Source organism: Eretmochelys imbricata, chromosome 15 (assembly GCF_965152235.1).
Source record: "Eretmochelys imbricata isolate rEreImb1 chromosome 15, rEreImb1.hap1, whole genome shotgun sequence".
Classification (NCBI taxonomy): domain Eukaryota; kingdom Metazoa; phylum Chordata; order Testudines; family Cheloniidae; genus Eretmochelys; species Eretmochelys imbricata.
In genome coordinates this window covers 21,765,931-21,838,019 of record NC_135586.1, presented here as the reverse complement: position 1 = coordinate 21,838,019, position 72,089 = coordinate 21,765,931, and the positions used below count along the sequence as shown (strand labels likewise).

At 41.4% G+C, this 72,089-nt stretch overlaps 1 protein-coding gene across 1 annotated transcript; it reads left to right on the top strand.

The window, feature by feature from the left end:
- The first annotated feature begins 22,720 nt into the window (after positions 1–22,720).
- PIWIL1 (piwi like RNA-mediated gene silencing 1) lies at positions 22,721–70,037 on the top strand. The gene is made up of 21 exons (XM_077834969.1): positions 22,721–22,801; positions 23,824–23,919; positions 25,751–25,773; positions 32,321–32,451; positions 32,784–32,998; positions 36,859–36,980; positions 37,724–37,804; positions 38,828–39,025; positions 40,106–40,217; positions 45,471–45,591; positions 46,859–46,976; positions 47,234–47,348; positions 53,969–54,156; positions 55,691–55,763; positions 56,197–56,397; positions 57,001–57,104; positions 59,466–59,536; positions 60,313–60,466; positions 61,483–61,608; positions 67,771–67,918; positions 69,921–70,037. Exons 1-21 carry the CDS (start codon positions 22,721–22,723, stop codon positions 70,035–70,037), a joined length of 2,595 nt encoding a protein of 864 aa, XP_077691095.1.
- The last annotated feature ends 2,052 nt before the right edge of the window (positions 70,038–72,089 follow it).

The window sequence follows — 72,089 nt, the reverse complement described above, 5'->3', positions numbered from 1 at the left end:
CTCTGGATCCCAAAGACAGCATGAGTCCAAACTGGCTCCCTGTATAAATTAGAGCAGAGTCAAGACTACTCTAACTTTTATGTTAGCTTGTAACAGTCTGTACTGGGGAAATCCTTAGCTATCCTATTAGGACAGTTTTATAGCCCCTTTGCATGGCTAGACCAATGCAATGAGTAATCAGGACCAGAATCTGGTACTACTGTTCTACAGACTGTGCCAAATTTTTAACTCAGTGGAGTTACTGCAGATTTGCACTGGTGTAACTGAGATCAGAATCTTTGCCACTGTGCTTGATATCACCACTTTCCCATTCTGGTCTTTTGGAAATTAAGCTATAAAGCAAGGACATTTATAATATAGTCAATCAAACTATGACTTGAGGATATTTTTCTCCTCTCCGAAGGCATAATAAACACTACTAAACCACTGGTTTAATATATTAACCAAAACAGAATTCTCCGAAGCAGCTCTCTGTAAATTTTCAAAAGAAAGGATGCAAAATGGTTATAAGTGTGTTGAATAGAAGTAGTTTTATACTTTTAGCCTCACTTAAAGTGAAATGTGTGGGATTCATTTAAATTCAGCTGTAAAAATTTGTTTGAGAAAAGAATTAAAAGCACCACTTGGTCTCTAGAGACTGTTCAAAATAAAGGTAATAAATTAGCTGTTTATTGTTTTGCTTCAATTTACAACTGTGCTATAAATAGCTGACAAGAAATGATGACAAATAAGCTATTGTAACCCTTTGGGAGTTTATTAGGTCATTTGTGAGAGTGTTGAATAGAGTCATTTGTTGCCCTCAGGTGTCTGAGAGCCTCTTTACCCTTGGGAAAGGAATTTAACAAAGGAGTGTATTTCAAAGAAGGCACTCTGTGTTTTCCACCCTTTTTCTGAAGTGTTTTCAAACACACTCCAAGATAAAAATTCTTAGAAGTGAGAAAAGGAGGTATATATCAGACAACCCCTGAAGCAGCTGACAATCCCAGGGAGCCGAAAGATAGGTTCAAATTCTAGATGCTTGAATCCCAAATACATTTTCACCATAGGAGGCCCTGATTTATTTTTGCCCCACCCACTGGGTCCAAACTTTGAAATGCACAATACAAAAGCTTTGGACTAATGCCCTACTTGCATTTTTTATTCTGCTGAAATGTGACATGTCTTAGTTTTGTCTGCTTCCAAAAAAACAACGGGCATGTCCTTTGTTGCAGAAGAATATTGCATCTGCCTTCATTCATATATCTTCTCATTTTAATTAACGGTTAGCATTTGTTTAGGCTATAATCAACTGGGTTGTTAGGAGATATCAGGACAGCTATTGTATGGAATTTGTTAAACATAGATTTTTATTTTTGTTTAAAGCCAACTACTGCTGAAATTATATAGGCAGAGCTAAGAAACAACAATAGGCTACATCACTCCTCCGGCAAAAAAAAGCATGAGAAGGGAACCAATGGGCAGGGTGGGGGGCACAGGAAAATGCTGAAGTGAGTCTTGCATTGTTCTGTCTTCCTTCTTTACTTGCCTGACTAAGAGAAGCAAGTTTTAACTAGGTCTATCTAAAATACATAGACTGATAGATTCCAAGGCGAGAAGGGACCTCTGTGATTGTATAATACAGGCCATAGAACTTACCCAAAATAATTCCTAGAGCATACCTTTTAGGGAAAAAACATCCAATTTGATTTTAAAATTGTCAGTGATACAGAATCCACCACAACTCTTGGTAAACGGTTCCACTAATTGCTTACCCTCATTGTTAAAAGTGTATGTCTTCTATTCAGTTTGAATTTGTCTAGCTTACACAAAGAGAAATCATTTTTAGCATCATCTACCTTACATCTACTTCACAGAGGTGGTATGAAGCTTAAGTCATTAGTTCTAATTAATTAAGGTGCTTTGAGATCCCAGATGGAAGGAGCTGTGGAAGTTCAAAGTGTGGTGGTGATGACGGTGAAATAACAATGGAGCCAAATTGGTTAGAAAAAATTGGAAGCATGGTAGCCATAAATGTAACAGCAGTTGGTGGAGGCCTGCTGGTAAAACAAATATTTTACTCTTTGTTGGCTATTGCCAACAGGTCCTGGAGAACTTTATTTACCCTAAGAAAGATCCTTACCTGCCTTTCATTGTTTCTGTTTTACATGTTGTTTAAAACATCTTTGATCTGTTCATCTATTGGTGAGCTTTCTCAAATACAAACAATAAAGACCATAGATTAAGAGTGACAAGAAAATTACAATGTTGTGGGAAGGTGCCACAACAACTGGAGTTGTGACCAGTCTTGTTTGCCATCTTCACTGTGGACAAGGGGGCAAACAGCATGTTAATGAGGTTCACAGATTGCAGCTGGGAAGTTCTAGTGGATACAGAGAGAGATTAGAAACATGGGCAGAAAATAACAAGAGGAAAATAACCTTGAAAAAATGTAAACTAACACACTTGAGCAAATATAATGCAAGACATAGATATTCAATGGGAGGGAGGAACCTGGAAACTAGTAACACCAGAAGGTTAACAGTTGAGATCAAAATATTCAGCACAATATGGCAGGAAAAGGGGTCCATGGAATTTTGGATTGTTTGTACCTTCACATCATGGAACAGTTTGCAGATAGTTCCTTCTTCTACTTACTTGGTGCGTCTGCCCCTGAAATACTGCACTCATTTCTGGGCATCTAATAATCAGAAAGATATAGGCAAGATAGACAGATTTAATTAAAGAGCAATACAAATAATTGTAAAAAGAAAAGGAGTACTTGTGGCACCTTAGAGACTAACAAATTTATTTGAGCATAAGCTTTCGTGAGCTAAAGCTCACTTCATCGGATGCATTCAGTGGAAAATACAGTGGGGAGAACATGAAACAATGGGTGTTACCATACACACTGTAACAAGAGTGATCAGGTAAGGTAAGCTATTACCAGCAGGAGAGCGGGCGGAGGTGGGGATGGGGCTGTTGTAGTGATAATCAAGGTGGGCCATTTCCAGCAGTTGACAAGAACATCTGAGGAACAGTGGGGTGGGGGGTGGGGAATAAACATGGGAAAATAGTTTTACTTTGTGTAATGACCCATCCACTCCCAGTCTCTATTCAAGCCTAAGTTAACTGTATCCAGTTTGCAAATTAATTCCAATTAAGCAGTTTCTTGTTGGAGTCTGTTTTTGAAGTTTTTTTGTTGAAGAATTGCTACTTTTAGGTCTGTAATCAAGTGACCAAAAAGATTGAATTATAACATTCAAAAACCAGTCGGTGAACACTTCTGTCTCTTGAACACGTTCTTGTCAACTGCTGGAAATGGCCCACCTTGATTATCACTACAAAAGGTCCCCCCCACCTCGCCCCCCCGCTCTCCTGCTGGTAATAGCTCACCTTACCTGATCACTCTTGTTACAGTGTGTATGGTAACACCCATTGTTTCATGTTCTCTGTGTATATAAATCCCAAATGAATGCTGATCCTTTATGCCATATCACATCATCTGGCATCGTGTATGTGCCACATATCATATAGACAAGCTATGCTAGAAATGTTTTAGAGTGTTTGTATTAGGACCCTTAGCCTGTAAAGCCAGATGCCTCAGTTACCATGAGTCCAACTGTGCAGGGCTCAGAGTGAACCATTAAAAACTCAGAATAACCTAAAATACATTTTCCATACCTAAAAAATGTCACTTCTTTAAAAGCCTTTCAACTTGAGACCTTCCAGGACTGGTTACAAGTGCTGGTTATCTCATTGGGAGTCTCAAGAATTTCCCCTTTCCAGTGACATAAAGCTGCTGTTCTTAGTCCAGGACTGCATGTTGCCCAACACAGGCTTAGGACAGGTGTAATTTCTGTAAGGAGATTCCACATGAAAAGGAAGAGAGCAATCTTGTAGTTGATTCATTTAAAAAATAGCAACCACGTGAAGTTACTCAGATGTTTGTGCTGTTGGAAAAAGTTTTGGGGTTCGAGGAGAAAGAATTAGTAGTCAGAGGCATGTGAGATGGCCAAAGGTGCATGATAAATTCATTCATCATGTGGCTCTGCACCGTACATCTGATGTATGTGTGAGCGTTCCTCGCCTGGTGCTTCCTGAATGAGGACTGGACACAACTGCAATCTCTGTGCTCTCCTAGATGTAGGGCCTGCTTCCTGCCAAGTGTCCCCAGAAGGGAAGGAGCCTTGTTTCTACTTCCTACTTTCCATTGGCCAGCTGTGCAGGAGAACATAGACTGCACCTACTTCAGTGCCGTCCAGTGCTGCTCTAGCCCTAGTAGACCTCTGTGATCCAATGGGCAGGTTAGAGTTAACTGGGTGTTTGAGACTGAAAAAAAAACAATATAGAATATCAGGGTTGGAAGGGGCTTCAGGAGGTCATCTAGTCCAACCCCCTGCTCAAAGTGGGACCAATCCCCAATTTTTGCCCTAGATCCCTAAATGGCCCCCTCAAGGATTGAGCTCACAACCCTGGGTTTAGCAGGCCAATGCTCAAACCACTGAGCTATCCTTCCCCATAAAGTAAAGTCTTTTAAAAAAAAACCCACCTCTTTCCATATTCTGGATGGGCTTTTGTTTTCCTAGAACAAAATCTGAATTAGTGGGCATTTCTGGCATACATTTCTGGGAGCCAATTATCGCCTGTGTCTGCATATATAACACATAGAAAATAGCATAACACGGTCTGTGTTCTCATCAGGTGCTGGCATGCAGGGATTTGTTCACTTTCCCCACCCGTCGTAGCTTGCTACAGATATTCCCAAACAATCCCAGAACACTCTCACATACTTACCAATATGTTCACTGCATAATTGTTCTATCACTCGACAGTGATGCTTGAGGAAGTTTCTAGCTACAAAAGATATTAAAAGGGATATTGGGCTACACATCCAAGGCTATATAATCAGGAGGAGGTATTAAGCCTACTCCCCCATTGACTCTAGTGCACAATTGGCCAAACATCTGTTGTAGGTGATTTAGATTTTTATTTATAGAGGGCCAATAGGAGCCTCATAGTTTTACAGACAATCAGTTGCATACTAGAAAATACAGAAACAGGCCATTTCCTGAAACTGGCTACCAGATTGAATGGACTGTTTATGTGTGTCAATTCCTACTGTCCTGTGCGCCTATAGGGAATGTCTATACTGCACTGGGGAGCGAGTCCCACAGCCAGGGGCGTGAGAGTGGGATTGGTTTGAGAGCCCAAGCAACAACATCAAAGCCACATCTACACTGCTATTTTTAGCATGCTAGAAGGAGCCTGTATACCCAAGCTGGGAGGCTCGCTCCCAGATGCAGTGTGTGTGCTGGTGGTGGTTAATCTGTCTTGGGCTGGTCATGATGTCTTCAGTGAAATGAGTTTGGTGGTCAGAACCCACTTCTCATCAGAGTTCAGATCACAGCTCCCCATACTTGCCAGCTAATTGGCACCCTTGCTGATAATCCAGACAGAGAGACCAAAGACTGAGGAGACATAGAAGTTGAGCTAACAATGGGCCGTCTAGATAAGGTGGACATATTAAGTCAGATCCTGAACTGAAATGGGCTCAGGATTTGGCTCACTGGTGTGGCAGTATTGTAAATTTGCACTTTAGTTCCTCAGACTGTGCTCATTCAGTTTAGAACGCTGTTAATCCGGCCTCTTTTAGAAATACTAAATTCACACAATGAACAACTAACATGGCTGCTACTCTGAAACCTGTCAATAAAATCTTTGTTAGAGATAAGAAAGGATCTTCCAGAAGTTAATTACATGGGGAGCCTAAACATTATGGTACTTATATCCTTCCAATTTCAGCTATGGGCAAGCTAGACACAAATTTACTCTGGTTCTACACAAACTGTTTTTGCATTTACAATGTAAATTATTTACATCAAACATGCAGAATCATGAACCAAAAGTTATGGAAATTGTTATTCATGTTAAAGGAAAGAAACCCACATCATTTTTAGCATCTTGCCTTAATATCCATAATTGATGTGGGATTGGTGGAACAAATGCACTAAAATGCAAACTAAGGGCCTGATCCTGCAAACATTTATGAACTTGAGTAATTTTATTCTCCTGAGCAGTCTCAATTAATTCAGTGAGGAAAAGGGTAAAGACTAAATCTAGGGGCTAGATATTGAACTCAGTGAGACAACTTAGATGAGTAGTTACTTATGTGCATGAGTGTTTGCAGGATCATGCCTTAACGTATAATCATATTTCAGAATGCATCCGATGAAGTGAGCTGTAGCTCACGAAAGCTTATGCTCAAATAAATTGTTTAGTCTCTAAGGTGCCACAAGTACTCCTTTTCTTTTTGCGAATACAGACTAACACGGCCGTTACTCTGAAACCAATCATATTTCAGAATTACTTAAAAGAATCCTGAAAATCATGAATCATAGTTTTCAGACAATGTAAGTCTTTCAGAGTAGCAACTCGTAACTTCAAAGTGCGTCAACAACCAAATCAGTGAAGTGGCACTTTTGTAAAACTCATCGAGAAAATCAGTGCTGCCTGAGCCAATGCACGAAATGGTAAGATAACAGTAATTTCCTATCCTCATAGCTCTTGGTCCCAGTCCTATAATAATTTTGCTAATGACACCCTTGCACCAGTGTGACTGAGGGCAAGATCTAGTGTTTGACATTTTATAATAAAACATTACAGAGATTTTTCTTACACTCACGTAACTCATGCACTGGCTGAATGTGTGGTGCTCAAGTTTTTAATTCATTTTAAATGTATGGGAAATTTCTTGCCATGTTGACAAATGTTCTTTCTTTGTGTATAATACATAGCACTAGAAATTGAGCCCTATTAATTATACTACACAGGTTTATGCATCGCATTATCATGATCGATTAATTCTAAACTAGAGATGTTAAAATAAGATTTATTATATGCAAAAGGTATAAAACTAAGATTGAGTCTTGGGTGTAAAAATAATTTAAATCATCATCAACAGTTCAAAAAAAGGCTAACAGGATGCTAGATTATATTAGCAGAAGGATGGAATACCAAATAAAAGAGGCAATGCATTTAATCTGTGAGGCACTTGTGTAGACTACATCTGGAATAATATGTGCAGTCTTAGTCAATACACCATAGAAAGAATCCAATCATGATAAAGAGGGTCCAGTGAAGACCAAAAAACCCCAATACCGGGTCTCCATAATCAGAAGTAGAAGGAAAAGAATCAAGGAAGCCTGGTTTAGCGTCATTGGAAATGCTTTAAGGTGATCTAACAAAGTTTTTCAAAACTCTGGATTTATAAACAAATGGATAAACACTGGCCTGGATCCTAAAATGTGACTTAGTCAATACTATAGGATCCTTGTGGTTGGACCTTGACATCTGCATGGAATCCTATTGAGTTCATAAGGGTCCACCCATGCAGATGCCTTTGAAAGATTGGGTCCATAGAATGTACGTTCTTTGAGGCAGGGACTGTATCTAATATGTTTGGACAGCACCTAGCACAGTGTGGACAAGACTGTGGACATCAGATAACGAATAAGAATAATGATAGTTTGAGGTTCGTTAGTTTAAGATTAATGTTAGTTTAGTTCCTTTGACATATTGCTATAAATTCTTACCTGGTTACCTAATTAATTTTTATGACGCATACTGTCGTTTTATCCTTTGACTGCTTCCTTCTCTCCTATATCTCTTCTACCCTATCAAAAAATCATTAAGGGTATGTAAATGATTCCCTAATTCCTAATGCTTCTCAAACATGGTAGGTGTCTTATTTGGTAAGACAGAATTCACAATCACTAAGTACTGCAAATTGTTGCCTTTACTGATAGCCTGTTCCAAACTCTTTGTAACTGGGAGGTGAAAAGAGCCAGGTGTTCTTGGTAATGGGGACTGGCTAGAGAACATAGAAGCAAGCCAGATCTGTGAAAGTCTGATTTGTTCCTGGAGGATAGAATTAATAGTCATAATTGCATGTGGAACTCATAAGACAAGACAGCCTAAACTCCAAAACACTCAGAACAAGGCAGGGATTCGTGTCCAGTGATTACAGCGGAAGACTGGAAATGACGACTCTTTTCTTGACTCTGCCATGAATTTGCTGTGTGACTTTGGCTGGTAAGCCTTTTTTGTACTTACCTCTGAAAAAAGTGTGACAAGCCTTTAAGTGATGTTTGTAAAACATATTGAATTTCTTGTATGAAAGATGCTAAAGAAATATATAGTTTATAACATAAGTAGTTTGGAACTAACACGGACATATTCTGTAACTTTACAGACAATATTATTTTTGTCTATAATTGTTATTGCTGTATTTTCTCCTTTGTTATATGCAAAATATCATCAGGAAACACAAATCACCAAATGTGGCAATAAATCTGAATACTGATTTTTTTTAAAAAAACCTTTATAATATGTTTACTGGATCACTTACATGGAAAAGGCAACAGAACTGTGGCTAAGTACTACATTTTGTGGAAAGAGTGGTGCAAGATTTCAAGGGTACCCACCTTGAGGAGGGCCATCAAATGCTGATTTTACATTCTTTCCGATAACAGCTTGAAAAAGGCTACTGTTATGCAATCTACTTCATTTAGAAGAAATGAATTACTCAGGGAGTTGTGTACAGGAACCATGGCAGGTCCACTGTATGTGTAGAAACACGTGGGCCAGGCACGGTTATGCTCTTCCATTACTCCTTTCACAGAGGCCAAACCAGACCCTCCTTGTATTTTTAGAAAGCCAGAATTGCAGTGTTCTTCTATTTAATCTATCAGTTTATGACATCTAGGTATTTATTCTACATTTATCACCACACTTCTCATATCTGAGCATATTACATTCTACAACACTTGGTTTGTGTGCTTGGTTTTTCCGTTGGCAGCATATACATAGATAAACCAAAACTTGACCCAATGAGTTGCAAAAAATCTTGGACTGGCTCTAACTACAAATATTATTAATTCACTTGCTAGGGTAGTCCCAAGAATCCTGATTTTGGGCCTAACAACTTCAATGGAAGTTCTGTGCACAAAGCAGTGGCAAGACTGGGCCCTATATAAATATCTGTGACATCAATGCACAAATCCATTACTTTGGTCACAAACAAATGCTGCTCTGCGAGTCCACTCATTCTCATGCATGGCATTGATGGAGGTTTCAAAGAAAACATTTCAAAACTGCTTTTGGAACTTAAGAAAACATACTTCAGCAATTACCATTTTCTTTGCCATGTAACCAAATTCACTGTACATTACAGCTTTAAAGCTAAAATCTAAGGTTCAGATCAACTCTTTAATCCTGATTGTGGCTTTAGGTACTTCCCGATATTTATGAGAAATGCTCCAGGCCTGCAGCTGGGCTTTGAACAAAACAACAACAACAAAAGAACTTACTTGACTGTGAACAAAGTTTTATAGTATTTTTTAAAAAGTGAAGCTATGGCATTTTTTAAATCCTGTACTAAATGGTATAACCCAATCTCTCTGCACAATGCAGGAATATTCAGGTCAATCAGAAGACAATTAGATGTAACCAGGCTGCCAAACGAGCAGCAATCAACATATGTCACATTATCTAAACTCTAAAGTACTAATTAGATTCTCTCTGCTGAAATATGTCCAGTTTCTTTTTGGACTAATCTGTTGTTTTCTGTGCCATATACTGTATGATGCCAGAATAAAAAAGCTGTCGAAATATAATTAGGGCTTCTGGTTTTTTGAGTTGATTAATTTTATTTTTCATGGTTTATTTTTAGCAATTTTCGAGTTTCATGTAGATGTCCAAAATCAGGGTTTTTCAGGGCTTTCTCTTTGCACAAAGTGTCATGAATAATACATATTATATACATTACTCATTAGAGCAGTATATACGGTAATGAATAATCTCCTTGCAATGTTCCTTGGTGCACTTTCATGTAGTGAAAAGAAAAGGAGTACTTGTGGTACCTTAGAGACTAACCTATTTATTTATTTATTTATTTAGGCTCTAAGGTGCCACAAGTACTCCTTTTCTTTTTGCGAATACAGACTAACACGGCTGTTACTCTGAAACCTGTTCTCATGTAGTGCTGTTTCAAACAGCACTATGTTAAAGCGGACTAGGCCCAGGGGAATCTTTTGAGTGCACCAGCAGCATCTACATGGACAATTAATGCACAACATGCTAGTGTGCTTTAGAAATCACACTCCCATAGTCTGCATTATTGTTCCATGTAGACAAGCCCTTAGATACACATAACCATTTCCTGTGTTTTTCTGGTGTTTACTGGATAAACACCAATTTCTTTTTTTCATATGGGTGGCATTTTATCTGTGATTATCAGCGGATCAGGGCCTGAATGAAAAAAGAGACAAGAGGAGAAAGTAGATTAGATAATCATAGGTGGAATCCAGTTCTGAAAAATACATCCCAAAAGGGGGATGCATTTATTTGTATATGTTACGCAGTATATTGTAAGTTATACTACTTAGTTATAAAAACTCTATTACATGCATGTTACATTCTGAGTCATGATTTCAAAAATAATGTACCCTTTCTCCCCACCAAAGGTGTTAATTAAATACAAACATTTCTGGGTAAACCCATGCCAAAGTTCATCTTTCCATAAGTACATTTATAATAAATTGGATATGAGTTTGACATTTAAGACGGTACAATTAAGAAGCAAGGCTGTTAATTCATGACTTATCTCAAACAATGAAAGTCACTCGTAAAGCCTGGTCTTTCTCTCTTGCCTTTTTGTTTTAAAAAGCTATAAAAGGAGGTGCAAAAATGCTGTAAGCCAGATTTTCAAGCATGCAGCATTTACAATAGGAGCCAGAATTTCTAAAGTGTTCTGCACCCAGCGGCTCCCTTTGTGACACTTATAGGCTATATATATTTCTGCATCATTATAGGTACAACACTCCTGACAAGTGAGATTCCTTCTTAGATACATTGGGGTGTCCTTCCTTCTGGTACTAGAGTGCACAGAACCATTGAAGTTTGGACTTCAGAACACTTGCATGGATGCCTTTTAAAGAGTTTGAAGGCAAAACATGCAGATTGTTTCAATGGTAGTTTCCAGTACGCTTGAACATCATCATAAAGATAGTGAAATGTGTGTTCACTGTATGCATTCATATCACACAATTCTGTATCCCAAAGTGCTGCTAACAACACAATTTAACAGCTGTCTGCTCGTGCAGTTCCTGACTCCTGACACCCCAGGCATCGTTTTCCTGTTTATACTTGTATATCAAATGGGCCTTTGGAAAATTCCCTGATTTTCTTTTGTTCTGTTTTCTTTGTTCTGTTTCCATGCAGTCTTTTCCCCTTTGGAGATGACATGTATGGGAAATGGCCTATTGTAGCAACAGGAGACAGAAGGCAAAAACAATTGCATCATGGGAAAAACAAACATCAAAGCAAAGTTCAAGCCAAGTAGCTATGAAACAACTATTTCATATATGATATTTTGGTGTGTTTAAGTACCGGAGTTGGATTTTTTGGCAACATACCAAAATTAGAATAGGAACTTCCCCAAAGCTGCCATTTTCAAAATGTCATTTTCCTCTTCATTTCCACTCAAAACCAGCCAGAAATAAACATTTGCAGCACCTGTTGCAGTTTGTACATTGCCATTCACATGTTTCCTGTGACTGTTTTGTAGAAATTCATTATGTATACCTTTAGAGTTACAACTATAGCGGGGCTTGAATCAGTAAATCAGCCATCTGTGCAAATCAGAAAGATGGTCAAAACCAAATTGCCATGTATCTTTCATTAGACGCTAATTATCTTAAGTCTTCCAAGTCAAACCACTCATGAGTAAGAACTAAGGGGCTGATTTGCTGATGTTTATTTATTTATTCAAAAAGGATTGCTATAGGAGAGCAATGAATTGATTCAGCAACTTTTAACAATTTGCAACTAAAATTAATTAGGATCTGCCGTGAAATGTGAGAAATTTGGATTTTTTTTTAAAAGTTACAATTAGTATGGCAAATGCCTATGTTTATTTGTGCATTAAAAAAAAAAGTATTTCCCCTCACACACTTTTGTTTTCTCCCCCAGTTCATGTCACTTAAGTGGGTGTGAACAGATCTTTATATTCTTTCTGTTTAACCTTTTAAACAGTGCTGATCTAAGACAATCTCCGTGTCATGTTTCTGCAGCTTTAACCCTCTGACTGTCTGGAGAGTTCTGCAGTAATAAAATTTCACACTGGGGTAAAGAGCATATGGCATGCAGTACTCACTGCTCTTAAAAGCAGTGAACGTGCCTTGCATAAGCATATGTGTTGAGTTAAATATTTATCCAGAATTATATTTGATTAATAAAAACTACATGCTGACAGTACTGTAACTTTCTCTGTGTAGTGATACTCCCTCTTAGCCATGGCATTTTCAGTGCCTTCTTTTTTAATTTATAAGAGAGAATTTTGTTTCCTAAGTGGGCTGCTATCCTGTCCTCAATTATAAATAATCCAAAGTGAATTTGGAGACAAGTCACAATCTAAACCAAGCAAATGGAGAAATTAATGAATATTATTTATGTCTTTGTTACAGCACATACCCATTACAGCTTGGGATAAGAGAGAGCAAAGGCCAGTAGAGAAGGGGGCCAAACCCTGTACCCATTGAAGTCAACTGCAAAATTTTAAATGGGAGCAGAACCAGGGTCTTGTTGTGTTACAGTTTGTGGGCTGATTTATTTAAGGCTTGATCCGATTGGGCAGTTGAGAAGGGGGATTGTATAGTCCTCCAATTTCTATGCACAAGGAATGGAGAAAAGTTGGGCACAGTTATGTCTCTCCTGCAGGAGTGCTCAGTTCCTAGTCATGAGATTTGTTAGTTCTGCTAGGTGCAATGTGTCTACATCAGAGTGCGTACTTGTAAATGAGGGGTTGTGGACTGGTAACTGAATGGGGTTTGGTATATAGAAAAAGTAGTTAACATGAGTATATTTCTGATCTACTAGAGAATGTAGAGTATCTATGGTGCAAGGACTGCTTCCTATGTTTTTAGTTTGAATTGTGTTAACATTTCATTAGATTGTGGCCTGCTTTTCTTTCCAACAACTTCTGTATTTGTCCTCTGTTGTTGGTAGCTACCGGTGAGGTGCTCTGCTCTGGTTCGATGATGATAACAGTCGGCTGCATGCGTGTTCCCTCTGTGTGTTGCCCCAGCTCTGCGCAGATGGCTGACACAGTAGACTCCGAGAGAATCCCCAAAGACCACAAACTCTAGTAAGGTACGAAGGCACCTGGCCAGGTTTATTGTCAAACGAAGCACAGTAATAGTTTCCTATAGACTCTACAGGACATACTACGAATTTGTGCCCCTTGGCAATGGACACAGCTCAGTCAGTGTTGGGACACTCCACTGCTCCCTAGGCTGGACAAAGATATGCACTCCCAGACCTATTTTTATACAGTTGCAGGACAGATTACTCATCCCTACTGAAGTATTGAGGTACAGCTCCTTGACTCATCAGTGTGCTGTCTCCCCCTTTGATCATGTTGATTCAAACAAACAGATCTGTCCATCATGCTGTCCTTTTGACCCTGTCTTTGGGATGTACCTGGCTGTTCCTTGTTATCTCTGTGAAGTGTCCTCGTATTGGGTTGTCCACGTGCCATCTTGGCACACGTTCCTCTTATTACTACTTGTATCATTAGCGCGTGCTTTCTAGGAGCCCTTTTCTTGTCAAGTTCTGCAATTAGGGCCTGCCTCTGGCTCACAGCCCAGCTTTGCTTAGCAATGCCTGGAAGTACTTTGGTTCAGGCTTTAGGCCTCAGACCAGGCCTCTGATACAAGGGTTTATGTCTCAGGGCCTCTTACTACATCCTCATTTGAGCATTCCTGTGGCAAGAAACAGGAATATACAGTATTGTTAAGAGTGACCGACACACACTGTATTAAAATAAGAGCTAGTTCCAACCCAGGCAACCAGCTTAGCTTTTGTACAAAATGTTGCTATATTCATTTGGAACTCAGGATCAATGAGGTGTTATAAGTCAAAAACAATTTTCATGCAAACAGTTGTGGTTTTGGGTAAGGTGCCTGGAAAGCAACAATATAAGAAGATGATGGTGAATGAGAAAATCACAATAAAAATGCATGACTGTTTTTGAGGTAATATTATACAGCAACTGGACAATGGGAAGAGCACTTTCCAAGAGCATTGGGAATTGGATGTACAAATCCTGTTAACAATAATTCAAATTGTATATCAAATACACACTGCTCTGAAAATACACCTCCTACCCCCCATTTCTGTAATGCCACCATCTTGTTTATCTATATGCCAATTCTGCTCCCTCTTTACAGAACTAGTAATTCTAATAAGTGTCTGGATGATGTAAAATGAGCATGAATTAGTGTGTGTGTGTGCACATGTCCACCCTGACCAAATAAAGACATACTGGATTTCATATATTTGGTACAGGAAATCTGTTTTTGTCTCTGATAATTACATACCCACATTCATTCCTCAGACCTACTATGTGTCAAGTGGTAGCAACCAATTCTGGAGCAAAGAAGTTCAATCTGAATGTTAAAAACTGTACAGTTTGGTAAAATGAAATAATAGAATCGTATGACCCGAAGGGACCTCGAGAGGTCATCTAGTCCTGTCCCCTGCACTCATGGAAGGACTAAGTATTATCTAGACCAGTGGTTCTCAAACTAGGGACACCGCTTGTTCAGGGAAAGCCTCTGGCGGGCCGGGCCGGTTTGTTTACCTGACAGGTCTGCAGGTTCGGCCGATCGCAGCTCCAACTGCGGACGCAGCAGGTAAACAAACCGGCCTGGCCCGCCAGGGGCTTTCCCTGAACAAGCGGCGGCCCTAGTTTGAGAACCACTGATCTAGACCATCCCTGACAGGTGTTCGTCTAACCTGTTCTTGAAAATCTCCAGTGATGGAGATTCCACAGTCTCCCTAGGCAATTTATTCCAGTGCTTAACTACCCTGGCAGTTAGGAAGTTTTTCCTAATGTCCAACCTAAACCACCCTTGCTGCAATTCAAGCTCATTGCTTCTTGTCCTTCCCTCAGCGGTTAAGGAGAACAATTTTTCTCCTTCCTCCTTGTAATGATATGCTCAGTTATGTTTAGATTCACTTTATTATAGTTCTCCAGAGATTTGTTTTTGTGATGCTGATTTATGTCCATAAGAACAGCCATACTGGGTTGGACCAAAGGTCCATCTAGCCCAGTATCCTGTTTTCCGACAGTGGCCAATGCCAGGTGCCCCAGAGGAAATGAACAGAACAGGTAATCATCAAGTGAACCATTCCCTGTTTCCGATTTCCAGCTTCTGGCAGCTTCCAAGGCATATTAAGTGCCAAATCAAGTCCTTTGGTCCTCTCATAGTTTGGATCTCTGACTCCTGTTGCCAAAGGGGGTGCAGTGGGGTGGAAACCAACCACTTCGTTGGCACTGTCCTCTACTTATGGAGAGTTCTGTGCAGGGCTGGGATTATATAAGTACAGAAGAGTCAGGGAGTGGGAAGGGGAGGGGACATTCATCATCTGTCCTAGGTTTAAAGATGAGGATGCCATTCAATGTTCCTTCTAATTTTTTACATCCATGTGCAGAATGAATTTTGTTATGTGCACCAATATGTAGGTGAAAAGAAAAGGAGTACTTGTGGCACCTTAGAGACTAACCAATTTATTTGAGCATGAGCTTTCGTGAGCTACAGCTCACTTCATCGGATGCATACAGTGGAAACTGCAGCAGACATTATATACACACAGAGATCATGAAACAATACCTCCTCCCACCCCACTGTCCTGCTGGTAATAGCTTATCTAAAGTGATCATCAAGTTGGGCCATTTCCAGCACAAATCCAGGTTTTCTCACCCTCCACCCCCCCACACACAAACTCACTCTCCTGCTGGTAATAGCCCATCCAAAGTGACAACTCTCTTCACAATAAGAAAAAGGAGTACCAGGACAGTGGGGTGGGAGGAGGTATTGTTTCATATTCTCTGTGTATATATAAAGTCTGCTGCAGTTTCCACGGTATGCATCTGATGAAGTGAGCTGTAGCTCACGAAAGCTCATGCTCAAATAAATTGGTTAGTCTCTAAGGTGCCACAAGTACTCCTTTTTCTTTTTGCGAATACAGACTAACACGGCTGTTACTCTGATCTCTTCACAATGTGCATGATAATCAAGGTGGGCCATTTCCTGCACAAATCCAGGTTCTCTCACCCCCTCACCCCCCTCCAAAAACCACACACACAAACTCACTCTCCTGCTAGTAATAGCTCATCCAAAGTGACCACTCTCCCTACAATGTGCATGATAATCAAGGTGGGCCATTTCCAGCACAAATCCAGGTTTTCTCACCCCCCCACCCCCATACACACACAACCTCACTCTCCTGCTGGTAATAGCTCATCCAAAGTGACCACTCCCCCTACAATGTGCATGGTAATCAAGGTGGGCCATGTCCAGCACAAATCCAGGCTTTCTCGCCCCCCCCCCCCCCTTTTTTTTTCCCGGGGACACACACACACACACAAACTCACTCTCCTGCTGGCAATAGCTCATCCAAACTGACCACTCTCCAAGTTTAAATCCAAGTGTAACCAGAACGTCTGTGGGGGGGGGGGGGGTTAGGAAAAAACAAGGGGAAATAGGCTACCTTGCATAATGACTTAGTCACTCCCAGTCTCTATTTAAGCCTAAATTAATAGTATCTAATTTGCAAATGAATTCCAATTCAGCAGTTTCTCGCTGGAGTCTGCATTTGAAGTTTTTTTGTTTTAAGATAGCGACCTTCATGTCTGTGATTGCGTGACCAGAGAGATTGAAGTGTTCTCCGACTGGTTTATGAATGTTATAATTCTTGACATCTGATTTGTGTCCATTTATTCTTTTACGTAGAGACTGTCCAGTTTGACCAATGTACATGGCAGAGGGGCATTGCTGGCACATGATGGCATAAATCACATTGGTGGATGTGCAGGTGAACGAACCTCTGATAGTGTGGCTCATGTTATTGGGCCCTGTGATGGTGTCTCCTGAATAGATATGTGGGCACAGTTGGCAACGGGCTTTGTTGCAAGGATAAGTTCCTGGGTTAGTGGTACTGTTGTGTGGTATGTGGTTGTTGGTGAGTATTTGCTTCAGATTGCGGGGCTGTCTGTAGGCAAGGACTGGCCTGTCTCCCAAGATTTGTGAGAGTGTTGGGTCATCCTTTAGGATAGGTTGTAGATCCTTAATAATGCGTTGGAGGGGTTAGTTGGGGGCTGAAGGTGACGGCTAGTGGCGTTCTCTTATTTTCTTTGTTAGGCCTGTCCTGTAGTAGGTGACTTCTGGGAACTCTTCTGGCTCTATCAATCTGTTTCTTCACTTCTGCAGGTGGGTATTGTAGTTGTAAGAAAGCTTGACAGAGATCTTGTAGGTGTTTGTCTCTGTCTGAGGGGTTGGAGCAAATGCGGTTGTATCGCAGAGCTTGGCTGTAGATGATGGATCGTGTGGTGTGGTCAGGGTGAAAGCTGGAGGCATGTAGGTAGGAATAGCGGTCAGTAGGTTTCCGGTATAGGGTGGTGTTTATGTGACCATTGTTTATTAGCACTGTAGTGTCCAGGAAGTGGATCTCTTGTGTGGACTGGACTAGGCTGAGGTTGATGGTGGGATGGAAGTTGTTGAAATCATGGTGGAATTCCTCAAGGTGCTTCTTTTCCATGGGTCCAGATGATGAAGATGTCATCAATATAGCGCAAGTAGAGTAGGGGCTTTAGGGGACGAGAGCTGAGGAAGCGTTGTTCTAAATCAGCCATAAAAATGTTGGCATACTGTGGGGCCATGTGGGTACCCATAGCAGTGCTGCTGATCTGAAGGTATACATTGTCCCCAAATGTAAAATAGTTATGGGTAAGGACAAAGTCACAAAGTTCAGCCACCAGGTTAGCCGTGACATTATCGGGGATAGTGTTCTTGACGGCTTGTAGTCCATCTTTGTGTGGAATGTTTGTGTAGAGGGCTTCTACATCCATAGTGGCCAGGATGGTGTTATCAGGAAGATCACCGATGGATTGAAGTTTCCTCAGAAAGTCAGTGGTGTCTCGAAGGTAGCTGGGAGTGCCGGTAGCGTAGGGCCTGAGGAGGGAGTCTACATAGCCAGATGATCCTGCTGTCAGGGTGCCAATGCCTGAGATGATGGGGCGCCCAGGATTTCCAGGTTTATGGATCTTGGGTAGTAGACAGAATATCCCAGGTCGGGGTTCCAGGGGTGTATCAGTGCGGATTTCATCTTGTGCTTTTTCAGGAAGTTTCTTGAGCAAATGCTGTAGTTGCTTTTGGTAACTCACAGTGGGATCATAGGGTAATGGCTTGTGGAAAGTGGTGTTGGAGAGCTGCCGAGCAGCCTCTTGTTCATATTCCGACCTATTCATGATGACAACAGCACCTCCTTTGTCAGCCTTTTTGATTATGATGTCAGAGTTGTTTCTGAGGCTGTGGATGGCATTGCGTTCCGCATGGCTGAGGTTATGGGGCAAGTGATGCTGCTTTTCCACAATTTCAGCCCGTGCACGTCGGGGGAAGCACTCTATGTAGAAGTCCAGTCTGCTGTTTCGACCTTCAGGAGGAGTCCACCTAGAATCCTTCTTTTTGTAGTGTTGGTAGGGAGGCCTCTGTGGATTAGTATGTTGTTCAGAGGTATTTTGGAAATATTCCTTGAGTCGGAGACGTCGAAAATAGGATTCTAGGTCACCACAGAACTGTATCATGTTCGTGGGGGTGGAGGGGCAGAAGGAGAGGCCCCGAGATAGGACAGCTGCTTCTGCTGGGCTGAGAGTATAGTTGGATAGGTTAACAATATTGCTAGGTGGGTTGAGGGAACCATTGCTGTGGCCCCTTGTAGCATGTAGTAGTTTAGAAAGTTTAGTGTCCTTTTTCTTTTGTAGAGAAGCAAAGTGTGCGTTGTAAATGGCTTGTCTAGTTTTAGTAAAATCCAGCCACGAGGAGTACATACAATATGTAGGTGATGTGTGGCGGGGGTGGGACCAAGGGGTTTGGAATGTGGGAGGGGGCTCACGGCTGGGGCAGAGGGTTGGGGTGCAGGGGGGTGAGGGCTCTGGCTGGGGGTGTGGGCTCTGGGGTGGGGTCGAGGATGAGGGAGGGGTTTGGGGTGCAGGCTGCCCCAGGTCTGAGACAGGGAGAGAGGACTCCCCCAGCCCTCTCTTGCCGCAGCAGCCCAGGGACAGGGGAGAGGCACCTTTACCCAGCTGTAGCTGCTCCAGGGCTGAGGCTGAGGCACCTCTCCCCGGCCGTGGCACCTCTAAGGCTGGGGCCAGGGTAGAGGCGCCTCTCCCCAGCAGCGGCAGCTCTGAGGCTGCGGCCCAGAGAGAGGTGCCTCTTCCAGGCCGCAGCAGCTACGGGGTGGGGCTGGGGGAGAGGCGCCTCCACCTGACTGTGGCAGCTCCGAGGCCGGGGAGGGAACTTAAATGCCATGCCTGTATCTCCTTTTACCTGAGCTCTGCAAGATGGCTAAAGATTGGGTCCAGGCACAATCAGCCAGAATCTGTGCTGCACCTTTCATCTGTGTTTCTAAGGACTTGTCTCACTGGTGAAATTTACTGGCATAATTATATCAGTTTAACTCTTCTTTTGGACAATCTGATTCTGGAAAAAGAATGTCCACACAGGGAGTTATACCGGTATAATTATGCCTATAAATTTCCTGATGTACACATCCCCTAAGCCACGTTTGTGCCTCCCAAATTCTTAGCATGCTCTAATTTGTCAGCCTTGCCCAGCTCCTATGGGCTGCAGGGCCACCCAGAACACTGATAGCCAGAGCTCTCTGGCCACTCTCCCTGCCATACCCTGCATGTCCCTTAATTGAGAGTTGTAAGGGGTTCAGAGGAGCTCAGGAGGGATTCCCCAGGAAGCTATTCTAGCTTCTTGACTAGAAGCTGCTTCACTCCGGAATCTACCTTACTCAGTGTAGAATATAATCCTAGTTTCAGGAGCATTTTTGTAGATCTTAATGTTAATTATCAGATCTGAGGAGCAGTTCTTTCACTGAAGTGGCCCCACAAGTGTTTATTTCTTGTTTCATTGCTCCACCTTCTGGCAGAATTATACAATGTTTATTTTCCAAAATACAGATGGCAGGGACACCCTTTTAACCCACAAACTCTCCTCTCTCTCACACACATATACGTACATCCCTAAACCATTACTCTAATATTTTACTTGTCTCTTCTGTCATAGTATTTTATTGTCCCTGTAAGTGGTTTTAGTAGCATAGAAACCAAACCGTTTATGAAGCCATGCCATCTGTAAAATGAAACTTTAGGGAGGAAAATAACCCAAATTATTTGTCATTTTCTTTTGAAAGATGTGCCCTCAGAGTTTTACCCTCTGATTTCAGCAAATGTTTTGCTGCATTGCTCACTGAGATTAAAACTGTATTTAAAAAGTCCAAAGAACTGCCCAGTCACATGCTTTCATGTTATGTTCATTTACACGTTTAATAGACAGGGATGCAAAACCATGTTCTGAAGTGTCCCTAACCTCTGTTTGCCAGAAGCTGGGAATGGGCGACAGGGAATGATCACTTGATTACTTATACTGTTCATTCCCTCTGAAGCACCTGGCATTGGCCACTGTCAAAAGACAGGATACTGGGCTAGATTAACCATTGGTCTGAGCCCATAAGCCGTTCTTAAGCCATCACCAATACTCAGGTGTCACTTTCCATACACGAGGCAAGGCAATAGAGAACAGGGCTAGTATATGTATTAAGCTTTGATTTTAATTTAGGAAAATGGTGAAAGAGAGGCTGGAACTCCACTGGAGTTTTCATTTATGCCTTTGGTAAATCTGGCCCACATACTCTGCAAAATGATTGCCAGGCAGAAGAAATATCTGCCAGGATGGCATTATTATTTGATATAATAGAGTTAACTGTTAATTAGTAACACTAGCCATTTGATTAAGCATTAACGGTGCTAATTAATAATTTAGTGGATGGCCATTAATTAACAATACAAAGTAATTAATTTGATCAAATACTAGTAACAACAACAACTCTGCATTGGGAGCTGCACCCAACACGTGGGTTCCCGCTTGCGGAACCCAAGTCCAGCGCACTGGCCGGCCCAATGGGAAGCCAGCAGGCCAGAGCCCTTCGGCACTTCTCGGAACTCTCCGCTTCCTCGCCAGCCCCCTTCGGAAATCTTCGGCAGCCTCGACTCTACCACTTCGTTGGGAAACTCTTCGGGCGCACCCACTAGCCCCATTCGGAAATCTTCGGAAACGCGGGGGTCCCGGTCGGCTCTCCGGAGGCGGGCACTCGCGGTGTCGCAGTCCAATCAGAGGCGAGCCCGCCTGCCGCGTTCTTGCTTGCAGCCACGCGCCGCTCTCACTGCACGAAGCCGGGTCGCTTCACCTTCTCCACGTGATGTGCACATTCGCTCGGAAAATGAATCCCCAGTCTCTGTACCGCCAAGAGAGGAGATGAGCCCGACGGGTACCGGGAAACCCCTCGCCTAATGCGTAGAAGCGGCGGAGGCGGATTCAGCTGTCCTTAAGGAAGCGGCAGGAGGAGGCGGCGGAGTGAGCCTCACGTTGCTCGCCCCAGTGAGGAGGCCGTGATAACCGTTGGGAAGGCCGGTGCCTGCTTTGTAGTGTGGCCGCGAGAAGGAGCGGGCAGGTACTAACAGCCATTCTCCCGCTGATACCGAGCCAGGAGCAGCCCGGCATTGGGGGTTACCCGCCGCCTGCAATCAGATGCCAATGGGTCCCCTGCCTCGGTTGGGGCTGACGTACCTAGTCCCGGGGAAATGGAGGCGGGTGGTTGCCTGAGCTGGGTGAAGGGGAGCGGCCTAGACCTGCGCAGAGGGGTAAGGGGCAGGTTGTAGGGAAGGGGTCTGGCAGTGCTAGCAAGCGTGTGGGGGGGGCACGTTGTGGGGGGGAGAGCAAACAGGGAGGAGCCGGGGTAGGGAAGAGCGGGTCACTTACACTGTGGGTGAGGGGAGGGAGAACCGCCAGGGCTGAGTAGGGGCGGTACTGTGGGTGGGGAGGGGGCTGCTACGGCTGGGGAAGGAGAGGCTGGGGGGAGGGGACTTAGCAGTAGGTCACTCTTGGGAGAAGTTGGACGTGTTTGAGAAACCAGTCAAAATTCTGTGCAATGTCCACTATATTCCTTACTCAACCTTGCCAATTTCAGTTTTGCTCAGAAGTGCTTTGTTTGTTTAACTTTTTGGCAAAGTTTTAAAATGTTCTCTAACAGTTTTTTTATTATGTATGGGAGTAGTTTGCAGAAGCTGTCATCAGGGTTGCCTAAACCATAACTTTTTGTGGCCCCCCCCCCCCAAAAAAAAAAATCATTGCTACAGGGGACTGGATGACTGTCACTATTTGAAGCCCTGGGTGCCTAATGTTCAGACACTTAATTAGACTTAGTTGTAGTGATTTCAGTTGCCTCATGTTGCTAAAGTTACATGTGTTTAAATGTTTGTAGGATTGTATCAGAGCACAGCTGTACAGCCCACTACTGAGAATTCTGGCAGCTACTGTCACCTTAACTAAAGTAGTGATCCCCTTGCTGGCAGTAGCAGAAATCTTAACCAAAAAAATTAGTGTAAACTGGGCTCTAGAGCACTATGGCTGGGCTAATATAGCTAGATTAATCTTTCTCTTATACTGAACAAGAGACCACAAAACAAAAAAACCTCTGCTAAAAATTATGCTGTCAGTTTTTTTCACTAGGATTGTGTCATGTAATTTGTAGCTGGTTTCTCTTAGAAAAGAAAATGACTGGAAGAGCTAGAGCTAGAGCGAGAGGAAGAGCTCGTGGCCTGCAAATTGCTGTACCTCCTGTAGGAGCAGCTTTTGTGAGTGTTCATTTTTCAGATCCAGCACATCTACATTTTGAAAGATTAAAATTCAGAGTTGTCTGCTTTCCATGTAGTTGTATATGCATCAAGGGCTTCATTTCAAATCAAACCTTTTTGCCTCACATGACTGATAAACAAATGCACTGCCACAATAAAGCTGGTATATTCCTCTAAAGCTTTGTGGGTGTAGGTGTCAATGACTTGCTAATGGCCATTGTGCCTTCATAGATAGGAATTACTTTCCATAAGAACAGGTTTCAGAGTAACAGCTGTGTTAGTCTGTATTCGCAAAAAGAAAAGGAGTACTTGTGGCACCTTAGAGACTAACCAATTTATTTGAGCATGAGCATCTGATGAAGTGAGCTGTAGCTCTCTAAGGTGCCACAAGTACTCCTTTTCTTTTTCCATAAGAACACACAGGCTCCCTCAGATGCCTGAGATTGAGTGCTGTATTCAGCAATATATGGAACACAAAAGATGTTGCTTCCTGAGTTGCACTAAAATATATATGCGTTCTAAAATGTGTTAGGTATAACAGGCTTCCTCTCTGCAAAGTCAGCTGCCTTTTTTTCTGTAGTTTTTGTGGTATTTTCTGTAGTATCTTGCGGGACGAGGAGTTGTATTTCATGTTCCTCAGATTGCAATAATTACAGGAGCTTTTTTTAAATATAGAGGATGTGGTGGAGAGCAGCTTTAAGCCAGCTTCAATTAACCAGTGATAGATACAGCACTGCTACATGCAGAATAATCACACTGTTTTAAGGCGGGGAGGGTGCATTTCGGTACTGCTGGCTTCCAAACTGAATGAGTAACTTTACTGAATAACTTTGGCAACTTATTTAATACAGAGTGACATATTAGCCTAACCTATAGGCAATTCATTTTCCCCCTATATTAAATAACTGTCATAGGAACTTGGCTATGCAGTACACCCTCCGGTGACTTCATTTGATAGTACAGGTTTTTTTGGTGATATCAGTGAGTGCTGTTCCTAAGTGTAGTGGACTTTGCAGGGTCAGCAGCCACCTAGCTATGTGCAACCTAGACCTTTGCAACCTCAACCCCAACATCCGCCATCAGAGGGAGAATTTATTGGCCGTGGACGACAAAGAGGAGCTCCTAACGTTCCACAAGGTAAGATGGGGGACGGGGAAGTGAAGCTTATTGTCTATGGAACAAGTATTTAGAAGACTTAATGATTTAACTAAGATAATTAAGTATATATTGAAGATGGCATTTCTGGTTTTTTTTCCCTTCGAAAACTAGTTAAATCTGAAATACTGACTTTTTTTCTGATGTGGTCTCATAATGGCACGTTATTCCTCAAACTGCCTGAACTTTGATGGAGCTAAATAAATAAAGCAAAGCTTACCATTGGGCAGGGTGGATAAAAATCAATAATTTTAAAAAAAATATATTTTTTTTAAATTTAAATAGGTTTTTTTGATAGGTTGTTTTCCCAAAAAAGCATTTTATCTAAAGATAGTTTTTTAATTAAGATACATTATAGCTCAAAGATATTTCATCATGGAATAGGGATTATAAATTCTAATTCTATAGTATGAGACAATATATTCATGTAATACTTAAGAAAAGTTTTGTAAATGAGTTCCAGTAGTTCATGGATTAGGGACCGAATCTTATGGGGTTCCAAAGTCTTCTTTATAGATTATTTAGGTTAATCTTTCTATCTATCCAATGGGACTCAGTGCTCAGTCTAGAACAGGGGTCGGCAACCTTTCAGAAGTGGTGTGCCGAGTCTTCGTTTATTCACTTTAAGGTTTCGCATGCCAGTAATACATTTTAATGTTTTTTAGAAGGTCTCTTTCTATAAGTCTATATATTATATAACTAAACTGTTGTCGTATGTAAAGTAAACAAGGTTTTCAAAATGTTTAAGAGTTTTCATTTAAAATTAAATTAAACTGCTGATCTTACGCCACCGGCAGGCTGAGCGGGGCCTGCGGCCGGGACCCTGGCTGGCAAGGGGCTGGCAGCCAGAACCCCAGACTAGCAGTGGGCTGAGCGGGGCTGGCGGCTGGGACCCCAGACTGGCAGTGGGCTGAGCGGCTCAGCCCACTGCCGCTCTGGGGTTCAGTCTGCCGGCCTCTGCCAGCCAGGGTTCCGGCTGCCGGCCCCGTTCAGCCCGCTGCCGGTCTGGGATCCTGGCCCTGCACACATAGAGTGGGTACCTACCTTCTCCCTGGTTCTAGCCTATTTTCTTCCTCTCCCTCTGCACTGAGCTGAGGGTGGGAGTGCACTGAGCACAGGGTTGGGGGTGAAGGAGCAGGCTGGGGGTTGGGGTGTACAGTCTGGCCAGGAGCTAGAATAAGGGAGGGGGCTAAGGGTTGGGGTTTGGGTGTGGAGTGCTTACCTGGGCAGCTTCCATTTGGTGTGTGGGGTGCAGGTGGGAATGTGGGGGGGGGTGCAGGAGCTCCCATTTGGTGCTCAGGGTGGGGGTGCGAATGTAGGGGGTGCAAGAGTCAGGACATGAGGTGTGAGGGGGCTGGGTATGTGTGGGGGGTGCAGGAGTCAGGGCAGAGGGCTGGGGGTATGTGTGGGGGGTACTGGAGTCAGGGCTGTGGTCGTGGGGGGTGGTGCAGGGCAGGGGTGTGGGGGGGGTGCAGAGCTCAGGGCTGGCGGCTGGGGGTGTGGGTTGGGGTCGTGGGGGTGCTCCCAGCTCCCTGCCCAGAGCGGCTCACGACAGGGGGCTGGAGGGGATATGTCCTGATTCCACCCCCCTTTCCCCAAGGCCCCGTTGCCACCTCATCTCCGCCTCCTCCTCCTCCCTGGAGCAGTGAGTGCGCTGCTGCTCTGCTTCTCCCCCTCCCACTCAAGGGCCATCAGCTTATCGGTGGCAGGGAGGGAGAGGAGGAGGGGCAGGAATGCAGCACGCTGGGGGAAGAGGCAGGGGAGGGGGGAAGCTTGCCTGTCCTGCAGCAGCAGCTGGCAGGGGGCACAGAGAAGAGCGGACCAGGGCGGGCAGGATTTTTAACGGCATGCTGCTGCCTATTGGGGTCCCGGCCTGGGTTCAGCAATGGGTTGAGCAGGGCCGGTGGCTGGGACTTGGCAGGGAGCAGCGTGCAATTAAAAATTGGCTTGCATGCCGTCTTTGGCACGCATGCCATAGGTTGCTGACCCCTTGTCTAGAACATACCATCAGAAATGCTTAGTTTTGCAATTCTCAAACTGGGGGTTTGTGTCTCCAGAGGTAACATGCTTGTTAACAGCAAAAATGTTTTAAAATAAATATATAGAGGTGAGAAATAATAGATCTCAACTCTATTGTCCCTCTGCAAATTTGTGGACACAGAGTCAATCCCTTATCTCTCTCTAAAAGAGAAAAGTTTCAAAAAGTTCAGTGAATAGAAGATTGTTGGGGGCGGACTAGATCTGGACAAGGAGAAGAAGTCTGGAGATACATGTGAGAAGTGAAGGACACGTAATATTTTAACAAAACAAGTGTATGTTTGCTGTTGAAGATAAAAATGCAAAATATGTAATGTTGTTTGTTTTTAGTTAAATAAAACAATTTAAATGTCTGTCTAGTGATGTTCTCCTAATACAGCATGGCAAGAAAAACCTCCAAATATTAATGGTTAACCTGTTGAATTGGAGATATTTCTGAAGTCATTGGGAGGTGAACTGTCTGTTTCAATTACCTTTGGTAAATGAAATAACCAACCAACCAATCATTCGTTTTCTGATATAGCTGTAAAACTAATCTGAAAAGTTTTCAAAATAAATCACTGTTTAAAAATGTATAGTGTGTACTTTCTAAAAATGAAACTTACATCTATCTCTGAGTTGTGAAGAATATGTATTAAGGTTGTAACAACCAACAAGAATGCACTTTTATGTAGAAAACCATGATTAAATAGTCTTCCTGACTAGTGATTTAAACCATGATTTTAAATCAAATCCATCCTGCCATTGGGTCCTGCTTATTCTACAGCCAGGCTCTAGTTGTCCTTGCTGTAATAGAATTAATAGTCCTGAGTGTATCCCTTCACTTTTTTGGCAAATGGTGCAGATTGAAAGCTCTGAATAAGAAGCTGTTTTTCAGAGCACATGGTTTTCATTGGTTTTGCCAGTTGAGGATTAATGTTAAACAAGCAGACTGGAATTTCTTGAGATTAGGAAATGGAATATATTTACGTAACTTGTTTTACCTGTTCCATTTTTTCTATCCTGAATTATTAGTAAATACTAGGGCTGTCAAACAATTAAAAAAGTTAATCATGATTAATCACAAGATTTAAAAAAAGTCACAATTAATCGCAGTTTTAATCTGTCTGGAGCAGCTTGGTCGGGGTGGCTCCATGGGGGGGGAAGGAGCAGCAGTGGAGCAGGACAGCAGGGGAAGGGGCACCCCTGCCCTAGAGGCATGCAGGGGCCCCCCATGAGCGTAACACCCTGGGTGGTGGCCCCCTTACCCATTCCTAAGGCTGGACCAGCCCAGGGGGGAGGGGATGGTTCGAGGGGGGGCCTGGCCTCCTCTCTCCCCCGGCAGGTTTTTAACCAGCTCTCCCAAATTGCCCACAGACTGTGGCATATGGTCATGATCAATTAGTGCAGTGGGGGAGGGGGAACTGATGGAGTCATTCAGGGGGTGGGGTCCTGAGGCAGTGGCTCCAAAACACCCTTTCCCTGTTTTGCATCCTTGTGGCTGCTGGTGATTACCCTTATGCCTCCCCATCTGTAAAACAAATCAACAGGGGATGGGGTGTGAGACCAGCTCAGATGAACTGGGAGGCATTTCAGTAATCTGCCCTTCTGGTCTGGATATTATGGAGTCTCATATCCCCACTGCCTCCTGCTCGCTGCTGTAGTTGGTGCTTCCCTCCCCACCCAGCTGCTGCCGAGTTCTGTCTCCAGAGGTGTGCAATTAAAGCTTGTTAAAAATAAAGTGATAATTTGTTTTGAGTTAATCGCATGCGTTAACTTCCATTAATTGACTGTCTTAGTAAATACTTACATTAGGATAGTAGCAAAGGGCCCTAATGGGGTCCCATTGTGGTGGGTGCTGTACAAAGAAAAGACCATCTCTGCCCTGATGGTCTCTAAGAGTGGCCTGTGCTGTTCTTGGCTCCTGAGATGCATGTGTTTACAGTGCTGCAAGTTCATAATCATCTGGAAAGTGAGTATTGGCGCCATACACAGACCCCCTTGTGGATTTGAACAGTTCTTTCAAGAGATCTAAAAAGCTTAAGTAACTTGGATCTAGTGAAGTCTGTGTTGAGAGAGGCCGTAGACAATGTCTCTTTGTTCTTTGCAATGAAGTCTTTGGATTGTATCCAAATTGTTTCATTTTCCTCTTTTTCTCCATCAGTAATTCATGTTTTGGAGGTTTTAAGATATCTCCTGGTACTGGAGAAATTGATTCCCCTTCAGTGCAGAACTTCTCCCTCAAGCCTGTCTAGTACCTTAATTCTTCTGTAGGTCCACTGTTGGACTGAGATTCACTTATTCAGCAGATTGGCCTAACAAATCTGTATGGCAAAACTTTCAGTAACAGTGGGAAACTCAGGATGATCTCATCACGGTCGCTTCCTGTGTTGGCCAATTCAGCTTACCATAGGTTATTTATAATTTTTGGTTCTTTTCTTATTATGTATTGGTCTCTCATTTCCATGCTAATTCTCCTCCCCGTCAGTCGTTAGTTCAAACCAGTTTCTTCTAGCTGCGTGGCTACTTTTATTTTCCTCATCAACATGATTGTTCTGCATCTTTGTTATAGCCGCGCAAACAGTAAACATGATTACTCTACAATTTCTTACACATGCACAGTTCTATTAAAGAACATGCTGTTAAACCTTGTCAGAATAGATTCTTAAAATTCACAGCTGACTTCTTATTCGGCCTAAATATGCCCATGCTCCCAACATCCTTCTTATTCTTATGAATCCTTGGGAGTCTGGCATTAGTGGGCAGTATGGTTAGAGGAAGTGTCAGATATGTAAGGAGACTTTTTTCAAATTCTCATCACCAACAGGCCACCTTATCTTCAATGGGAGCGTTTTCTTTACTTGGATACATTTGAAAGATGATTTGATGAATGCTTTTGAGGAAGGGTTATGAAAAAGAGCATGCCGGTGGAAGCAGAAACTGCCCCCTTTTCCTCATCTGATAGACAAGTGGAAATCACTTCAATCTCTGTCCCTCATAACTTCTTGGAAGCAAGACTGCTTGGGGTGTATTTTTAAATATGTGAATAATGAGCTCTTTATGATCTAATCCCTCTGCCTATTTTACAGAATATTAGGGTTGGAAGAGACCTCAGGATGTCATCTAGTCCAATCCCCTGCTCAGAGCAGGACCAACACCAACTAAGTCATCCCAGCCAAGGCTTTGTCAAGCTGGGCCTTAAAACCTCTAAGGATGGAGATTCAACCACCTCCCTAGGTAACCCATTCCAGTGCTTCACCATCCTCCTAGTGAAATAGTTTTTCCTAATATCCAACCTAGACCTCCCCCACTGCGTTTTGAGACCATTGCTTCTTGTTCTGTCATCTGCCACCACTGAGAACAGCCTATCTCCATCCTCTTTGGAACTCCCCTTCAAGTAGTTGGAGGCTGCTATCAAATTCCCACTCACTCTTCTCGTCTGCAGACTAAATAATCCCAGTTCCCTCAGCCTCTCCTCGTAAGTCATGTGCCCCAGCCCCCTAATCATTTTCGTTGCCCTCCGCTGGACTCTCTCCAATTTGTCCACATCCCTTTTGTAGTGGGGGGACCAAAACTGGATACAGTACTCCAGGTGTGGCCTCACCAGTGCCGAATAGAGGGGAATGATCACTTCCCTTGATCTGCTGGCAATGCACCTACTAACGCAGCTCAATATGCTGTCGACCTTCTTGGCAGTGAGGGCACGCTGCTGACTCTCATCCAGCTTCTTGTCCATTTTAATCCCCAGGTCCTTTTATGCAGAACTGCTGCTTAGCCAGTCAGTCCCCAGCCTGTAGCAGGATCTAGAGAAGTATGTGGCCCTTTCCATTAATGAAGGCCTGATTCAATCATCTTGTGATCTCAGGTGTTTTCCTGCATTTATTTTTCTCGTCCAACAATAGGTAGGCTTGACTGGATTCTTTAGGCCAGTGGTTCTCTGGGGGTATACAGAGGTCTTCCAGGGGGTACATCAACTCACCTAGGTATTTGGCTAGTTTAGCAACAGGCTACATAAAAAGCACTAGCAATGTCAGTTCAAACTAAAATTTCATACGACTTTTTTATACTGCTTTATACAATACACACTGATACGTAGTACACTATTTATATTCCAATTGATTTATTTTATAATTGTATGGTAAAAATGAGAAAGTAAGCAATTTTTCAGTAATAGTGTGCTGTGTCACTCTTGTATTTTTAGGTCTGATTTTGTAAGCAAGTAGTTTTTAAGTGAGGTGAGACTTGGGGTACGCAAGACAAATCAGACTCCTGAAATGGTATAGTAATCTGGAAAAGTTGAGAGCCACTGCTTTAGGATTAGGTTTAAGTATTCTTTAGAGGCCTGCAAGAAACTCTTTACTAAGTAGGAAGGAAGTTATGCTTGTTAGCAGCATTACAGCTTAAATTTGTCCTGTATCTAACAGTACTGGTGAGATGACTTTTCTGACTAAGGCTGGTTGTTTATCACATACTGTGTGTTGGGAGGGGAAGGGGAAATGGAAAACTCGCATCTTAAATCCAAAGCAATGTTATAGTAACTTAATTAAAATATCTTAAAACAGTTTCATAACTCATAGTTTCGACTTTAAAAACAGATTACTGTTCTACTTGGCTGGATATGCATAGATCCAAATTGGTATTTTTAAAAAATATGACAGCATGTTCCCTTTGCGCTAGCTTATTCAGTAATTGGCTGGTTGGAATGAAAAAGACCATACTTGGAAAATCCAATCACATTTTTATCACAAAAATCATGATGTTGACAAACATTTGTCCCTATATTAATGAGGGACAGTTTGTCTCTCTCCTGGAATGTTTTATAAGTCATGCAAAGACGGAAGCAAAACAGATTGTAGCTGAGGGCCACAGCCTCCGAACAGGCTCTGGGTTGCCTGTGTTGTCTCTGTAGCTGCAAGCATGTCAATCACAGCAAGGATTGGAATGAGGTGCCCCTCTTGGTTGAACTCTTGCTTCCTATTGGAGCCAAATTGTGGTGCCAAAACAGTCAGTTAAAACACCCCACCATTTGGCCCTCTTTAAGTTACCCTTTAAGATGGGCAAAAAATTTACTCTGAAGAGGACTGGCACTTGATACTGTACTCCATCTCAATCCTTGATTGACAGATCTGATAGAAACGGTTGGGAGGCTTACACAACAAGGTAGTATGTGGCTATTATGTTTTTAAATGCACTAGTTACCATATGGCTTGCTTTCAGCGTTGCTTGGTTGAGGAAGATAGAAATGATGCAACGCACCTCTAGAACTACTACAGTTTCTTCTCTTTGACAGCTTGCACATGCAACTATAGTTGTAATAACTACACAAATTAGATTGAAATTCTTTTAAAGTGTCACTGAATTTAAGAGTTAACACTCTTAACACTGAGAAGAATTCGAGCATTTAATCTCTATATATGCCCCCCAAATAGTTTGATGTTGCCACTTTGATATCACTGCTCAAAGAGGTTCATGCTCTTTAGGTTCCAGATATAGGCTCATTCCCAGGAGATCTTAAGGCATACTAGTACTACACAAAGTGGGTTTGTTTTGCTGCATATAGAAAGAAAGTGACAACACATTGGCTCCATGTAGATTCTGCTTATGGACCTGGAAGGACAGCCAATCTAATCACAGAACCATGAGCCTTCAGGCAATTACACACAAGAGAGAACAGTTCTTAATAATAGAATGGATCTGCCTCAGTTCACGGGGCCCCAGACACCTGTAATAGAATGACTAGTAAGTCTTAAATCTTGGAAAAATAATAGAGCAATTTCAATCCATGTTGCCATATTTCTCCAAAGGAGTTTTGAGTGTCTAGTATGAGTGCAGACAACATCATTTGAAAATTCAAGTTACAAGTAATTTTTTTCCCTTAAAAATTTTGTTGAAATGCAATAGATTACAGGAAAAATATCTGAGAACCTAGGTCGAAATTTGGCATATTTCATAATTGAAATAAAGTTTTAACGAGTAGTACTAAATCCCAAATTGGAATAAGGAATGTGGTGAAAATTAGATTTAAAGTATATCCAGCTCTCGTCATTGCGAATTGAACTCAGTGTAACAACTGTCTCAGTCTAATCCTTAGCCTACAGCACTTTTAGAGTTGTAAAATACATTTCAAATACCTACAGATATTTTTATAATGACATTGTTCTGAGAATTGAAGCAACCTTGAGGCTTCTTCAGATTGATTGTGCTATGGCAACTGCTCTGGCTTCTTCTGTTCAAGGGTTGAGTTCTTAGCATCCTCAGCATTCTGTTGTTTGTATTTTACATTGTAGTGGTTTGGTTAATTTTATCATGATTTATATTAATTTTATTAATTTCCCCTCTCCCCAAAATTCCAGGACATGATATTTCAGTTGGTTTTCAGGAACTGTCATTAGCAGATAGGGGTGGACGTCGCCGAGATTTCTATGACCTCGGGGTAAATACTCGGCAAGCCATGGAACATGTTAAAGAGTCAAAAACAGGCAAGTTAAAATTATATTGTGGTTTCAAATATAAAATATGCTCATAGAAATATAGTGTACTATTTTCCATTGGCTTTGTCTCAACAGTTGTTAAACTAGGATTATTTATATTTCAGTAGCACCTAGAAGACCAAATCAGGGACCAGGACTTCATTGTATTAGGAATGCCGTAAAAGACGGGGGAGAAGTAGTAGAAAAAACTGGCCTTGCTCCAAAGGGTTTAAAAAAAGTTTAACAATTAAATTTTGGGGTGGGTGGTTCATTATTTAAAAGTTGTTGAAATGTAAATTGGAAAAACTTAATTTTATAACTAGCTATTTTTGTCATTTTAGGTACTTCAGGTACCACAATAAGATTAAGTACGAACCATTTTCGGTTGACGTCTCGTCCACAGTGGGCTTTATATCAATACCATATTGACTATAAACCTCAAATGGAAGCTCGGCGTCTTCGCTCAGCTTTACTCTTTCAGCATGAAGAACTAATTGGGAGGACACATGCATTTGATGGAACAATATTATTCTTACCAAAAAAACTAGAAAATAAGGTGTGTGTATGACATGGTGCTACGTTCTATTTGAGTTTTATTCTTGTATAGTACTTTCATTCTGTTTGGGGTAAAAAGAAAAGGAGTACTTGTGGCACCTTAGAAACTGATCAATTTATTTGAGCATAAGCTTTTGTGAGCTACAGCTCACTTCATCTGTAGCTCACAAAAGCTTATGCTCAGATAAATTGGTTAGTCTCTAAGGTGCCACAAGTACTCCTTTTCTTTTTGTGGATACAGACTAATACGGCTGCTACTCTGAAACCTGTCTTTTTGGGGTGAAACTCAATGAAGTATGAGTAGGATTGCTATAAAATATGTAGCTTTTAATTAGGTTGAGTTTCCAAGAGTTAATTATTTGACTTGAAGTATGGGAACTTGATGGGCTAATGAAACTCAAATCATACTAGCCCACACCCAAATTCTTCAGGCCCAAATAATCCTGTATTTCTGCACGGAGATAATGGAGTTGAATCAAAACTCCTCTTCTGACCTCTAGTGCCTTTAGAAGTTTGAAGGTACTGAACAAAAAGAGCATCTTGAAGTCTTAAGACTGACTGACTGTTCTGGTGCCTGTCCAGCCTACAAGCCTGGGCTTCTGGTAATAAGCAAAAAACTTATCTACACTCCGCACCAAGCCACCTTCTTCTAAGCCGTCTGGGTACTGCCACCTCTTGGCTCAGTACAGCCATGATGATGCCAATACTTCAGTTTTGTCTAGTCTGGCAGAGAGAATAATCTCCGCTTTTACTGGCACTGAAGAACTGGTACTGACTATGCCTTTAATTACTTGTTTGTTACTGTCCCTGTCATTATTGATGATTTCTCTCAGTACTGTTGATGCCACAGGCAGGTAGGACAGCTAAGGACTTGATGACACCCTGACTCTCAGTTGCTTTTTTTTCTCAGCTTGGTGGGTGGTAGTCAGGAGTACTGGTACAGACTTTGGTGCATGAGCCACCCAGTATGGGAGAAATCTTCTGAGGTTATTCCTCTAGCTACTCTATCTGGTACCACCCTGCTTTCACAAGAAGATTATTCATTTTCATCTTCTGAGTCAGCCAGGAGCAGGGAGGAATCTCCATTACCATACTTGGGCAAAAGACACTCATCTCCCATAATTCCTGGATGGGATTCGAGGGTGGAGTTCTAACACTCTGGGCATAGATCTCATTCCAGGGAGTCCACCCTGCTGACCTCCAGTGACGTAGGCCGGCCAACCTACCTTGGCGTTACTGGGCACCCTGGGACATTTTACGGTCCCTCCAGAACAACCTCAGCAATGCCTCACAGCCTCCAGTTTCCAAGGTACAGCCTGAGGAGGAGCTAGAAGATGACCAGCACAAGATGCAGCTGCATTTATCATCATCCTCAGCGGCTGAGGTAGTTGGGCTGATTCTAGTCCATCCCTATCTGTGGACTATAAAGCATTCCAAGAATTGATGAGGAGAGCAGCTACAGCATTAGAGCTATCTTTGGAGGACATTCAGGAAAGCGGTATAGTGTCTTGGACTCCTTACACTCTGCTGTCCCTGGCCAAGTGAGGCACCCTATATATAAAGGGCTGTAAGATCCCATCAACATGCTATGGCAAACTCTTGCCTCTATAGCACCCACCCTGAATAAGGCTGACCATTGCTATCTGGTTCTGGCACAAGGATTCAAACAATTCTTTTCCGATGCTGGGGTCTCTGGTAATAATGGCATCCAGTAGTGGACAAAGCAGGGTGAGCAAAAATCTACTCCCAAGGATGAAGGGGAAAAAACTGGGCTTGCTTGGGAGAAATTTACATGACAGTGAGTTTGTATGTGAAGATTGTTGTAAAATACGATTTTATTAAGTGGAGTGCTCTCGCTATTCACTGAAACTCTGAGGAGCTAATTGAAGAACTCAAGTCTGTTGTGGCCAAGGGCTAGCTTGTCTCCAGAACATCTCTTCAGTCAGCTCTCGATGGACCAGAGAAAGCAGCTTTATCTGTGGTCACAGCCGTTGTAACGAGAAGATCATTGTGGTGAACACCTTTGGTATCCCTAAGGAAGTGGAGACAGTTACTGAGAACCTTCACCTTGAGGGAGACAACATTATTTGTGGTAAGACAGACAAGGCCTTGCACGCTCTTAAGGACTCTTGTGCAACCCTAATGTATTTGGTAGTAAAGTTGACGCCTATACTGCTTCCTTTTGAATGGAAGTACATACACCCCCAATCAATCTCTTATGCACCAAGGCAGCCTGAACAGGCAAGGAGGGAAAAGGCATAAATTCCCAAGTCGGAGGTAGTTACCTGTTCCTGCCTCAACAGTCTCTCACCCACAGCAGTCTCTTAAACAGTAGATTTGACTGCCTCCTCAGGAACAGAGTTTCAGTTGTTTAAAACCCATTTCTGCAATGTCTGAAATACCATCACCTGAAATCACTGGATTCTAGATGTGGAATTGGGATATACCACACAATTTCAGTCTCCGCTCTTCACCACTATTCAGGAACTTCACCAGATTGCATTGTTTCAAGAAGTGCAGGCTCTTCAGTCTTGGTGCTACCAAGGTGCCACCCTTCCACAACACCAGGGGACAAGTGCTTTATTCTTGTGACTTCAAAAATAAAAAGGGGTTAAGGCCCATCCTACATCTGAGAGACCCGAACATCTTAATAAAAAAAAGTTTGGGATGGTGTCCCTGGTGTTCCTTCCCTCAACCTGAATGACAGGTACACTGCTGTCAATCTGCAGGACACTTATTTTCATGTGGCCATTCTACCCTGCCACAGAAAATTCCTTATATTTATAGTGTGTGTGGGGGGAAATATAATTACCTATATACACATTTACTGTTTGAGCTATTATTAGCACCTCAGGTTTTCATTAAGTGTGTGGCAGTACTAGCAGCTTATCTAAGGAGTGTGAGCATCCAGGAATTCCCTTATCTGGGCGACTGGTTAATCTGTTTCAGAGTACCAGCCGTGTTAATCTATATTCGCAAAAAGAAAAGGAGTACTTGTGGCACCTTAGAGACTGTTAGTCTCTAAGGTGCCACAAGTACTCCTTTTCTTTTTGGTTAATCTGTGGCTGCTTCTGCCAGCAATTCACAGGGAATGCTTGTCAGATCCGGTGTCTTTTCAATCACTTGGATCAGAAAATAAAAAGGGACAAATCCATATTGACACTTGGGCAGAGAATTGAATTCATCAGTGCTTTTCACAACTTGATAACTGCAACCACTTATTTTCCTCAGGAGAGATTTTATTCCCTCTTCTCCCTGTATGCTAGTCTCCAGTCTCATTTGTCAACAGTCAGAACGTGGGTTGCTTGATTACATGTGACATCCTGTACATATGTGACGCTGAATGCCAGTCTATACCTGCAGTGTTTGCAAAGCAGGTTGAAGTCTGTATGTTATATCCTTAATTCAAGGAATGAGGATATGCACCTCCAACAGTACTGGCTTGAATGCACACACATCAAAAGTGAAATATGTATGTGCACAATACATCTCAAGTACCACAGTTACTGTACAGAAGTGTTTCTTCTCCTCACTAAAAGGAGGCTGTAGGTTAAATCCTGCTCTAAGTCTGGAGCAAGATGGATGGGGAAGTGTAGAATCAGGTGGAAGGAAGCAAAACAGGAAGGGCGTTCTGACCCATCAAGGTGTACTCATGGCAGACTGATTACTTCTAGCTTTACTGTGAGGATTTAGGGTTAGTCTGACCATAATATTACTAGGCCGAGACTTACAAAGCAATCCTAGGGGGTTTAAGCATAAAAATTAATGGCATATAAGGCTACATTTTCTAGACTGCTTTGAAAAATTTAGTCATAGCTTATGTTTACATAACTCAACTTGAGTATATACTCCCTTTCTTAGCTTACTGAAGTGTTCAGTCAGACCCGAAATGGAGAGAATGTCAAGATTACTATCACCTTGACCAATGAGCTACCACCTACTTCACCTACATGCTTGCAGTTTTACAACATTATTTTTAGAAGGTTAGCTTTTTATTTTACAATTCTTATCTTTCTTACAGGAAGCTAATTGAAAAGTTTGGGTTTAATCTTTGGGAATGGGGGGGCTTTAACTGCTAGTCTCATGGCAAATATTACATTTTTTTTTTCCTTCTCTATGGTGGCCAAAGGAAAATACTTGTCAGCTATCCAATATGGATACTAATCATAAACAGCTACAGTTTGGCAAGTGATTAGATATATCTGTTGGCGTACCACTTTGAAATAGGTTGCTTCTATATTCAAGAATAACAAGTAGCCTCTGATGTTAACAGAGTCCTGGGTGGGAGCTCTGCAAACAATTTCTGTTCTGCTGGGGGCATTAGCTTATTCTTAAAGGCCTGGATGGCAGTATAGGGCCTCTGAAACTGGTATGTTTCTGTTTGTGACCTGGTCTTTCTGCTCATTTTGGTGCCTTCATCTGAAAGGGGGGGAACCTGCTGAGACCGTTGTCAGGAGGCATGTGACTCAGTCCACGATAGGGGGACATGTTCTTAATTAGTTTTACTACAAGAACTGAAAGATTAAGTAATACCGAAACAAACTGTAAGCATTTATTTAAAGGTCACATTGAAACAAAACTCTACATCAGCATCTTTGTTCTAGCTTACTATAGCAAAAGCAAAGCATGTAGCTCTAAATGTAGGCCTACAGTATTTTGGATGTTTTGATAAACTAAATAGTGCTATTATTTGCCAATTACTTATTCTTTCCCAACTTCTTTTTAGGCTTTTGAAAATAATGAACTTGCAGCAAATTGGACGTAATTATTACAATCCAAATGACCCAATCAGCATCCCCAATCACAGGTTGGAAAATGAGTTTACAAGTCTTGCAAGGGAGAAACGATCTTTTGATATTACTTCAATGATTTATCATGTATTAAAACAATTTTTTTCGACTTGTATAGTTTTGTGTTCAGACCTCTCATGTACCTAACTTTCAGTTTCTTCTAACTATGGGGGTAACTATAAAATCTGAATTGATCTAGATCCATCCTTGTGAGTTCTACTTAAGCAGCTGAGTAAAACACGAAATCTCTCATCTATTTCTAAGGCTTATTTTCAGCTGAAATGGAGCCCCTATGAGTATTTTCTTACCATCTGCTACATAGGCAGCAAAAAATGTAACATTCTAATATAAGCAAATAGTGTCTTGTAGACTTTTGTGTACAAAGTAGTGATATTTAAGACCTTTATTTTCGGGTTACTTTCATTAGGTGATTTTGTAGTCTTAGGGCTAGATCTTGAGGTTGTCCTTTCAGTGCAGCTTATATTGCTGCATTGCCAAACTAACGATCTTGCATCTTAAATAGATCAGATAGCTACATAAAACATTCTCTAGAGATGAACAAGATACAGAAAGGCTAAGGAATCTGAAGTTTTTGTGGCTTCATGATTTTTCCAGATTGTGGGAGAGATGTAAAGAAATAATAATTAAAGGATAGAGGTATTTTACAGGACTGCTGATGTTAAAGCGTGCCTTTATTAAATTCCTTAGTTGATATTATTAAATTCCTTAGTTGATAATGTTAAAGTGAATTCTAAATCTCTCCACCATTTACTTTTCCACTTCAGAATGAATTGGCTTTGGTGAGTTTCTTGTACCTTGACACTGCAATATTGGAGTTGCAGATACCATAAGGCAGTATTTAAATTAAAACAAATGGCTGTTTGACATTTTTAACTTAATAAAAATCTTTAATTTGTGGTTCTGTAAAACTAATGAAGGTAAACTTGATCATCATTAAAATCTATAGAACAAATTGGTAGCACTCTTAGATATATGAAAAGCCAATTTGTATTATAAAATATTCTGTTCTTTTCCAACAGGTTGATGATTTGGCCAGGCTTCGCTACTTCTATTCTCCAGTATGAGACAAACATCATGTTGTGTACAGATGTGAACCATAAAGTTCTCCGCAGTGAAACTGTGTGGGATTTTATGTACAACCTGTATAAGCAGGTTGAAGAACAAAGATTTAGAGAAACTTGTGCTAAGGAACTGATAGGGCTAATTGTTCTTACAAAGTAAGATGATAGTGATTATTTTTAAATAATGTGACCATTAATGCTGTTTTGTAACTGAAGCACAGACTATTTCAAAGATATTTAGGTGCCTAGAGATGCAGATAAATGCCTAATGGGATTTTCAGGCATCTAACTTGCTTGGGTGCTTTTGAAAATCCCGTAGGTACCTATCGGTATCTTTAGGTGCCTAAATACCTTGAAAACCTGATATTTTAGAAATTATTTTGGGATTTTCACAAGCTGATCTTAACTATAGCAGGTGCAATATGTATCTGTTTACAGTGGAAGTCTTGCTGGGCTCTTAGGGCTAGATTTTTCAAACAGCTGGTTTATATTCATATTTTAAGAATGTGTCTCTTTCCTCTTTGCAGATAAAATAAATTTTAAGCATTTAAAAAAAATTCTAGGCTTATTCTTGGCACTGATCTACTGATACTGGAACAGTTGTAATTCCATTAGTATTGTAGCTGATAGCTAAACAATGTTTTACATGTAAAAATCATGTAATATAAACACTCCTCAAATGTTCAACCCAGCCTTACCAATTTAAACTGGTTTTAGGCCTTACTGTGGCAAAAGAGGACTCTTAGTGATCCAAAATGAGACGTCGTATCATCTTGGTAGATGCAGGCTCCCTTATGTTGAGTCTACTTCTCTTTCCCTTGTCTTCTTTTTGAGACTTTTCTGGGGCGTTACATATTTTGCAGGGAACAAGTGGCTAACAGAAGGCATGAAGCTAAAAAAGCTCTTAGTCCCCTGCTCAAATTAATGGCTAAACCAAGTTGATAGTATATGAAGTTAACTGTATATATACCAGTCATACTTAAAATCAATTCTCAGTGTATTCTAACATAAACTGCATTTGAAGCTAAAGTGTATCAATTGTAATCTGAACATGGAAGTTTTATTATCAGCAATAAAGTAACAAAATTTCTATTAAAATTTTAGATTACTGGATATTTTCTGTAATTTTCTGCATTTCTCTTAGTCCTCCCTGGCCCGTTTCCATGCACCTGTGAATAAACTATTACTATCTACATGTAAGACAAGATCAAAAGATTTTTAAAAATTTTTATTCAGGTATAACAACAAAACATACAGAGTTGATGATATTGACTGGGATTCCAATCCAAAATGCACCTTTAAGAAAGCAGACGGTTCTGCAATCAGCTTTGTAGACTACTACAAAATGGTATGAAATTATAACTAAAAATGTCATTTTCATTCTCCTTACTAGATTTTGTTGGACTTCAGAGCATCATCTGTGGATAGCTATTACTAATTAATTAGCGTTCTATCAGAAGACTATGCATGGTACTTTTTTTTACTTTCAGATGTTAGTTGTTCACATAACCATGCTTCAAAGTGATTTCTAGTTGTCCAGATTTTTAGAAGTATCTTGAGTCATACACCTATGGTCATTGTTAACAATTGCAACTATTGTAAAAATCCACTAAATATGTTCCTTTTTCTAGGATTACTAAAGGGATAGTATCAACTATATATCTGTTTTTAAAAATAATTCAAAAAAATTCTGGCTCACCTACATTTTGAATAGCATGCCATGAAGTGTTTTAAAAATCCTGTTAAACTTTTTTAAGGGTTTTTTTTTTTTCTGCTCCACAGCTTAACGTCTTTTTTTCAGCAAGTCTAACTTGACTACACAGGAATATATTGAAACTGATCAGACAGAAGGTGCTGTCAAATGCACAAAGTAAACCAACTTAAGTGTTTTTTGGTAAATTCTTTGCTATAGTAATCAAAGGTAATACTTTTAACTAGTAGTAGGTACAAAATTTTCAAACAAGAGGTTTGGGGTTTTCAAGTTAATTCTGTCCCCTTCCACTCCTGATGCCAATATGTGTGAGTGTGAATTTTTTTTTAATAGCAGTATCCATTGAGTCTCTGCCTGTGCTGTGGACATCCCTGTGTCCCTTTCCACCCAAGAGCGGAGCAGGCCCAGCTATACCTCAGCTCCTTCTTAATACCTGTGGCAACAAGATCAAACAGCAGCACTGTCCACTTCTCTGCACACTGTGCAAGTTCTAATTCTATCTAGTTATTGAAGTTAGTGTAGTCATTAGTATTGTTTATGATAGGGTAGTTTTTATGTCCATTACGTAAAAAATAAATACCCACGCTCTATAATTTATTCAAAGTTTTTCCCATACCATAGCTGCTCTGGGATGGCAGAATGTAAGTCTCCAGGATTTATATTGTTTCTCCTTTAAGGCGACGACTTTGTCAGTGATGGACACTTTTTTAAGATGCCTCTTACTCAGTGAAACACACACTGCAGATAAGTGTCCTTTTATACAAAGAGCAACATAAAGCAGAGGACTTCTGTCTTAGTCTTAGGCCTTGTCTACACTACAGGGGGAGATGGATCTAAGTTAAGCAACTTCAGCTACATGAATAACAGCTGAAATCAACATACTTAGATCTAATTACTGCGGGGTCCATGGTACACTATGTTGATGGGAGACGCTCTTCCGTCAACTCCCCTTGCACTTTTCATTCAGGTGAAATACAGGAGTCAACGGGAGAGCGATCTGCGGTTGATTTAGCGGGTCTTCGCTCAACCCGCTAAATTGGCTGCCGGTGCGTCGATTCCCTGGTAAGTGTAGACAAGCCCTTAAACTCCTCTTAGCGTGCTCCATGAGGGCCGCCTCTGAACCTGAGCGAAAGAAGACTGCCAGACTGGATCAGACTATTTCAGTGAGTGCTCTGATAAGCTCCAGGTTTACCCGGTGCACCAGGGTGCTTTTTCTTCCTGAAGTAAGCTGCACACTCTGACTACTGAGTCTGGGTAGAAGAGGACTTAGGAAAAGTATCTATAGTAGGAAAGAGCACTACTCTCAAGATTACAGCAGACACAGATTTCTTTCTGCAGAACTGGGTAAATCAAAGCAGAAATCTTGCCATGTATCTGCTCCACCTCCTGCTCCTTAGCTAACTGACAGCTCAAGGCCCAGATTGAATCCAGCTGATGCTTCTGCACTAGCTGGTCACTGAACAAGAATGGTGCTATCAGAGGAGCATATCTTTTCCTCTTTCAGTACTAACGTATGGGCATTGGCACTACAGCAGTGTAGTATCTGATGAAGTGGAGATTCTTCTGGCACTAAGCTTCTAGGTATCTGAGATGTACGATCCCAAGAGACATCTCTCCCTCTTAAGCTCTTGGCCTCATTATTCCCTGCATCTGAGTCCTCTTATTACTAGTGGAGGACAGAGTGGTCAAAGCTGTTCTGGTATTTGGTTTTGATGAATCTGTCAACAGTGTTTGATCTCACACTACCAGTTCAGCGCAGAGTAATTTATTCAGAATGGGGTCAGATCCTACATCCAGATCTAGCTAATGATCCCAGACAGAATATCCTCCACTGAAGTCCAGAACACTTCAGCTTTTTAGCAGGAAGGACTTCACTAGAGTTACTTTTGCACCAAAATGGAAGAGGTTCTCTGGGCAAAAATACTACAAAATATTTACTTCCCTTTGAAAACTCTCTAGAGTGACTACTGATTGCTTGTTAGCCCTAAAACATTTCAGAATCTGCATCAGCTCCATAATAACCCATTTAGCACTGTTAGATCATCACCTTTCTATTGAAGGCCATATAGGTTTCTCACACCTGACAGTTGCTAGGTTCCTCAAGGGCCTCCTGCATAGCTTTCCTCCAAGCCGAGACCTTACCCTCCTGGGATCTTAGTGTGATTTTAAGAAGCTTGATAGGGCTCCTCTTTGAACCTCTTTCTAGCAATCCGCTCTCTGCCTATGAATACTGTCTGTCTAGTAGCTGTAACTTCATCTCAACTAGTAGGAAAGAGTCAAGCTCTCTGAGCGTTTCCACCATATAGTAAAACCTCGGTTACAAACACCTCGGGAATGAAGGTTGCTCGTAACTTTGAAACTTTCGTAATTGAACAAAACATGGTTCTTTCAAAAGTTTACAACTGAACATTGATATAATACACCATTGAAACTTTACTATGCAGAAGAAAAATGCTTTCCCTTTATTTTTTTAATAGTTCATGTTTTAACACGGTACTGTATTTTGTGTGTGTGTGTCTTTGCTGCTGCCTGATTGCGTACTTCCTGTTCCAAATGAAGTGTGTGGTTGACTGGTCAGTTTGTAACTCTAACTCTGAGGTTCTGCTGTATTTGGTATTTCACAATGACAAGACCACACCCACTATTTTTGCCAAAAAAAGTTGTTGGACTTTCACCTGAATCAAGTGATCCATCTTCCAGTTTTCTTTCCTAAACCTTGCTCTAATCAAGGTTAACCGTCACACACTGCTGTCAGGACAGGACAAAACCCTCAGTGCTATATGTAGACATGCCCTAAGTTGACCTAAGTTAGGCTGACTTACTGCCACCACAGTGGTTACTGCGGTGGCTGATATCCATGCTACCCTCCTTATGTTAGTGGTGCACATCCTCACCATGAGCGCTTCCACCCATTGAAAAGTGGCAGTGTTGGGGACTGAGAGCCAGGGCGCTAAGTACACAGCTGTGCCCCTCTGGGCTTCTTGCCTCCCAGCTGGAGGGGGGTGGGGGGCAACAATTGACCAGCTGAGAGAGGGGAGCCTCCAGGCTGTGCAGCTGGGCTCTAGCTGCTCAGCTTTTTTGTCAATTTCACAGCTCCACACAACTCATGTAAGTAACCTGCTGTTTAGATAGACTGTGTTACCCTAACTACATTGACATAAGCCCTATGCCTCTCATGGAGGTGGAGTTATGTCGGTGTAGTAGGGTGCTTACGTCGGGCAGGACAAGGCTGTAGTGTGTACACTGACATAATCAGTGTAGCGTAGATCAGATTAATGTGTACACTGACCTATTTGTGTAGTGTAGATCATGACTTAAACTCTCCCAGACTATTTCTTGCTTTTGCTGACAGGTGAAGGGTCAATTTACATCCATCCAAAGGCTATCTAAATAGGTGTCTGACTATTAGAACTAACTTAGTTAGATTCCAGTCTGCAGATTACAGCCCATTCTATCAGAGGCCAGGAGAGCCTCTGTAGCTTCTCAAGGAGACACATCTCAAGAATCAGAATAACGCAGCTACCTGGAGTTCAGCACTACTTCTTAGTAGAGGGTTCCAGATTTGAATTTCACATTGACAGAGCTGTCCTGCAATTGTTAAAACAGACCGACCACTAACAACTTGGCTATGAAGTCCCTGCTTGTGAGCTATCAGAAGTGGAAGAATACAAATGGATAGTCACTCAAAGGAACAGTAACTGGTGGTTCTTTGGATTGGGTTGGCCACTCATAGTCCATGAGCGACCCTCATTTTCCTATTTACAGTCTTTTAATAGCTGGATTCTGTTTTAGTGAAGGATCTCAGCATCTGTTGGGCCTACTACTCCCTCTGCGCTTTTGGGTGCAGGGCACAGGGGGATCTGGGTGCAGGCACAGCTCCAATAGACACTGCTATTCAAAAGAATCTAATCATGTGTAGTGGGGTACAAGGCTACGTGCACACCAGAATTGGAATTAATGCAGAGTAAGTAACTATTCTTTCTTAATGGCAGGAAGGGCAAAATGGTGTTTTCACCCTTCAAAAAGACATTTCCTATCTATCTTTTACCAGTAGTATTGACTTTTGAGTAGAATGACACTTTTACCTATTCTAGTGCAGGATGACTGTTTTTAGGGTTCAAGAATTCATGATGCCATTTTGTTGGCTTGTCTGTTTCTCTGGACAATCTGCAGTTTTTCCTTATAATGCTTTCTGACTGGCTGAAACGTTTTGATATTGAGGTTTTCCGGGAGTGCAAGAGGGTTTAGTGGCTAGAAAGGATGCTTGTTTACTGTCAGCATGCACAACATAGACATTCCCTTTCTAGATTTGGGTTCTATGGTTGGTTGAGAGTTTGAACAGCAACTGTAGAATGCAAAGAGAGGCCACAGGTCACCTTGATTTTTATTGGGGCCTTTGGGTGCTGTCTCACCAGTAAGGCAGTACTGCTCTCATATTGTACAAGCTGGAGAAGGGAAGAATATTCGTGTACTTGGGCTTATACATTAATATGTCAGCATGAACCTTAGTATGTTCTTGGCTATTGGTGACTTTAAATTTTATTTTACTGGCGACCCATCTTAAGCACAGACAGCTTCTGCTGTCTGCTTGAATGGGCGCAGGTCTGGGAAAAGTGCTCAGTCTATGCATTTGATACACAGTCAGTACACTAGGTAATGTGTTTCCAAATGTGGCTTGCTCCTTAATATGTGGATTACATAGTTCACCCTGAAAGTAACTTTATGGAGAAAACCTTAGATAGACCTGAGTATCTGGCTTGTTTTGAAATTAAAGATACCGTACTGGTATCTCTACTTGTTAACAGTTGAATGTTAGAAAAAAGTGTGATCATTTAGTCTCCTAGAGGCACTTGATATCTGACTAAAGTGTACTATGTAATTTCTATACAGCAATATAACCAAGAAATCACTGACTTGAATCAACCAGTTTTGGTCAGTCAGCCGAAGAGGAGGAGAGGGCTAGGAATACCAGGACCTGCAGTACTCATTCCTGAGCTGTGCTACCTCACAGGTATTCTATTAATAGCTTCTCTATACAGAAGTACCCGCCCTACAAATTGTATTAAAATATATCTTCCTCCTGCGACACTGATGGATTGAAAACTTTTTGATGAATTAGCCAGGAACATTCATTGATATAAACATAGATTTGGTAATGAAACCTGTAAATGTACTAATTAGAGATTTGGGTGTTAAAATTTAGCTATTTTCCATTGTTGTATGCGGCGTTGTTGCTGTCAGTCCTAGGATGTCACAGACCAGGTATGTGAGGTAATATTTTTTTATTGGATCAACTTATGTTGGGGAGATAGACAAGCTTCTGAGCTTACACAGACCTGCAGAAGAGATCTGTGTAAGCTCAGAAGCTTGTCTATCTCACCAATAGAAGTTGGTCCAAGAAAAGATACTGCTTCATCCACTTTGCGTCTGTAAAATTTAGCTAAACATTTACAATAGTGTGTAATTCCTTAACTCCACAAAATTAAAACATTTGTGCCCCTCTATAGTTAAGACTTCCTCCTTTAAAAACATTTCCCCCTTCTTTCAGTAACTCTAGCCTTTCCAAATGATGATTGGACAGAAGAGGAATACATTAAGCACAATTATCGTCAGTGACTCTGCAAGCTAACACCACCTTGTTTGATGAATCTAGCTTGTGTATTCAAATCTTGTTTGCTTTTTGTCACTACTGCTTTGTTTTTACTTACCTCTTGTTAACACCACAGAGTACATTATGTGTGAGCTACATACTGTTCCTACTTGCACATCAACATTATTTAAATTTCAGTTTTAATCTTCATTAGTGATTTTGAAGCCAGAAAGAATACCACTTCTTTCGGGTACCAGTTTGAGTAGTGGCAGTTAACAATGTTTCTTTTTAACTTCCTGTGTGAGTCAGTGAAGGTGGTGACTTCTCTAGTGCTGTACAGAGGGGGCTCATGCAAGATTTTCTACATTTGTGTTTAAAAAAAAAAAAAAAAAAAAGTTTAGATTTGTGGTTTAGGTGGCCCAGTGCAGTCTTTTATGCATTAGCATGAACTGTGGCCTGAGACAGATGTGTGGAGCCAAATGATGTTTTTAGATTCTTGGTGACAGGTAACTTACTGCAAAAAATTAATATAGTCCCCATGCTTTTTCATATGTGTCACTAAGTGCACAGCATATCTCCAGTTTTCTAGAAGATGGAGTTAATAGCTGTCTCCTTGCTAAGTTTCCGTGGCTCTATGTTCAAAATAAACTAAGACCAACCTTCATTAAAAGGATTTTGCTAATTTTAGGATTGACTGATAAGATGCGTAGCGATTTTAATGTAATGAAAGACTTGGCTGTTCATACAAGACTGACACCTGAGCAAAGACAGCGTGAAGTTGGAAGACTCATTGACTACATTCACAAGTAAGTTACTTCAGAACTTCCGGTTCTTTGGGAATGAAGGGTTTTGTTTTGATTAGTTATTTTCTTTTTGGTAATGACTCAGTTGACTCTTTTTAAGCTCCTGTCAACTTTTACTGGAGAATGTCACTTTAACTCTTTGATCCTAGAAAAATCTTTCCCTTCAAGTACAAAATATATTACAATTTAGCCAGAAACGCTGACTCTCACTAGGTGCTAAGTGATTAATGGTTTTATAATTTGTTCTTAAATTTTAACAGGGATGATAATGTTCAGAAGGAACTTCGTGACTGGGGTTTGAGTTTTGATTCCAATTTACTATCCTTTACGGGAAGAGTTGTTCAAGCAGAAAAAATTCATCAAGCAGGAAAAGTGGTAAATAAGTAATTTTAATAAATTAAACATCTTTGAACAAAACAGATTTTTTTTAAAGGAGCACTGTAGGGATGTGATGACTCACCAGCACGGCACCTCCTGCTGGTCGTCCTGGGAATTTGCTCTTCCAGCCCTTAGGGCCCTCTGCAGGTTGGTGTCTCACCTGCTGCTGGCCCCTGTGTCCCTCCCGGACCCCGGTGCCCCTCTACATCAGGGTTCTGCCCCAGCAGTAACCCTACGCTCTGTCTCCCCTCCCAGGGGAACCCCCAACCCTCTAAACACACCTTGCCTCAGTGGCTATTGACAGTCATCATCTAGCCCCCGCTCACTGGGGCAGTCTGCAGTATAATGGCCACTCATCATTGGCAAGGGGTTAGGACCTGCTGCCTTTGCCTATCTTCAGGCTGCCTCTCTGCAGCCCCAGTACCTTTTAGTCTTAAACAAGGCCTGCAGCCTGGGGGTTGTTAAGGAAAAGTTAGCACATGTGACTCCATTTTGGTTTGGGGCCCACCATTGTTTAAATGCCAGCACATCATACACCAGGAGGAGTAATCCTTAGATATTGAATCCCTGTGAAAATCCTCCTCCTTGTCTCCAGCCTGCCTTGACTCCCAGTATCTGGTTTTTGTCAGTCTCTAACTCCCTGTCTCTTGGCCTTGATGTGAGGCCTCCCATCCTGATAATAAAAGTTACTGATGCATGGCTTTAGGACCATGCTGTAAAATTAACATACTGGTATAGCACGAGGAATGCACCAAGCAGGGATAGGTGGTAAATAAGACAAGGGTTTGTTTATTGGCTAAGGTTTCCGATGCACGAGGGCAACATGCTTTGCTAAAAGGTATATAACCTTTGTATAATCTGCATTCAGGGTCCCCTCCTGGCTAGCAGGGGGGCACCACGCTCGAGCGTAATAAACTTAGTGTCTTTTGGGAACTCTGCAGTTGTGGACTTTGTTTCTGTGCCTCAGCCTAGATTCGAACTGTGCGTGACCTATCAGGTATAATTCGCAGCACTGGTGTGCGTGTCCTATCAGGTATAATTCGCAGCAATTGTGTGCGTGTCCTACCAGGTGTAATTCGTAGCACTTGTGTGCGTGTCCTACCAGGTGTAATTCGTAGCACTTGTGTGCGTGTCCTACCAGGTGTAATTCGTAGCACTTGTGTGCGTGTCCTACCAGGTGTAATTCGTAACAGGGTTTACCAGGCTGGAGCTCCCCAGCTCCTTTTGCCCTTCCCCAGCACCACTCCACGTCAGGTACCTTGCTCCCAGGCAGCTAGAGTGAGCCTTTTCCAACTTCTGGCTCACAGCCCTCTTACCAGGGCCAGCTGGGCCCTAACTGAGCTGGCCACAGCTGTGGCTGTTTCCCCAATCAGCCTAGCTTTTCCCAGTCAGAGCCCTCTCTAGGGATGTTTTTAACCCCTGCTTGCTGGAGTGAGGCAGCCACTCCACTACAGGCACTTAACGGCAATTCAAAATTTTTTAAAGAAACATCAAGAAATTCAGTTTTTAGCGAACACTCTCTAAATAGTAAGTCCCAGAAATTCTTAAAAGTTCCACTAAAAACCTCTTGAGGGTTTTTCTGTTCAGTTTTATAAAACACTCTTTAGCAAGGGAGAAGTTGACCAAAGTATTTTCAAATGCACAGAATAAACTGGGACAAATAAATTCTTAGTCATCTCAGATGTTATAAGTAATAGGAAAACTCTTTTCACGCAAACATTTTTAAGTTCTGTCCCTTTCAACTTAGGGGACTGGAACTGGCACAGGACTTAATTACATCAAGCTACGTTGAATTTGCAAGATGGGTAGCTTCGATTATGGTTCCCACAGCAAGTGTAAATCAGCATTTTTATGATCACTTGTCTTGCTCTATATTTTATTCTTTAATAAGTAAATACAGCACTAGTTTGCTTGGGACTAATTTTTAGTTTAATAAAACTTGAGACAACTATAAAGTTGCATTGTTCTTGCAATACCTTGAGGCTTGATTGAGCAAAGCACTTTCACACATGCTTATCTTTAAGCGTGTTGATAGTCCCAGTGGAGTCAGTGTGCTTATGTGCATTGAATCAGAACCTCAGAGAATTGAGTGTATGTTCAAAACCAGTATGTTACACTTAGTGTAGCTGTTTGACTTGTCTGCATACTATTTTTTATTTGAACATTCTTGCCCATATTTGGGTCAAACATTTAGACAAATACAATTGTATCCATCAAATTTAATATATTAATGTTGTTTGGAATCATGGTTGTTATGCGCACACACAATACTCGTGGGGGGATTCTGTGCCAAAAAAATTAATGCAAAATTCTGCATATTTTTTGTCAAAGTAACGCAATATAATCACACCAGTTTCAATTGTTTTGGTAATTTTATTTAAACTACAATACAGAAAAAAGTCACTAACTATTCAGCATTTCCTGAACATACGAAAGTTAAGTTATGAACACTTGAAATGCAGCATATTAGTTACCAGTTATAATCCTGGATTTTTTTTTTTAAATTACGTTACAGAACAAAACAAAACAAAAAAAGTAGAATGTCATTTTAAATTGCTCAGACTTTCACACATGAAAGTCATACAGTTTTGCTAATCATTGTCCTGGACCTGGGTGGGTACTTGGGGAAGTGCTTGCTTCTGATTTGTCCTAACATTTTATTGACTGCTTGGTAAACGTTTTATTTGCTGTGTCTTTTTATTTTTTTAAATGGGTAAGTAAAATAAATCCTGAACTGTAATCTAACCCCATTGTGCCATTTGGCCCAGGAAAAAAGTGAGAAAGCACATAAATCTTCCTAGCTGATGGGCTTGTATACACTATACAGCTAAAAGTCGGGTAGTGTAGCCGCTGTTTGTTGGCTCTCCTGCTGACAAAAATCCAACGAGCAGTGCTATTCCAGTGCTTAAATTTTCTGACTATAAGGATAGTTTTCCTGATATCTAACCTAGATCTCTTTTGCTGAAGTTTAAGTCCATTACTACTTGTCTTACATTCAGTGGACATGGAGAACAATTGATCACAGTCCTGTTTATAACAGCCCTTAGCATATATAAAGACTATTATTGAGTTCTCACCTCAGTCGTCGTTTCTCAAGACTAAACAAGCACCTGTCCTCATAGGTCTGGTTTTTTAATTTTCATTTTTGTTGCTTTCCTCTGGACTCTTTCTCCAATTTGTTTACTCTCCGACCCTCCTCAGAGCTGAGCCAGTCGGACTCTGCACCCAGTACCTTGGCATTGGTGTGGAGTGCTCCTCCCGCTGTGAGAATCTCTTGGCACTGTTCTCCATCGCCAATGCCAAAGAAAACACACAAGAAACAGTTGGCTGAGGGGGGAGTACTAACTGACTCTGAAGAAAGCCAAGCATGGGGAGCACAGCATAGTGCGACTAGAGTCTGGCTACTCCTCTGCGCCTGCTCTGAGAGAGGCACCATTGACTCCTTCATGTATGCAGGTCCATTGAGTCTGGTCCCGTATCAACATTTGGTGCCAGAGGGACAATGCGACACCAGCAAGACTGTAGTACTGTCTACCCCATGGGAGTTCGTTGCAGCCAGGGACTTGCTGGACTTTCAGCACTGCCGTTGATGGAAGTGCAAGAGTTGGCAATGTCGAGCAGAAGCGACCATGTTGCCCTGAGCTCCTGTTGAGTACAAGGCCTCTCAGTATCCTCTAGAGGGAAACCATCCCTGCTGGCCTTGATGCAGATTTCCATGTCTTGGGACCATTCCCCAGCACGCCTCTCCATGGTGTCCCCAGAGGAAGGCTTGTCATCGGACTTGGAAGTGCACTCATATCCCCAGATCCCAGTACCCCGCTGGTCAGTCTTATCTTGTTGTGGGTCTGGGTGCAGGGGTACCCCTGAGTGCTTAGCACAGTGGGTGCTGGCCTATGCAGATGCAATGGCCTTTTTGGAACCTGTGGGTTTTCCCGCACTGCAGGGGCCCCCATCCAGGCACTCGTACTCTGGTGTCAGAGGAGAGCACCTCTATCCTATCGAGCAACACCTGACCAAGATTCCAATACCAAGCCCAGTACCAATTATCAAGACGTAGAACCTTGGGACTGGAGTGGTGCAGAAGAAAAGGACCCTCTGCCAGTGCAGGTCTCCTTTCTCTTCCCCCAAGGCAGTGTCAGGGTTTGTGCATTGCCTCTACATGATGACTTCAAAGCTTATTCTTTTCAACAACTCCTGGTGGCCTTTAATCTCGAACTGGAAGTGGAGGTAGTTAGAGTCCTCCCACAGCCTGGTCGCTATTTTGACTGCGTGGCCACATTGAAGGTGGCTCTCCTGCTCAATGTGGCCATCATGGGACCAGTTAAAGCCCTGTGGCAAACCCCATCCTCACACCTCAAGGAGTGCTGAAAAGAAGTGTATTGTTCCTTCTCAAGGGCATGAGTACTTGTACTCCCACCCCCCTCCTGGGTTCCTAGTAATCTTGGCAGCCAATGAGAGGGACAGACAAGGGCAACAAGCAGTGACCCCCCCCCCAAGAGAAAAGACTCAGACCTTTCAATAGAAAGGTCTCATTCTACTGGGGGTCTGCAGCTCCACATCTCCAGCCAGCAGGCATTGCTGAAGAGGTGCAGCTTAACTTAATGTTGAAATTCAAGGACTCGCTTCAGCGGGAGTCCAGGCAGGAGTTCTCTTCTCTGGTAGAGGAGGGAAAGTCTCTAGCCAGGGCTTCCCTGCAGGCCACCGTGGACTCCGGTGGTTAGGTCCATGGCTTCTGTGGTGATCATGCGCAGATGCTCTTGGCTCCAGTCCTCGGGACTGGCAATGGAGGTCCAGCAGTCCATTCAGGACCTTCTGTTTGAAGGTGCTTCATTCTTCTCAGAGCAAACGGAAGCAGAGCTTCCTGGCTTGAAAGACTCCCTCAAGTTCCTACATCTGTATGCCCAGGCACTTTAGAGGAAGCACTTCAGTCCCCAGCACTCCACCTATTTCTCAGTTCCACTGCCCCATCAGGACCTGCAAAAGAAATGAAACACGGGTTTTAGTTGCAGGCAGCTGCCCTCATCCACCTGAGCATCCCTACCTGGCCCTCCCAGATACTCTGAGTCGCGGGGAGAGAAGAAAGATAAGTGCGGGAGCAGCCAAACAGAACTTCTGCTGGGACACCCGAGGGTGTTATACTAGTTCCCATGCCACCAGATCATGTCTCCCTTTTGTTTTTGACAATCTGTCCCACTTCATTGTGGCATGGTCTCATATCACCACGGACCACTGGATGATGAACACTGTGGAAAGGGGTTATACGCTTCAGTTTATTTCCACATACCCTCCTTCCCCATCCCACTTCAAGAACCCTTCTCACAACCAACTTCTGGCCCAGGAGGTGCAAGCCCTTCTCCTAATGGGAGCTGTGAAGGAGGTTCCGCAGGACTTAAGAGGGAAAGGGTTTTACTCATGCTATTTCCAAAGGCCAAGGGCGGTCTCCAACCTATTTTAGACCTGTGTCGTCTCAACGGCGACCTCAAAAAAAAAAAAAAAAAAAAAAAAAAAAAAAAAAAATGAAGTTCCACATGGTCTCCCTGACCTTAATCATCCCCTCCCTGGATATGTGGACTGGTATGCTGCCCTTGAGAGACACTTATTTTCACGTCTTGATTTTCCAAGGCCACAGGAGGTTTATCAGGTTCATTGTAAACCAAACTTGCTACCTATTTATGTATTGGAGGGGTAGCCGTGTTAGTCTGTATCCACAAAAACAACGAGGAGTCTGGTGGCACCTAAAAGACTGACAGATTTCTTTAGGCATAAGCTTTCGTGGGTGTAAAAGCCCACTTCTACAGATGCATGGAGTGAAAATTACAGATGCAGGCATAACTATACTGACACATTAAGAGAGGGGAGTTACCTGACAAGTGGAGAACCAGTGTTGACAGGGCCAATTCAATCAGGGTGGATGTTGTTCACTCCCAATAATTGATGATGTGGTGTCAACATCAAGAGAGGGAAAATTGCTTTTGTAGCGAGCCAGCCGCTTCCAGTCCCTATTCAAGCCATAAGAATGGCCATACTGGGTGAGACAGACAGGATACTGGGCTAGATAGACCCAGTCTTTGGTCAGTGGCCAGTTCCAGATGCTGCAAAGGGAATGAACAGAACCATAGTGCATGTTATACACGTCTACTGACGTGTAAATAATGACAGTTAAATTTTATTTTAGCTGCTGTTTATCACTGATTGAAACATCTTATCTTTTTTTAGATCAAATTTTCTACATTTTCATTATTGCACGAACAGGAGACTTTGATCTAGAAAAGAAAAGAAAAGATGTTTCAATCCATGCTAAGTGGCAGCGGTCTCTAATGATTTTAAAAATAAAACAGAATATTTTGTCATATTATGCCCTACTACTTACTGATGTCATTAAATAATATAAATATTAAAATGTAAAAATTCAAAACAAAATTTCAGAATTCTGAAATTAGAAATTTCTGAAACTGAATTTTAAAAAAAAACTTGTTTCATAGGAAACTTTTTTGTAAATTCTCAGTTTTGATCAGCTGGAACTGCAAAGGCAGATGATGTTGCTATATTAAGACATAGATTTTGTGAAAGTTAGTTGTGCTCCAGCAGGACTTAATTTAATCCTTTCTCATTTCCAGTTTGACTACAATCCTCAATTTGCAGACTGGTCAAAAGAAACCAGGGGAGCTCCCTTAATTAGTGTAAAGCCATTGGATAACTGGTTGTTAATATACACACGGCGCAATTATGATGCTGCCAATGCACTAGTTCAAAATCTATTTAAAGTCACACCAGCCATGGGCATCCAAATGAACAAAGCAATCATGTAAGTACTGTAGAAATGTGATAAATAACTTGCTCAGAAACTCTGATAGCTCTTCAAATTTTTCAGTAATCGTGTTAAATGAGGAAGGAGTTCTAATATTATCTATTTCTATAAAACTCTTTTAATTGTATATATCTATTTATCTGAAGGTCTCCAGAGATCTCAAAATTTCAGATGGTTAATTACTTAGTAAAAAGATTAGGTTTTGGAGCTAGTGTTTCAGTCCATAGAAGCTTTAACTGAGGATTAGAGAGGGTGCTGCTGATAGGAAGGATTCTGCTGGATGTTGAAAGTTGAACTATTCTAATTGGTGGAGCTGCCTTTAATATAAACAGGAGCAGCAGCAACACAAATTCAAGTGTACAGTAACTCCTCGGTTAATGTTATGTTGCTGATCTGTTAGAGAACATACTCGTTTAAAGTTGCACAGTGTTTGCTTATAATGTTGTTTGGCCGCCGCCTGCTAGTGAGTGGAGGCTTGGAACCAGGGTGGGCTGGCAGCCCCCTATCAACTCCACCTCCCCCAGTGCTGCCCGCCCGTGGATCAGCAACTCCTCCTCTTCCCTCTTCCCCCCGCGTCTCCAGCCTGCAGCAATCTGCTATTTTGCAGTGTTCAGGAGGCTGAGGGGTTAGGGTTAGGGGGTGGAGTGGGGATGGGCCAGGGGTTGAGCACCCGCCGGCACTTTGGAAAGTCAGCACCTGTGCAGCTGTGCATGCAGTGTCCAGAGGAGGGAGTGGTGTGCTCCAGCGGGATAGTGAGAATTCATCAACATGTACAGTTTCCACAGAGAAGTGTTTGTTTGCAGCCCATGCCATGCATCTATTTTGTCTCCTGCCTCCCTTGCTGCTGCTATGTAGAGTGCGAGGCTACATTAACAACGTATTAACCCTTGAGGGCTCAACCAAGTGCTCGTTCATCATTTAGCAGCAAGGCATTCCCTGGGAAATATCCCACCTGATATCAACATGGTTGCTTTAAGAGAAGCTCAGGGAGCTCATGAGCAGATCTCCAGACAATCCTCTGATTAGAACTTTTTTAAAACTTATGCTGTATATGTATATAATGTCTTTTGTCTGGTGACAAAAATTTACCTGGAACCTAACCCCCACCCCTATTTACATGAATTCTTATGGGGAAATTGGATTCGCTTAATATTTTGCTTAAAGTTGCGTTTTTCAAGAACATAACTACAACATTATGCGAGGAGTTACTGTATTGTCAGCCTTTCGAAAGTCCACTTTAAAGTATGACCAAAGTCTCCTTTAGTCAAGCTCATGACTCTTTTTAATCTTGATTTTCCTTCATTCTTACCAGAAACTCTGGTTCAGGAATGTTTCCTTTTAATTCTTAAGTGGTAGAGTGAACACCTTAGTACAGTGTGAATACAGTAACTTTGCTAAAAGCTGTAAATTTAAGCTACCTTGTACTTAATTTCTGTTGCATGGGTAGCCTATGTTCTTGTTGCTGCTTCACGAGCTACTCTAACTTCAGCTACAGCCATATCACTTTTTATTTTCTTGTTCCCCTTTCTAGGATTGAAGTAGACGATAGAACAGAAGCTTATTTGAGGGTCTTGCAACAAAAGGTTACCTCTGACACACAGATAGTATGTATGCTAATTCCATAATTTCAAAGCATGTTAATCTCTACTTTTGGTTATGTATTGCATTAATATCCTAATAATGAAATGAACTCTGTGGATTTACACTTACGGAGTTAGGTGACTAACCTCCCAAGTGTCAGATGAAACTTATGAGGCCAGGCATGTGTAGAAAATTATGTATTTAGATAGTGTCAGTGCTTAAATATAGAATTGTTGAGCACCCACCACCGATGGAAATCAGACCACTAGTTTTAGGCACTGGAACTTAAGCACCCAAACTGTCTAAATATGTCCCAGAAAACACTTGGGATTTTTCTGTTGTGCTGGAACAGGAGCTATAGCAGTGTACTGTATGCAGATCTTTCAAACAAATAATAAATTTGATTCTGCTGTAGTTTGTTTTTTTTTTTCTAAACTTTTCATTTTAATTTTTAAGGTAGTTTGTCTTCTGTCCAGTAATCGTAAAGATAAGTATGATGCTATCAAGAAATACTTATGTACTGATTGCCCAACTCCAAGTCAGTGTGTGATAGCTCGCACTCTAAGCAAGCCACAAACTGTAATGGCTATAGCAACGAAAATTGCTTTACAAATGAACTGCAAGATGGGTGGAGAGCTCTGGAGTGTTGAAATCCCAGTAAGTAGCTGGCTTTGTTTCATTAACCTTGAGTCAGTTAAGTCTTGTGTGTGTCCCCCGTGCTCTCCCCCCCCTCCCCCCCCCCCCCGAACTCTGATCACATTTAAAGAAAATACTAGAAGACTTTCTTAACTTGTTTGGTACAACTTTTAAACATTTAAATGAGTGTTCAGAAAGGCACCAGATGATTGATTTACTACTCCTAAATTTCAGTTGGTTACCTGTAGTGTATCCTACCCAAAATAACTTGCTTCCAAAAAGAAAATGCCAACATGGGTAAACTTAACGCATAGGATACATGAGGAAATAAGCAGCTGATAGAACTTTTAATTGAGGATGCAATTGGAGGCATTAAATAGTTCAGTTGTAAAATGTAGGCTTCTGGCTGTCAGCACGGATACTTTCAGTAGGCACTCCATAAAAACAGAGTCATCTTAAAATAAATAAACATTTTGGAAGTAAACAATATCCTGAATAGTGAAAAAACTGATTATTTTTGAAGTTGGTGCTTTGTGTATAATACTTTAGTGCAGATATGATAAATGTTTGCTTTTTGCATGTTTTTGCACTTTTTGTAATATACTGTGAACTATTTTCTTAAAGTTGAAACAAGTTATGATTGTGGGAATTGACTGTTATCATGACACTACAGCTGGACGGCGATCAATTGCAGGATTTGTTGCTAGCCTGAATCAGGGAATGACACGGTAAGATACTTTTTGGCATTTAGTATAAACTGAAAGAACTTGATGGATCTGTAATCTTAAAGAAAAAGCCTAATGTGATGAGCAGCCATTTAAAAAGTAACCTTGTCTGTGTTGGTTTAACTTCATATTATACATTTTCACGAACACTGTGTAGTCGAAAGCTCATGATTAGCTTACTACTAAGTAGCTGTACATTATTTTCCAGACTTTTCAGGAATAAGAGGATAAACTGACTGACCATTAGAGAGAGTTCCCTAATTCTCAGGTGCACTGCTGCGTAAATATTGCTTCAAAAAAAAGCATGTAACACTGCCTTGAGTTCAGGGACATGTATGCTGTTTGCCTCACCTGTTCGCTGCCTACCACATTTTATTGTAAGTGTAAACAACTGTCAGTGGTTCTCAGACTTACTTGATGGGTCCCCTTTCTTGGTGTCTGCAGTAGTTTACACAGCTCTCAAGTTAAATCTACTACTGGCCAGCTCTGAATGCAGAGTGGAGTATAGCAGTTGCTGCCTGGGCGGCCAGCTCTGAAGGCATCTCTGGGCCATCAGCAGCACAGAAATAAGGGAGGTAAAGTGAAAAGTGATATTTTCCAATATCACTTTTCACAGCAGACTTAGTCCCATGGCCACCCTTACTTCTGTGCTGCTGCTGGCACCTTGGGGGTGACATCCAGAGTCCCGCCAGCCTCCCAGTGAGGGTTTGGGAGGGTAAGGAGGAGAGCCGGGGTAGTGGGGCTCTAGCACAGCCCTTCTGCATGAGCTCCAGCCACCTGGGGCTGACAGCAAGAGCTCTTAGAATAATAATAATAATAAAAAAACACACACAGGTCATGCCTCCCTTGACACATTCGTATGTCTCCCTTGGGAGGGCTGCCCTATAGTTTGAGAACCGCTGCTCTATGTGGTAGAATCTGTTATCTGATATATCTGCATGATAGATGAGTTGACAAGTCTTCCTTTGCTGTTTGCATCCAACACAATGAGGATCAAAGATGACCTCTTTTGTATATGGGAAATGGAAAGACAGCCCACCATTAGAGAATCTCTTCAACTTACCACTTTTGGTGGGGGAACAGAAGGCTTAAAGCTTGTGCTTTGGTGCTGTGAACTCCAGAAGCACTTACATGCAAGCCCAAAATACACTGCTTTTATGTCCTCTTGTGAATCCAGATGTTCAGTGCAAGGCTGTAAAAAGGACTGGCTGCCAATGCAATTTTATTTTAATGTTTAATTTTATCCATTAGACTCTCATCAAGGCCAGCATTCCACAAGGAATACATAATTCTCTTCATATACTCTGGTCTGTAGCTCAACCAAAGAAGTCCATCTCTTTTTTTTTTTTTTTTTTTTAAATGATGCAATCTATGATCCAATCAATTGCTGGTCTTCCTTGAGAGTCAGGAAGGTGAAGCAAGATAGCACATTCATTCTCAGATCTCCGGCCTAAGTTAAACAGGCTGATAGACTAAAGAATATGCTATTATTTTTCTCCAGGAGGTGGTAGCTTCTAGTTCAGGGGTGGCCAGCCTGAGAAGGAGCGAGAATTTACCAATGTACATTGCCAAAGAGCCGCAGTAATATGCCAGCAGCCCCTCCTGAGCTCCCCACTTCTGGTCCCAGCAGCCCCTATCGACCTGCAGCCCCACTGATCAGCACCTCACCCTCCCTCCCCATCAGCTGTTTCATGGGGTACGGGAGGGACAAGGAGTGAGGGCATGGCAGGCTCAGGGGAGGGGTCGGGAAGAGATGGAGTGGGGGCAGAGCCTATGACAGAGCCAGGGGTTGAGCAGTGAGCAGCCCCCAGCACATTGCAAAGTTGGCGCCTGTAGCTCCAGCCCCGGAGTCGGTGCCTAGACAAGGAGCCGCATATTAACTTCTGAAGAGCCGCATGTGGCTCCGGAGCCACAAGTTGGCCACCCCGTCTGCCAACAGTGGGGCTCTCCAGAGACTGTACTTGACATAGAAAGGAAGGCTTATCTGTAACTAGCAGTCTCAAATTACTTTAATTCTGCAGATCTATAATTTAAAATTCTCTTTCCTGCTTCTCAGGGAGTCGTTAGCTATTTTGAATATCTAAAATAACTGAGGGAGACTGGGCGTGGTCCCTTTATGTAGCCTCACATTCAATTTGGATCTATAAAAGGAACCATAAGTTTGACCCAAGGCACATATCTGCTCCAGGTGTCTGTGGAGACAATGTACATGTATGGTACTCAAATTCAAGTTAGTGTGATTATTCACATTTTTGCCTGTTGACTGTATAAGACATACTTGCCAAAATTAATTGTTCAAGTTTCTAAAGTGATTTAAATTGTAATAGGTTACTTTGATGCTTTTCTTGATTTTTCTCTAAACAGGTGGTTCTCTCGCTGTGTCTTCCAAGAGCGTGGACAAGAACTTGTGGATGGACTCAAGGTCTGCTTGCAAGGTAAAGTTTCTTCCTTTAACAGAAAAGGCCTAATGGGTGGCAGTTGTTCCTTCTCAGAACAGGATTCTGTGTTCCATTGAGTAAAACATCAAATTACACTTGAGTAAAAATAGATTGGACGTTTATATATTATCACTGACAATTATCAGAGAGTTTATGTAGCTTCTCCTAATTTGCATGGTCCTAACTGATACCTTAATTGCTATATGCAGTGTTGTTGTTGCCATGTTGATTCCAGGATATTAGAGAGAGAAGGTGGGTGAGGTAATATCTTTTATTGGGCCAACTTCTGTAGATATATATATATATATATATATATAAGAGACGGGGAGAGAGAGAGGAGGAGGGAGGGAAAAAAAAAGAACAAACGAACGCTCCTTTTCAGAGAAGACAGTCCAATAAAAGCCGTTCCCTTGTCACTGTAATTGTCAACGGGGACGTAAGCTATATCTGAACTACGAGCAGCACAGTGGCACAGCTGTGGCATTGCAGCTATGCTGCTGTAATACTTGATACAGCAATAAAGGGGTTTTTCTGTTGTAGTAAATCCACCCCCTTGAGAGGCAATAGTTAGGATGATGGAAGAATTGTCCCATCAGCCTAGCGATGTGTACACTGGAGCTTAGATCAACTTACTTACGTTTCTCAGGGGAGTAGATTTTTCAGGGCTTCACAATTTATTGCCATTCATTGAGTAATACAGATCCATTTTGAATTTTAACTTCTGAAAGACATTCCCATTATAGTTGCATAACTTTAATTTGCTTTTCTTAAAGCTGCTTTAAGAGCCTGGTTCAGCGGCAATAACCATATGCCTTCTCGCATTATCGTGTATCGTGATGGTGTAGGAGATGGTCAGCTAAAAACCTTGGTTAACTATGAAGTACCCCAGTTTTTGGATTGCTTGAAATCTGTTGGTAAAGATTATAAGTAAGTCTCTTATGATGCATGCAGTGATGCAGTGAAAGGCTTTAGTGATATAAAATGTGCACTGTCATGCTTCAGAAAAGCAATAAGGCTGCTAAAAGATTGTATACCTCTTCTTTACACTAGTGTGCACTTGTATCAGATAATCTAGTAACTGACGCAAACAGCTTCTTTCTTACTCATTCAGTTTTTATTATATTGGGTTTTCTTTTACAAAGAGCATACCTCATGTTGGTGTGATGTAACTGGATAATTCCATAAGGATATCGTTACTCCTTTTGATGCTTGTGATGTTACGTCTTTGATGTACATGTAAATTATGATTTCTCCCTTTGAACTATCCGGTCACACCTCATCGTGACCACGTGTGAATTCTAGGTTAATCATGCTTCCCTCTTTTGGAAGGATTACCAGTTATCTAGTTATTTGCATTCTCATAGTCCTCCATCTTCAGTAGTTTGGGTAATAGCCTTAAATTAGCTCTAAAATCTGTCAGTGCTGGTACAACTGAGTATTGAAACTGTCACTGGAACAAAACAGCATGCTAAACGAAAATAGGCCAGTTGCTGCCAGGGGTGATGGAAATACTTACTTTTTTTCTCTATTTAGCATCTGGCAATATTTTTTCTGCATATATTTTTAGTGTATATAGTCTATAGATGTGTGCCATGAGTACACCTAAAATAAGGGAGAGGAAGAGAAGAAACCTTATATAGTATAGAACTGTTGTAGGGAAAACTTCTACTCTTATGGTCCCAGGTGTTTGCAGCTATGCAAGCGCAAAAGTTAATTTGGTACCATGGTAATGAATTATGCTAAAATACCTGAATAGAAGCAATATATTAAGTGAAGGCTTAAAATACTAAAACCTGCATATTATAGTTTATTTAGAAGTCTGGTTTCTAATGGATCAGTAAAGATGTAGTTTCCAAAATTTATTTTAAAGAACTTTAATGGGAAAGTTCTCTAAATTGAAGTTTCAAAAATTGCTCTTATGTTGCTCATATAATCTTTTCTAGCCCAAGACTTACAGTAATAGTGGTGAAGAAACGAGTGAATACTAGGTTCTTTGCACAGGCTGGTGGAAGACTTCAGAATCCACCCCCTGGTACAGTTATTGATGTAGAGGTTACCCGACCGGAATGGTAAGTAATGCTTTTAGGGAGATAATAGCTCTTTGATGGTAGGAATCAGTTGTTTGGCTTGCATCCTGCTACCAAAAATGGAATCTGATGCTCACTCAAAAGAAATGAGTAGGCCAAATTGGATGTACTGTTAACATGACTATAAAAATGGCATTGCTAGCTGGCAAACTTATGTAAATAATCTTTCATACTTCCTCACTCTGTAAGTTCTTGTTGTCCACCACTGAAAAACCAACCTGGAATATGTGTACTTCCTGGCTGTTGCCTTTTCTTCCAGTAATAACCAAATTCTGAATGTAGAATATTTGTGTTGGTGGTGTATGAGCCATAAAATAATCCTGCTCACTCTCCCAATATCTCAATTAATTCTTCACTGCTAACAGTAATGAATTTTAAGTAAAACATTCTGAGTATATACAGTGAGCAAAACTGAGTAATAATGAGAGATACAACATTTCTGAAAACTTAGAAGGCAAGGAAAAAACAGTTTCCTTCCACCCTCTCCCTGTTTTTATTGGGGGGACAAATTATGGGAAAAATCAAAATATCTGCAATAATTACTTATCAAAACTAAACTTTCATTCTCTTAAGAATGAGAAATATATTATGTACAGTTTAGCTGGCACATAGAAAGTACTACTATGTATATTTATAAAAGCATAAATTTTCACATGATGCAGAAATTGGAGTATTCTGAAGCAGACAAGAAGCTAAGAGGAGTCAGAGATTGTTGTACAAAGGCCCTGCCACTACGTTGTAGGAGCAATATGTGTGACAGATTCCCAGATTGCATTCTTGGACAAAATACCTTCATAGGTTCTGTTCTCTAACGTTAGAAAGTACTTTTCTAGTTATCTAGTTCAAGATGTGTTGCTTGTTTAATAATCCAGTCAAATATTGTTAACAATGCTAGGCATCACTAACATTACTACCTTTGAACCTTGGATCTAAGAGGTTTGCAGCAACATTCTTTCTATCTACCAGTTAAGTCCTTCACTTGTACTTCTTCCTGACTTGTGAGTGGAGAGGCACTTAAAATCAACTGGTTTTGAGCAACTGTCTTAGCTGCAAGTTGAGGAATGTCTGACACAAGTGCTTTGTCTGATTCAGATACTGTGATTGCAGAAACGATTGGCTGTAGTCTTCAGAGAGTTCTGCAGGTGAACCCAGAAATTATCCTCAAGTACAGTGTGTTGTACATTTTAACTACTTTAAAATCTTCTGTTATCACTGTTCCTTGAAGAGCCCTTTTTTGTTTTAATAAACTTTCAGGTGACATCTCTATAGTTCCCCATCTTGTTTTGCTAGAAGTTTTACCATTTTATTCTTACCATGCTTTCCTTACTTTGTCTTAAAGACTGTATCTACAATATGCATAGTTTTCACATACTTTAGAACATTTTTGCTGATTCATGGATCTTTTTGAGTGTTCCACTTCATGAAATCACCTCCTACTCCAGTATTATATGGCTATTTGTGATGTCCCATGCTGCTTTCATATTGTTGGCATAGTCAGTCAACAAATAAATACTTTCCCACTTCCAATTTTCTCTAGTACTTCACATATTTCACTACTAATATACTCTGCAGCATGTCTGTTTTCATGCTCCTGTAATCCCTCCGCCAAAAAACAAAACAAAACTGGTTGAGATGTTCTCACAAAGTTTGATTCCTTCCTCCAGTTTATTTGTCCACTCATAAGTAAGTACTACCAGGCAGTGCTCCACTTATATTTTGTTCTTGTACAATTTGTATTCTGCAGTCAGAATATGACTGTGTAAGAGGCTTGCTGAAAGAACATTTGCTGGGTAACAGGTATGATTGCTTTAATAGTTTAAATGCTGCCTGCCAATAACTGTTTTCAATTACTGATAATGGAGTACCAGAAGCATATATCGCTCATGCCAGAGCTTGGTCAAATTTTTATTTATTATCAGGTTTCATCTTATCTATAAATTAAGTCATTATTGGGAGTCTTTTGGATATAGTTGATTGAGATAAGATGTTTTCCTGACGATTGATTGATTGATTGAGTTGAACTTGTACAACACTTTCAGACAGTGATGTTGCAGAAGCAGGAGTACTTCTGGATTTGAGAACATTTTGTTGCAAGTACAACCGCTCTGTGTTCCCTTCCTCTCGCTCTTCTTGATGTTCATTTCCACTCATGATGGATTTTTTTAATGTCTGCAGGACATTTCATACATGCAGAGATGTTTTTGGTCATCCTGGTAATATTTGGAAATGCATAGTTCCATTGGCAATGTTTACAAAATACAGATTGTCTTTTGTTTGATTAGCTTAGTGTGGAAAAGATTCCTTCCGTATGTTAGAAGACTGTCACGCTATTTTTGCTGAGGGAGGAGAGAAAAAAAACAAAACTCCTCCTTACCAGTTGCAGTTGGTTCCTGCTGTGGATCTGGGGGACTCGGAGGAGGATCTACCCTTGCTCTCAAGATTCTCCTCCAATGCCCTGCAGGTGCACACCTCTTGCTATCTACCCGGCAGGCAGCAGACTGTTTATTTCCCTGCAGGACTGATGTCTGGTATGAGAGGGCTGCTCACCAGGGCCAGTCAGGAGCAGCTTTAGGGTAGCAGCTGCTTCCATTTCCAGAACAGAGGTTGGCAGGAAGCAATCCACACGAAAGGGCCCTGTACTCTCTCCTGCTATCTAGTAAAAAGGGCAGTGCACACCAATGACTGGGGGCTCCAATATGCCCCAGGGCTTATATCAGTGTATATATGGTCCTGCTAGTATATAGGAGTTGTAATTGCCTAATACTATAGGATTTGAAATAAAGTAATTTCATTTGAAATACTTATTAGGGGGAGTTTTTTCTGAAAGTTTCCTTTTTTTTCCTGACCCTCACATCTTTAGTAATAACTAGCAATTGTAGAGAGCTTTTCATTCCTAGACTTCCAAAAGCATGTGTATAGAAGAGGAATCTGAAGTATAAAAGAAATGAATTATCTAGTGTCACACAGGAAGTCATTTGCAGAGCTGGAAATAAGCAGCTAGTTTCCTGACTCCAGCGTGTTGGGATGATGGTATGAGAAATAACAACTTTTGCACAGGCCTAGTCTACACTAAAATGTTAGGTCAACTCAGTTGCGTCACTCAGTGGGATAGACCTAACCTCTGGTGTAGATAGTTCTAGGTCAACAGAAAAATTCTTCTGTCAACCTAGCTACCACCTCTCGGGGAGGTGAATTACACTACTCTCACAGGAGAGTCCCTCCCATCAGGGTAGATGGTGTCTACACTGAAGCTCTGTTACTACTTTTCAGGTGTAGACAAACCCATAGGAATTTCGGAACATAACTGTACTTAAAAGGTTGTTACAAAACCTAATGTTAAATCTTGGACTGTGTGTAAATTTGCAGGAAAACATACAGATTCCGTTGGAGTGTGTAGCTTGTATTCATTAAGGAGCAGTGGTCTACCACCAACAAAATAATTGGATTGGAGGATAGAGGTTGGAGGGAATGGGAGAAGAGAAGGGTAATTTAAGGATTCTAACAAAGATGAGGACTTTTTATTTTATTTTATTTTTAAATTGCCAGTGTGTTTGGTGGTATCTTATACCCATATTACACAGAAAACTATGTTAAAAGAACATAAGTAAGGTTGCAAAGTCAAGCACTCAAAAATTAAGAAAGGACAGAATTAAGATTTCCTGTGTAACCTTAACTCAGCCCCCTTGTGCATGTATTATGGTACAATCCTTAATTATATATTTTTTTCCACAAGACCGCTGCTTCTTTTATGTACACTTAATGAACAGCTGTTTAATGTCTTGTCTTGTTTTCCTCTTACTGTTCAGTGGGCGGTCCCATGCCTTATTTATTGAACACTCTTCTGAAGGCAGAATTATTCATTCTCTCATGGTTTTTTCTGTGCGAAATGCTTACCAACGTTAATTTATTTTCACACATCCCCGGTGAGATATGTGGATATCATTATCATTATCCCCTTTTTACAGACTGGGAACTGGGGCACAGAAAGATTAAGGTCAAAAGTATCCACTGACTGGGTGCCCAATTTGAGACACCTAGAATATGATTTTTTTCAGAGTACTTAGCATTATATAGCACTTCATATGTTCCAGGTACAGCTCTGCCTGACATTAATGGCACCTGATGGTTCCAACATACAGAGAATTCCTACTCTGAGGAGGTGAAAGAAGTATTATATAGTAGAAAACCAATGACCTGTCACATTTACATTTAAAAGTGGAAAAGACTTTACATCTGGTGTACTTCAAAACAAATAACCCATCTTCCCTCCCATTAATACTAAATTACATCCAACACCTCAAAGAGATGGGACTGTATCTCAGCTTGCTAAAGGTGCACTTTGTGGCCAAAACTGTCTTCCACCAACGGATATTCAGGATTTGCACACCCGTCAACGAAGAGGTTCCTTAAAGGTATGAGTAACCTCTACCCACAAATCAGCCATCCCCCATCAACATGGGACCTTAATTTAGTCCTCAGGAGCCTAACCTTTTGAATCCATGGCTGCATGCTCCCTTGTGCATCTGTTCACGAAGACAGCTTTCCTAGTAGCCATCACCTTGGTGTGAGGAATAGGAGAAATAGTGGCTCTAATGGCACACTCTCCCTTCACTATTTTCTTTAAGGACAAAGTCTCACTGAGACCATAACCAAGGTTCCTCCCTGAAGTAGCCTTATCTTTCCATATGAACCAGTTTATTCACCTTCCAACCAAAGTCTGGGTTGTTGCGGTGAGGCAATACTAGATATGCTGGATGTCAGGAGAGCCTTGGCATTCTACTTGGACAGGACAAAGGAATTTAGGAAATCCTCTAAGCTGTTCTTCTCCATTGCAGACCGCGCCAATGATTCTGCAATATCAGCTCAAAGTCTCTCAAACTGCATTAACCAGTGCTATGGTGCCTATAATCTGCAGCCTCCATCTGGTATACAAACACACTCCATATGCTTGCTGACAACAGAGTAATGGTGAGGCTCAGGAATCTTGGATTCGTTCCAGGCTCTGGAGAAGAGGTCTAGCAGTCTTACTCCTTGTGCTCGGTCCTGTCCCTCACATGCTTGACTCCTGGTCTGTTCCTGTCAGAATTGTATCTCCTTACCCCCTGCTCCTTATTCCGGTCTCCTTGCATGGCCAGTCTTAATCTCCCCCCTAGATTCACAGTCTCCCTTCCTGGTCTCCAAGTCTATCTCCTTACCCAGCCAGTCCCGGTTCCCACTCCAGCCCCTTGCCTGAGCGGTCTCCCTTTCCTCAACCTGTACTCATGTTTTCCTCCAGTTCCCCTCTCCCAGTGCTCCCTAGGCTCCTTGTGTCAGTCTGCTCCCTTCACCAGACCATCTGTTACCTGTCTGCGTTTGAACTGGGTAGCTTCCTCCTCAATGTTGCCGGGGTCCAGCGTGGTGGAATTGAGACCAGAGGCAAGACAGTCTCCCTGCTCTAAGTTCTAGTGTCTGGACTCAGACCCTGTATAGGCTGCAGCCATTCAGAGTAGCACTTGTCAGGAAAGTCCTGCTTAGCCCTAAGCTTGAATATGCCCAGGGTGAACAGACTCTCTTCTGAGGTTTTAGCTGTTAAACTCTGTCTCTATTCAGCAAGTGCAAACTGCAATTTTTCACACTCAGGTTGTCCAATTTTGAGTGGATTCTCACATGGATGGCAAAAAGCATATCCTGGTACAGAGGCCATCGCCTATCAGATTTCAAGTCCCAGCTCCAGAGCTTGGAGTTGCTATAGCAGTTGAAAGAAAATATCTCAAGAATTTAATATGGTCAAAACCAATATATTTGTCCCTAACCTCATTATTGGAAGCAGCTGAACCATTTTGGCTGACATTTATAAAACTTCAGCTTGAACGGTTGAAGTTTGACAAAGTTATAAGCAACTGAAAAGAGGGTCTTGTACCTGAAGGTATCAGGCAATAGACTGTTAACTTAATAGACTGTTAACTGCAGAGCCTATAATGTATACAAAACTTGCCGCCTCTTTCTCACTTGCTTGTTGTGCTTACCATGCTGTAGTTCTACAAATGCAAATAGATTTTTTTAAAAATGTCTGGTAAATTGATTTAAAGGCAAACTTTATATTTTGTGTGAAGGGCTTGGATTTGTGTACAATTCCTGGTTTGTATTTTTTTCTTCAATTTACAGGTATGATTTTTTTATTGTGAGTCAGGCTGTGAGAAGTGGTAGTGTTTCACCAACCCACTACAATGTAATCTATGACAACAGTGCATTGAAACCGGATCATATGCAACGTTTAACTTACAAGCTCTGCCACATGTACTATAACTGGCCAGTAAGTATCTGCTTCTGCAATGCATAAGTGCAAAACAAAAAAAGATGCTTTTTTCCTGTCCAGGAGTGATATTCTGAGTATATCATGTTAAATAGCCCTTATTTTGGTGTTAAGGCTGCAAATCTTTGGGAGAGGGGAAACCATGAATAAAAAACTGCATACTTAATATGCATAGGAGTTTTTGCTTCCAGAGCAATGACCTTGTTATTATTTGGCCTTGAGCTTAAAGAGCTCATGCACCCATAAAGATTTAAAGTGATTTAAGCTGCCTTGCTCAGCTGCTGTCTCTAGCCTAAACATTCTAGTCCTTACAGTCTGTACATGATCCCATAGTCTCTCACTGGAAAACTGTTTATCTCTGCTCCAGATAATTTAAATACTACTGGATTATTTTTACTAATCTGTACAATGTCAGACATTTTTGGGGTGGTGGGAAGGGACAGTAGTGGTCTCGTCTCCTCCTGGGATTGCCTTAGGACCTCTTTCCCCATATTTGGCTGGCTGGTTGGTCTTGGTGGGATAAGGACTCTGGCTCACTTCTGAGAACTTATTAGAGCTGTAGGCATAGTATTCATAAATACTACACTGGAACTTCCATGACATGTTCAGATACCAGTGCAGAACTTACAAAATCAGACCTTTGTCTCCAGAAGTGTGCACCCGTTTCCTTTTTCTTAGTGTGAGCTTTGAAACACAATGGGAAACTAAGTGAAAGAAAAACGTAATTCATTTAAGGTTGTACAGTTAAAACCAAGCTTGGGAACTGCAGAAATTAAGGTTCATATTATAATGCAAACTCAGCCATAGTAGAGTAGTTTTCTTTTGTTAACTTGCACTTTACATGTATCAGTTTATAATGGAAAAGTGACTCAGGGTTCTGCTCCATGGTTTCAGAGACCTGATGGGGTTTTGCTTCCTATCTTAAACTCCCAAGCTTTTTTCAAATCCTTCATTTTAGACATATTGCCCCTAAGTGGATCTACCTTCTCTGTTCCATAGTGTGAACTCTTAATGAAAAGCTTCACATCATCTTTTTGCAGTGAAAATAGCATTTAGTTCCCATACTGCCAGCTTTTTGTTAGCTAGGGAAATCTCCAAAACAGATCCTGAGTCCGACCCCAATAGAGACGGATGTCCAACACTAAGGGTTTTTGGCTACCATACTTTTTTCTGTTGGCTGAAGCTGTGCACTACACTAACTTGATAACAGATGGGCAAGACTCATCTCTGCCAGTGAAGTTCCACTTTACACCATGGTATTTCCACGACCTGGGCTGAGAAAGCTGAGGCCTTCACAGTAGAAATCTGTAAGTCACTTACATGAACCTTGCATCACTCTTCAGTTATCTGCTACCAGGTTGATATGGATAGCACACACAAACTTAGCTCTTAAAGCTGCTTATTCAATAAAATTGCCATCTCTTATGGGTCTGCTCACTGCCTTCGTTCTCTGGAAACTTGTACAGGATGGGCGATGGAATGGCAAGGGGAAATTACATTCTGGTAATTCAGCTTGTTGAAGCTTGTCCCCCTTTTGTATTAGGAGGAGGAGTTGATTTTAAAGCAAACAAGGGCTGGTGGATGGGGTCTTAAGCAGAGTGGGAGGAGGGACTCAACCAATTGAATCTACTGATGAGTAATTTTTTCTTCCAACTGTAACCACCTTTTATGTAATTTAAAATATACAGACTGTACAAGAATCTAGGAACATGTATGTATGTATGCAATTTCTGACTTGAACTGTACAACCTCAATATTGAATTAATGTGACTTGCATTTATGAAATGTGTGTGGCAGGCAATCTGAAACAAGCACCTCTGTGTGGATTTTTTACATATGGAAAATGTATATAACTATGTGTACACAATTTTGTATGTATTATACAATATATTTGACACCAAGGGAAAAACAAATATCATAAATACAAACTTTGAATTTCAAATTTTTGTTAGTGGTTCGCTTTTGCGGAATGTGTTTGTTAAATGGCTTTCTTCCTCTGTAGGGTGTCATCAGAGTGCCTGCTCCTTGCCAGTACGCCCACAAACTGGCTTTTCTTGTGGGTCAGAGCATTCACAGAGAACCAAATTTGTCTCTCTCAGACCGTTTATACTACCTTTGAGCTACAGAAGTGGATACAGTGAAGTTTGTGGGACTTTCTATGGTACCTGTTTTTCTTTCTTTCTTACTGAAGTTGTAGTTTTCTACAAACCTTTTTTGGTGCAAAAATACTAAATGTGCATGGGGAAAATGCATAACTTTGCACAAGGGTAGTGGTGTCTTCATTGTAGACAAAACTAAAATAATAGCATAAAAAGGCAATTCTGAGTAAATTCAACTACCTTTTAAATTGACAAAGCAAAGTTAATATCTTCATACAGCCTACATGCTGATTTAAAAGCATTTTCCGTGTGTGTGTTGGGTTTTTTGGGGGGGGGGAGGGGGAGGAGACTACAGACATCACAGTTGCTCTTGTGGGAATCTGTGCTTATGTGTACTTTATGATTTGAATACACTAAACTTAAGTTGCACTAAGCTAAAGCAGACTTCTTTGGTTCCTGTACTAATTGTTGACTTAGTAAAGCTAGATATGGCTATCAACTATATTGAAAAAAGGCAAGCTGTTGACCCTTAAATTTTGCATACCAGCTGTCTCCTAAAAAAGTATAGGCATTCTACCCAGTGTTAGTTATCAAGGCTCATTTTTGTGAAGTTTCTTCCAGTCACTGTAAGAATGATGAAATGTCACTGTACTTGTCATTCTGATTTGCCTCTTCCATATGCTAATAAAGTTAAAATATTAAAAACTGGCTGGTGCTAGTTTCTTGCCAGTCTTAGCAACTGGAAAACGTAGGCTTAACCAGTTACACCAAATCTTCAAACAGAGGTGCTCCCATGGACAATGAAAATAAAGTCATTTTATTGGTTAGTCAGACAACAGAAATTAGAAATGAAAAATACATATTTGAAATGGACTGGATGACCTGGTTCTCACTTGTTGGCCCAGTCTACTTTGAAGTCTCATTGATGGGGCTTCCACCAGTTCCCTTGAGGAATTGGTGGAACAGATAAAGTCAGTGTTTTCTATCTGCAAAGAGACAAAATATCCATGAAGATGTAGACAGGGCCCTCAAATATTCTGTGATATTTAGCCCAATTATCCCTTTCTTAATTTCATCTCTCTACTTCTGATTACTCCTTTATGTGATCCAAAATAACTTCTGCAGCACTTTCACTTTTTCGTGCTCATTGACTAGCACTTGGTGTTGTAATATTTGGGTTGCTGTGCTAATATAATACGGACATATGAAAACTAAGACTTTTCAAGTATTTCCATAACTAGTTTAAAATTTAAACTAAGTTGTGTAAATTCTGATGTGAAGTAAAGTACTGTAGCTTAGAACCACAAGTATCATCCATTTGTTATTCTTTCAGGTACTTCCTGTGTACTTTTTATATAAAAAGCATCACCAAGCAAAATCATAGTAGCTTACTTATGTGGATGTCTTTTGGATTAGTTAAGACTGTTTTATTAGAAAGGTACATTTGTTTAAATATAAGCTCATTGTAGTAATTAGAACTAACTTGAAAGTTCTTCCTTTCTCTTGATAAATTTCAATAAAGTTTTGTTTAAAATATTGCATTTGTTTGCTCATATTACTTTTATATACAAATATAGTTTGAACCATACAAGAAGCCAACCTTTTAAATGCCCTCCTATGTGAAGGCCCCGTAGCATCTTCTAACATAAGTACAGCATCCATCTTTGCGTATCCCCTTGTTTAAAGCACAGATTTGTTGCTTAAAATCTGGTGGTTTTGGAAAATGGCCTAAATTAAAATGACACCTTATCCATAATCTACTGTGTTCAGTCATATCTGCTTGTTTTAGTAATAAAACAAGTTTTTACAACAAGCCTTTCAGTGCCTGTATAGATAAGTAAATTGGTGTATTCTAGTCCTCATCTGTATATTAATCCAAGTTGAATTTGCAGGTCTGGGGTGCGAGTGTGGAAGGGTGTTGGAAAAAATATATAGACTGAGCAAATGCAGTTTGGTATATTGAGTATACATGATCTGGAAATCATTTTTAGAGTTGCTTTTGGAGTAGAATTCTCCTTGAGATCAGAATTTTATTGTATATATTGCAACCAGTACTGGTGGAATGCAAAATT

Coding starts and splice junctions, on each gene's coding strand:
- PIWIL1 (XM_077834969.1), top strand. CDS start 22,721: ATGACTGGAAGAGCTAGAGCTAGAGCGAGAGGAAGAGCTCGTGGCCTG. Junction 32,452..32,783: donor TGTTAAAGAGTCAAAAACAG/GCAAGTTAAAAT, acceptor TTGTCATTTTAG/GTACTTCAGGTACCACAATA. Junction 36,981..37,723: donor TACAACATTATTTTTAGAAG/GTTAGCTTTTTA, acceptor ACTTCTTTTTAG/GCTTTTGAAAATAATGAACT.